Here is a 72089-nt window from a genome sequence, read left to right as displayed (position 1 = left end):
ATACCTTTTTCCTGACCCAGTGATCACCCTCCTGAACATATATTGTAGAAATTATGATTCAAAAAGATACATGCACTCCAATAGCAACACTATTTACGATAGCCAAGACATGGAAGCAGACTAAATGTCCATCAACAGAGGAATGGGTAAAGAAGATGTAGTATATATATATATATATATATATATATATATATAAAATAGAATACTACTCCACCATAAAAAAGAATGAAATAATGCCATTTGCAGCAACATGGATGTACCTAAAATTTTTCATATTAAGTGAAATAAGTCAGATGGAGAAAGACAAATAAAATATAATGTCACTTATATGTGGAATCTAAAAAAAAAATCATACAAATGAACCTATTTACAAAACAGAAATAGACTCGCAGACATAGAAAACAAACTTATGGTTACAAAAGGGGAAAGGGTGGGGAGGGATAAATTAGAAGTTTGGGATTAAAATATACACATTACTATATGTAAAGTAGACAAGCAACAAGACCGACAAGGACCTACTGTATAGCCCAGGGAACTATACACAATATCTTGTAATAACCTATAATGGAAAAGAATCTGAAAATTTTTATATATATATATATATATATATATATGCACACATATTCAGTTATATATATATAACTGGATCACTTTGCTGTACCCCTGAAACTATATTTCAATTAAAAAATTTTTTTAAAAGAAATACTCACAAAATTCACAGCCAGCATTATTCTATTTCTACTCCTGGTTTCATTCAATCACTCCCAGTGATTGATCGCACTTAAACTCACGGTTCCCATACAGTATCCTCGGGTGACTTAGTGGACATTTATGGGGGTCTACTCAGCACTGGTCACCCCTCCCCTCTTGCTTACAGTACTCAGGTTTCCATCTCTGCCCCTTGCAGACCCTGTACTTGGGGAGACTAGCTTCCCCTCCAGCCTGCAGTGAGCCCTGATACTGAGGGCTGAGCAGCACTTGTGACCATGAGACTGTCTTCTCCATGGTCATCTTCTTGAGACTTGGCACATGATCTAATCTAGTCCAATCAGGATTCCACCTGGAATGCTGGGGCAGAAGATGCACCTTTTCTCCTGCAAGTCTTCATTTGGAAGTCAGGCAGCTTCCAGCTTACTGGGATGTGCTTGTAAATGGAACTAACATTCTGGGTGGCAGAGCGAAAGACGTGCAAGCAAACTGCACCCTTGGCAATGACATTGTTAAGCTGCTGGATCAGAAAGGCTAATGCCTGCTCTTCTGCTGGACTTTCCAGGCACACAGACCAACAAATCTTCTTTCTCATTTATCCCAGTTTGGATTGCATTTTCTATTATGTGCCACTCAAGACAGGTGAATGTTCTAGCCAGTATTCTAGTGCGTAATGAGAAGTGGCCATTCCAATATTGTTAGTGTGTGTGCATGGTGCCCCGAATGCTTTGTGCTGGTCTCAGGCCATGGATAGTAACATTATCAGCTAGAAATGCCTGGAGCACCCACCTGGGCCCTAGTGAGGTCCCCACAGACTTCTCCCCTTTCCAAACCAATTTTACCACTGGACCGGCCCTCGTGGTTCTTATGATTGCAAGACATCCTTCAGCAGTAATCATTAGAAAACTTTCTAATAGAGCATGGGGGTGTCTGGTTTAAGTTTAGTGACAAAACAAAAGGGGCCTCCTGTAGAGAGCTCTTTCTTGCAAAGAGCTCTTTCCTGCCCCAAACTGCTTACAGCGCTAAAAACATTAACTAGGATATCTGCTCCATAGTTTTGCCTTTTACAGAATGTCATACAGTTGGAATCAGACAGTACGTAGCCTTTACAGATTGGTTTCTTTCACTTAGTAATATGCATTTAAAATTCCTCTATGTCTTTTCATGGCCTGAGAGCTCATTTCTTTCTAGCACTGAATAATATTCCATTGTTTGGATGTACCAGTCTATTTATCCACCTACTAGAGGACATCTTGTTTGTGAGATTCAGCATTTTTCATGTCTATAACTCTACCTGTCCACCCAAGAGAGAAAGAAATGCAGGTGCTGCTGCTGTGAGAGGTGTTAGGAAAGGAGGAGAGGGAACTTGAGGGAGTTCCCATGTGGTGTCACCGTGCCTTCAGTGATGTTAGAAGCAAGGCTGCCTGTGAGATGCAAGTTGACAATCTAGTTCAGTTCTCCTCACAGAAAAAGGGGCCCTTTCCTGCAGGGCTGATCCCTGCTCTTCCCAGTGGATGACATTCCCTTACCCAGGAAACAGAAATCATAGGAAGAAGAAGGGTCCGGAGAATCCATTCCTCACCCAGGCTATAAGAACCCTGGTTTTTGCACTGGCCTCCTTGGCCCTCCAAGGTGGGATGATGGGGTTGATGTGTGATGATGAGTATTCATCAACCCAATCAACTTTTATTACTGCTGTGCACAGGTCTCTATAAAAAGAAATGGTTCCCTAGCAGTTCCGAGGCAAGTAGGTAAGGGGCAGAGCTATGAAGGAAAGGAGATTATTTCTCAAACCTCTCCCATCTCTCGCTGTCTCTCCCAATTCCTGGCACTGTCTTTTCCTTCCTGCCCCAAGCTCAGAAACAACATCTTCATCCTTCCCCAGGCTCTTTAATCAGAACTTCCAACACCTTTTTGTTTACAGCTGGGTATCAGAAAGTAATCGGCTAGGTGTCATTTATTGGTGATCCCGTAATCCTTTAGGAGAAGTTTGAATTTTTATAGAGGATGTTTGATAACTCAGAAAAATCTCTAATTGTTCATTTTTTATCAACTTGTTCTTTCTTCTTTCTTTTAAACTGTTAACAAACTTTTTACTCAAAAAAAATGCCTACTATACGCTAGGCACTCTAGGTGCTAAGAACATGCGTATGGTGCCTACCTAAGTACAAGACACAAATCTTGCCCTAGAAAGAACTCAGTCTAGTATGGAAGGAGGAGATGGGGGTGGGATTCCGGTAGTGGAAATTAACATGACAAGGTGTGGAATTCTGTTTTGGTACAATTGTGGAAAAGTGAATGAGCATCCTTTTTGTCTGAACTCTACAAAGAATTCTGTGAAGTCTGTGAATTTGTATGGGGTTGTGGGGGGGAGCTGCAGGAGAAACATACTGCTTAGCTCTTAATGTCTTTTGGAAATCCAAGTTAAAGAAGTGAGCATTTTCCAGTGCTGTCTTACCCACTTAGCTTTCCTACCAGTTGAGTTCAAAAATTTTGCTTTGATCTTAGCCTTCCACTTATGGTTGATTACAATTTGATTTAATAATAACATTTTTTATAGTATTGAATGATAGAAGACAAAACTAGTTCGTATGGCTTTAGGCACTTAGTAAAGATATATAATCAATGCTTGCTAAACAAACTACTGTTTGAAAATTAAAATGCACTGAACTTGTAGACAAAAGAATAAATTAATCTTAAATCAAATAAGTCAACCAAATGCCCATAGTTTAAGGAAATTGCTTCTCAGACTCCTTTTGAGGCAGGAAATAGATGGGCCCCATTCTGAACAGCTGAAGTTTGTCCCCTGTAGACAGATACTCTAAGATAGCAGGAGCAAGAGAGGAGGCTTGGCCCTGCCCACATAAGAGATAAAAGACCACATATTCCTCATTCTCGAAGTCAAGGAGACCTTCCCAACTACACATGTGCAGAAAGGCTCCTTGGTGGTCAAAAAGGAAGGGGACACCACCCCACAGTAAGTGATGTCAACCTACCCTTAGACCTCTTCGCTAGTATCCATCTTGGCTAAGAAATGTGCACGCACACATGGGAGGACCCTGAGATAAACCAAATAAGGACTCAGAACCAGGCAAAGCAAGATGATGGGCCAACGGAAACCCAGAAGAAATGTCCCATAGAAGTGATTCAAACTACCACGAGGGCACAGCTCTCTCTCTGAGCCCGCCCGTGGATCTATCTACAAGTACCCTTTTTCCTCCTAATAAACACTTTATCTGTTTCACTACTTTCCATCTCTATGTGGAAGTTCATTTCTACACAGCTGACAGGCCAGGGCTTTGTCACTGCCACTGGTCCCTGGTGATCCAGTGGCTAGGATTCAGCACCCTCACTGCCGCGGCCTGACTTCAATCTCTAGCTGGAAACCAAAATCCTGCTTCAAGCCACTGCAGGCTGAGGCCACCTGAGATCACTTTGAATGTCACATTTAGGCTATTTACATTAAGCAAGAAGAGCCCATGTTCCCAGCTGACTTACTAACATGGGGGTGCATGTTTTTTCATTAAAAGGAAAAGAACTGATTGGAATAATTCCACATCTTAAAAAAACACAAATCTCTATTTTCATTTGATAGGGTGTATGCCCTTTGTGCATAAGCAAAACACACATTTACCATGAGTTTCTATTTTGCATTTAGTTAATAGTTATTGCATTTTTTATTTGTATTTTGGATAACTAAAGTGAAGTTAGTCTTTACAATGTCTTCACCATAATTATTAATATTTATGCTTGCTTTGTTCTTTTTATCTGTTAAAAAAACTAAGCACAAGACATAAAAGAGATGCAATTTCTTCCTCTGTAGTTTTAGCAAATATATTTTTTATTCTGCCTTCCATAACTGTGCTAAGGAAAACTATAGCTTTTATCACTATAGAGAAAAATTTAAGACTTTGAAATGGGCGAGAGGTTACTGGATGTCCTTTCAATAAAAGGCTGAAGGCCCCGGGAATTATTGATATTTAATTCCATCACCAGGTGACTTTGACTAGGCTATTTTACAACTCTGTGGAGATAGAAGTTAATTTGTTGCAAACTGACAGCAATGCAAACAATTTTTGTCTATGGAAATGTAAATTAGATGTGCCCTGCTGGGATAAAATTGACTATTGCCCTATGCATAGAATAGTTTTCGTAAATTTATTTCAACATTTCTTTACTGCGTTATAATTCATGCATATAATAAGTTGAATAAAATCTTTGTTCATTTTATATCTGAAAGTCATGATCTCTTATCAATTTTTGAAAATTATCCTTTGACATCACATTTAATTTTCACAAACTTTTAGTTAATTAGTAATTGTACCGAATTGTTATTTCAGTAATTAGTAAGATAAGGAATAGAAATGTGACCTTTTGCCATCTTGGTCAACACAGCAAGATGGTCACAAAATATTTGCTGGGCCTAAAATTCAATCCAAGTAGAAACAAGTTCCCTTCACCCAAATTTCTAATTCATTTGACAGTAATTCACATGGTCTTGACCAAACCTATTGACAGTGGTTGCAACAGTGATGGTAACAGACAAAGCAGGCAGCAATTGTCATGGGGAACTAGAAGGTAGTTCCATAACAGAAAGATCCAACCAGAATGAGACTGGGCTTTTGGTGAAGAGTTGAATAAGTACAGGACACTCTGACAACCAAAACCAAAACCAAAACCCAAAACTACAAGGAAAGATTGTTTACAGAACATTAAATAGCAAATACCAAAATGGCTTTCTAACACAAAGAAGATTTTTAGAACTTCAGAAAACAAAACTGAAAAAGACCAACAAGGTCCTCATCAGATTTACAAGCTACACACTGATAAGCTGATGCTGGCCAGTGCCAAGAGGAGACATTTCCTACAGCAGCAGAAAGTGATGGGTCAGCTGCGAAACAGCAGTGTCCAGTGCAGAAATCTCTCTGTAACACTACACTTCCCAGTATGTGGGCCACACTAAGGGAACAGTAAGTATTTGTTGAATGAATGAACAAGTGGATGAACCAGTGACCATCCTTAGAAGTCAGAGTTAGGTCATGGGATTTGCAAACGATGGTGTACAACAAGTCTTGTTTGGACGGCTGAGGAAATATTTCACACATACACCCATGCTTGCTAATGTCCAAGGTAATTGCGATAACACAATACAGGTTTACTTAAAAGCACCACTAAATTCATTGTAGTTTTTTGCTATGTGTATTTTTCCTATGGTTGCATATAAAAAGTATGGAAACTACCATGGGGAGGCCTCTGAAAATGTTTGCTGTTTTAACTCTACTCAGTAATCTATAATAACCTATGCAAGAAAAGAATCTGAAAAAGAATAGACATATGCATGTGTATAACTGAATCACTTTGCTGTACACCTGAAAATAACAATCAACTATACTCCAATACAAAATAAAAATTTTTAAATAAAATAAAAAATAAAAGAGGAATCTCTTGTTCAAAAAGGTCTAAATTATTATTATCTCCTTCAAATACTCTGAGCCCCACTCTTCCTCTGCTCCTTCTTTGTCTCTGATTATACAAATGTTAGATCTATCGTTATAGTTTCACAGGTCCCTACCCATTTTCTCTCTGTTGTTCAGATTGGGTCATTTCTGTTTTCGTATCTTTATGTTTACTGATTCTTTCCTCTGTCACATTCTTTCTGTTATTGAGTCCATCCAGTGAGGACTCATTCTTTATGTCAGTTTATGGAGGACTTTTAAAAATGTCCAATATTGTATTTTTTCCATTCTAAAACTTCTACTTTGTTCTCCTCATATATATCATTTATTTGCTGAGACTTTCTATTTTATCTTTTATTTCAAACATGGTCTTAACTGCTCATTTTATGGTGGCTGCTCTAAAATCCTCGCTAGCTAATGCCAACATCTCTGTCATTGCAGCGTCCATGGATTGTGTTTTCTCATTCACATTGAGATGATTCTTGTTATAAGTGATTTTTTTGGTTGTACCCCACAGTTTGGATAGTATGTTGTGAGATCCTGAGGCAGGAGATAGATGGGCCCCAGGCTGAGCAGCTGGAGTTTGTCCCCTGTGCACAGATTCTCCAAGATGAAGATAATAGCAGGAGCAAGGAGCTGTGCCCTGACCAGATACGAGATCACATATTCCTCATTCTCGAAGTCAAGGAGGCCTTCCCGACTACACATGTGCAGAAAGGCCCCTCAGAGGTCAAAAGGGAGGGGGCACCACCCCACAGTTAGTCATGTCAACCTACCCATAGACTTCCTTGCTAGAATCCTTCTTGGCTAAGAGATGCACGTGCACACACAGGAGGACCCTGAGCTAAACCAAATACGGACTCAGAACCAGGCAAAGCAAGATGATTGGCCAAAGGAAACCTGGAAGAAATGTCCCATAGAAGTGATTCAAACTACCACAACGGCATGACTCTCTCTGAGCCCGCCCATGTGTCTATCCACACGTAGCCTTTTTCCTCCTAATAAGCACTTTACTTATTTCACTACTTTCACTTTACTTGTCTCTTTGTGGGAATTCATTTCTACAAAACCAACAGACCTGGGCCTTGCCACTGGCCACTGGTCTAGTGGCTAGGATTCAGCACTCATTGCCTTGGCCTGATTTCAATCTCTGACAGCAGAACTGAAATCTTGCTTCAAGCTGCTGCAGGCCAAGGCCACCCAAGATCAGTCCTGGATCCTATTTCTCTTCATTTTTGCAGGCAGTCACTCAACTTAGGTGTAGGGTACTGGTCTAGGTGAGAGTGGAAATTCAGCCCCCAGTTTGACCCCATTGATACATCCTGGTGAAACAGGAGCATTTACTCACAGTCTCATTGCCCTGGAGTGAGGGTATAAGTTCTGCTCCGTCTGGGCTTCCTTGATGGGGGCAAGGAACGAGGGATCAAGAGTGCCAACTAGCACCCGCCTTGTTCATTTCCCCCCTACACCCCGTAGGCCTACAAGGCCTGTCCTTGCGCAGCTTCAAGACCGAAGAAAGAGCCCAGAGTCAGCAACAGAGACTTCAATGGTTTAATGCAGCAGTCCCCAACCTTTTTGGCACCAGGGACTTGTTTCGTGGAAGACAATTTTTCCACGGACGGGGTTGGGGGGGGGGGATGGTTCAGTCAATAATGCCAGTGACGGGAAGCAATGGGGAGTGGGAGATGAAGCTTCGCTCACTTGCCCGCCGCTCACCTCTTGCTGTGCAGCCCAGTTCCTAACAGGTCCTCCGCCCGGGGATTGGGGACCCCTGGTTTAATGGATGGAGGAGCTTACACGTCTGAATCAAGGTCCTGGAGTTCAAGTCTCCTTCATTTGTTGACAACTCTTTGCTATAATGCCTTTATTCCCTTTGTACCTCTTCGCTGTTATTTCAGAGGGGTCTGATGACAGAGGACAGCCCAATATGTGCTGATTCTGCCATCATGAGATGAAAATCTTGTACTCAACATAGAGATCAATACTTAGAAGATGCTCCATCAATGTTCATGAAACTGAATTCAGTTAAATCCATAGTGTTGGGATTTCAGCAGTTATAATGTGTTGTTTATAGCGCAGCTTTCAATTTTTTTTTTATTTGCAACATTTGGGTGTCAGATGTTTTGCTTTTATATCTCTAAACATGTAACTGAAATAAAAAATATATTTTTTAGAAGTTTTCATTTAATTATATAAATACTTTAGAAGAATTTTAATGACATAAGAGTATACACACATTCATCTGCAACACACTTATGTACGGTATATGAGTGTGTGTGTCCAAAATATTTCAGCCATATTGAAGTATTGCAATTCTCATTGCAAAGCCAACTTTTCTTTGGAGGTCTTAATCGGTAATAAAATCTTAATTGTAACATTAATCCAAATTAATTTACTAAATTCATACCAAAATCTTAATTGTCTGAATAATCCTCAAATTCAGAGAGATTTGGAATTGTTTGGTCTTGCCTTATTATAACCAAAGAGGTTTTAGACATGTTTTCAAGGATCTGAATTTTGTTTCAGAATTTCCTTAATAATGAAAAGACTTTAAAGACTGTAAAGACTTTCTGAATTAATTTAATCAATTCCTCTTGCTCCAAGCTGAAATCTTTAAATCTTTTGCAGACATCTCAAGGTAACGCACTCCATCTTTCAAAAAAACATTTCCATGCTTATCACACTTTTGGGAACTTCTTTTTCACATCTGACCTGCTCTAATTTGAGCTTGTCTCCTTTTTTTTGTCTCCTTACATTTTTAAGGAGAGTAAAACTACCTGGCAGCATTCGTATAATCACCTAAAGAAGTTACTACTTCATTGTCTGACTTTTCAAAAATGCCAAGAACCATTACCATTAAAGCTGAATAATGTCAGAGGATGATAATTAATTTGATCCCTTAACTGTTCAGTGTCATTGTCCTCCACAAAGAAGTGATAAAATATGATATATAGAGTTGTCCCTCCTTATCCTTGGGGGATTTGTTCCAGGTCTCCCCCAACCCCAATACCAAAATCTGGGGATGCTCAAGTCTCTTACATAAATGGTCTAAGTGCCATTTATGAAGTCAAGTGCCCCTAAGCCTTGCTGAGCTCTATTGTGAAAAATCTCTAGATGAAGTGCTTGGGTGGCAACTCTCAGCTACTACTGGCAAAGTGACTATCAGAAATAGATGAAATAATTCCTAGGTTATTTTATTCTCTGCATTGGACTTCCATTAACAGAGTCTAATAGAGACACAAAGCAGCAGGTTAGAAGTAAGGAGCAAGATGCCAAACCAAGGGGTTAGACAGCACTATACTCAGGATGCCAAGTGAGGCAGATTCTTGGGGGTGAGAAGCTGGTGGAAAGGGAGCATGAGGACCTCCATCTCTTTCTGATGGGAGCCATTCTGTGCTCCCACATAGATGGACAACTACCAGGCTTGAAGACCTCAGGCTGAAACTGGAATCTTCCAGAAAGAAGGGAACACAATTGATGTGAACATAAAATGATTACACAATGACTTCTCACATTTGTTGTTTTTAAAGTTGTAAGCAAATAACTATGCTAAAAAAAAAAACCTACTAAAAGGTTTTTAGTGGATAGAGACAAGACTGTCCTAAAATTTTTGTGGAAAAACAAAGGAACTAAAAGAGCTAAAACAATTTTGAAAATGAAGAATAAAGTCTACCAAACGTCAAGACTTATTCTATAGCTACAATAATCAGGACAGTGTGATATTGGTGGAGGAATAAATTCATAGATTAGTGGAACAGAATAAAAAACCCAGAAATAGACCCAAAAATAGCCCCAAATGATTTTTAACAAAGGTGTAAAAACAATTCAATGGAGGAACGATAGCCTTTTTATTACATGGTGCTGGAGGCAATTGGACATCGACAGGGGAAAATGAATCTTGACCTAAGTGTCATACCTTAAACAAAAATTCACTCAAAATGGATCATGGACTTAAATGTAAGAGGTCAAAATATAAAACTTGTTTTGAAAGTAAGAGAAAATCCTTAGGATCTAGGTCTAGATGAAGAGTTCTTAGACTTGAAACCAAAAGCATGAGCTATAAAATGAAAACTTTATAAATTGGGCTTTATCAAAATTAAAATCTTTGCTTTGCAAAATACCCTGTGAAAAGGATGAAAAGACAACCTACACTCTGGGAGAAAATATTTGCAAACCACATAGGGTTAATCTGTGATTTGGTAGGGTCTGCACTCATTATAAAGGTTTGGTTACTTTCATGTTTACCTGTTATCTCCAGATGTATTTATTCTAACTGTATTAAATTATGCTTTTTACTTAACGACATGAAACTTACAGTAACTACTTGAAGTCATGTAATGATTACATGTTTAATGCTATTGAAATTCCAGGCAATTAATTCTCAAAACAGCAAGTTTAATGATTGACTTTACCTTTTTCATGAAAAATGACCGGGTGCTATACTCAGGAGCTGTCAGTACTGCAATCCAATTCTTTACCTCTGTTCCTTAATTCATCAAATGTTTATTGACACCTTGCAGTGTTCAGAAGGGACTTTTAAATTTGGTTCAGTGGCTGCATTCCTTGTTTGATTCTTGTGCAGTTCTAACCATTATTTTGAAGAGAAAAATTACATACAAATTTCAGGAGTGAAGCACGTGTGAAACATCATTCCATATTCCTCTCCACTGTGAAGTTTCTCCTCTCCTTTTTTTAAATTGTTAAAGTCTGAACAGACTGGATTCCTCCACCCCTTTTATAACAGCAATTAATCTTCAATCACCTCTTCCTTTTAGGTTCCCATGTTGAGGTCTCTTTGTTCAGATCACAGTGTTAATAAGATCAGCACCTCAGCTGTTTCCATCTTTCATGAGTTGGTTATGTCCATTAATGGAATGATGGGAGGGAATGTGTGAGAAGAAGCTTTGTGTTAAGTGTACAGATCATGTACCTGATCCTGACTCTCTGATGTTGATTGATCACCAAGATGAAGATGAAAACATGTGGTTTGCTCAGTCTGAGGACATTGCTAGCAACTTCTCAAACTTCGTTACTGAGATATCTCTTCAAACATCAGTGTGCGAATGTGTTTTCTCAGGGGTCCATAGTTTAACTCCATCGAAACCCTTAAGCTCAAAATTTCTTTAAATTATTGTGCTTTATTTTAAAAATTTACGTGATTTTTGGATCTTAATAGTATAATTGTTTTTTGGTGTAAAATAGTATTTTTATTACGATCTCTAGCTGAGACTTACTACATGATTGCCAACCCCATTCCCTCTTCCTGGGCAAACAGAAAGACTCTCTTAGTCCCTCTTGGAATTAGTAACACAGGCCATGTGATGAGGTTCTAGGCAATGGGACATGGGTAGAAGTGATGTACCCCTCTTCTAGGTCTGGCCACAAAGCTCCACTAAAGGTTGTCCATGCTTTCTCTTTCTCTTCCTTGGTGACCTTGGAGGCCATGAGTTTAATGTGGCAGTGACACAAGATGCCAAGAACTTATTATCACTGTATCCCCACATGGGAGAGGCGGATCCAACGTACAGCACATTGTGACATGAGCAAGAAGTAAAATTTTATAATGAGCAAGAAGTAGTAATTTTATAATGTTTACAGCTCCTAGGAGCACATTTTCCCTCTGCCTAAGACTACAGGGATGATTTGTTAGAGTAGCTATATTACTTGTCCTGACTAACATACCATTAGAACAATTTTTTCCTACCAGCTATACCCATCATGATGCAATTTCATTGAGTTAATCAATTTTCAAAATGAAGTTGAATTGAAGGGTGATAATATTATGAGATTTAGTATCTAGGGGGTTTCTCTCTTTCTTGCTGTGCAATATTTCTAGACCTAAGACTAACAAAATATGTGGATACCAAAAATATTTGTTCTTTCACCTGTTTCTTTTTTCCCAAAGCTCAATGAGCTTTTTCACGGTAATCGTTGAGAGAAGATGCCCAGAATACCATACAAAAAGCAATATTGCATTTTGAAATTTTGGCAAGTGAATCTTCTTGTCAGAGGAAAAATTGTTTACATCGTTTGGCAGATTTAAAGGTTTTCTGATCTATTGTCATTCTGTCAGTGTCTCAATTTTTATTGAAAAATGGTGACTAATGATGCAATTTATTTTACAAAAATGTGATCATTTCCATCACTTATATTTTAAGTCTCAAAAGATTCAGTCATCCCCATATTCATTGTCGTCACCAACGGCAAATGCCGACATTTGCACCCGTTTTCAGAACTGATTCCCAATTTTCCATGTCCACAACCAGAAAAAACCACCTGGGGGTGGTCTTTCATTACTGTCAGGTCTTCTGTAACCTAGCCAATTCCTTTAGCCATTCCTTCCACCAACAATCTCTCACCAGCATTTCTCAAATTTTTGTTATCCCCAAACCACCGAATGGTTTACTCAGTGTGCTCGTGGACCATTAATTTTAATTGACTAGAAAGAGACATGATAAGTATTTAAATTATAAAAATGGAACATAATTTGGTAAGATTATGTTTGGTAATTAATTTGGTAAGAATAATTATTTCATGTCAGTGGAAGAGGGATGATCTCATTGCTAACCTTTTTCACTTTGGGCTCAATAATTCAAGCATTAGGTTCTACTCTATGTGCATTATGTTTCTTTCCTGCCTCTTTTACTGCTGGTAAATTAGAGGATTAAAATGACAATTATAGGTGATTGGGGATGTAAATGTTTGATGGCTCCATCTGATAAACCTGGATATTCAAGTCAAACATGGACCCAGAATTAATGGAGTGATTTAATGAGTAGTACCTTGAAAACTCTAAGTCCACAATCAAATCGAAAGCTGACAGTTTATTTGGGGTAGCGACAAACAAATTCTTAATCTACTCTGGTTGCATTGTCTCTGTCAAGCACTTGTTTATATTGTATTGCTGCATCTTGATGTGGCTTTTAAACATACCCCCGGTTTCTTTGTTTTGTTTTCTCTAATGGGAAAGAAAATCACCAAATATTGGGAATGAGTCAAATTCCTAGTGACTGAGGCATTTGTACCCTAGCTTGTTTTGTCTTGTTTTTTGTTTTTTCAATGAACTGAAATATTTGTTGAAGAAACAAGTCACAGGTAGATAGAAGATTAATTTTTAAATACTAAATTGTTGCCCAAAACTCTTTGCCGCAAATGTGGGTACTCCAATCTAGGAGAGAACATCCCAGGCTGTGATGCTGAGGAAAACTTTCATTAAAGAAGTGGGGTTTGAACTGTCTTCTTTGAAGAAATTACTGACCTATGTGTTCTCACTGCTTCCATTTAATTATACATTTGTGGTTAATCAGAAATCAGCCCAGAATAGTAAGTCCTTCTGTTGCTTCCTATGTCTCTCAGATCACAAAAGTAAGCAGAAACATAGAAGATAATCCAGAAGTAGATTTACAGGACAGCTAGAATTTAGAAAGATAACTTGATGGGGGAAGGACAGAATTGTTTATTGACAACCCGTATCTTCATGTCTTGTTTTGTTTTAATCCTGACACATCCTCACTATGAAAAATTGGCAATAGTTCATCTTTGCAGTGATGAGTTCAGGATCGTCAAGATAATTGAAGACCTCACTGAGATGCACCGTGCATTTGAAATGATAGAAATGGTCTTTATTGACATTATTAATGTCATGAAGGAATGTCCCCATCCCTGATCTCACAGCTCCTAGAAGCACATTTCTCTCTGCCAACCAGCATTCCTCAGTCGGGAAAAGCACTGTTTTATAGTCACTGACCATTTCTTGGCAGAAAGTCCTGAAAAGGTGTACACGCAACAGCTGCAAGTTGATGGTAGTTATAATTTTCACTATTATTTCATTAAACATAAAGTTGCAATCAGGAGGCACTATTACCAGAGACTGCTAATTAATCTCTGTAAAACCAAGCAATACATGGATTTGCATTTAGGGGCTACTTTTCTAATCTTGTAAGAATCTGGGCCTTTGTCAGAATTGAGCACAACACATCACCAGTCTGTATAATGGCTCCAAAATAAACTTTTAATTAAAACATCTCTTCTCCTGCGGTATGGGTTTTCTGTATTACAATAACCCTAAGTCATCAAACACTTCCTTCATATACATACTACACTGCAGTGGTTGAAAAGTGAACCATTGAAGGCATGCTCATTTAATGAGCATCTTCTGCCACTGATATTATGCAATTGCAGCAGTGGTCTTTTAAAATTTTTTAATTTTTTTTATTGACATATAGTTGATGTGCAATATTGTATGTTACACGTGAACAATACAGTGATTCACAATTTTTAAAGGTTATACTCTATTTATACTTATTATAAAATATTGGCTACATTCCCAATGTTGTACAACATATTGTTGTAGCATTTTTTTTTTTTTTTTCAGTACGCGGGTCTCTCACTGCTGTGGCCTCTCCCGTTGTGGAGCACAGGCTCCGGACGCGCAGGCTCAGCAACCATGGCTCACGGGCCCAGCCGTTCCGCGGCATGTGGGATCTTCCCGGACCGGGGCACGAACCCGTGTCCCCTGCATCGGCAGGCGGACTCTCAACCACTGCGTCACCAGGGAAGCCCCACATGTGTCTTTTTGAATTCTGGTTTTCTCTGGGTATATGCCCAGTAGTGAGATTGCTGGATCATATGGTAGTTCTATTTTTAGTCCTTTAAGGAACTGCCATACTGTTTACCATAGTGGCTGTATCAATTTACATTCCTACCACCAGTGCAAGAGGGTTCCCTTTTCTCCACACCCTCTCCAACATTTATTATTTGTAGATTTTTTGATGATGGCCATTCTGACAGGTGCAAGGTGATACCTCATGGTAGTTTTGATTTGCGTTTCTCTAATGATTAGTGATGTTGAGCATCCTTTCATGTGTTTGTTGGCAATCTGTATACCTTCTTTAGAGAAATGTCTATTTAGGTCTTCTGCCCATTTTTAAATTGGGTGGCTTGTTTTTTAAATACTGGGCTGCATGAGTTTATATATTTTGGAGATTAATCCTTTGTCTGATGATTCATTTGCAAATATTTTCTCCCATTCTGAGGGTTGTATTTTCATCTTGTTTATCATTTCCTTTGCTATGCAAAAGCTTTCAAGTTTTATTAGGTCCCATTTGTTTGTTGGTTGGAAGATTTTTAAACACAGTTTCAATTTCATTACTTGTGATTGGTCTGTTCATATTTTCTGTTTCTTCCTGGTTCAATCTTGGAAGGTTATACCTTTCTAAGAATTTGTCCATTTCTTACAGGTTGTCCATTTTAGTGGCATAGAGTTGCTAGTAGTAGTCTCTTAGGATGTTTTGTATTTCTGTGGTGTCTGTTGTCACTAATCCTTTTTCATTTCTAAGTTTATTGATTTGAGTCCTCTCCCTCTTTTTCTTGATGAGCCTGGCTAAAGGTTTATTAATTTTGTTTATCTTCTCAAAGAACCAGCTTTTAGTTTTATTGATCTTTGCTATTGTTTTCTCTGTTTCTATTTCATTTATTTCTGCTCTGACCTTTATGATTTCTTTCCTTCTACTAGCACTGGGTTTTGTTTGTTCTTCTTTCTCTAGTCCTTTAAGTCTAAGGTTAGATTGTTTATTTGATATTTTTCTTGTTTCTTGAGTTAGGCTTATATTGCTATAAACTTCCCTCTTAGAACTGCTTTTGCTGCATCCCATAGGTTTTGGATCATCATGTTTTCATTGTCATTTGTCTCTAGGTACTTTTTGAATTCCTATTTGAGTTCTTCAGTGATCTCTAGGTTATTTAGTAATGTATTGTTTAGCCTCCATGTGTTTGTGTTTTTTACATTTTTTTCCCCTGTAATTCATTTCTAATCTCATAGTGTTGTGGTCGGAAAAGATGCTTGAAGTGATTTCAATTTTCTTAACTTTACAGAGGCTTGATTTGTGACACAAGATGTGAACTATCCTGGAGAATGTTCTGTGTTCACTTGAGAAGAAAGTGTAACCTGCTGTTTTTGGATGGAATGTCCTATAAATATCAGTTAAATCTATCTGGTCTATTGTGGCATTTAAGCCTTGTGTTTCCTTATTAATTTTCTGTCTGGATGACCTGTCCATTAGTGTAAGTGAGTTGTTAAAATTCTCCACTATTATTGTGTTACTGTCGATTTCCTCTTTTATAGCTCTTAGTAGTTGCCTTATGTATTGAGGTGCTCCTATGTTGGGTGCATATATATTTATAATTGTTTTATCTTCTTCTTGGATTGATCCCTTGATCATTATGTAGTGTCCTTCCTTGTCTCTTATAACAGTCTTTATTTTAAAGTCTATTTTATCTGATATGAGTATTGCTACTCCAGCTTTCTTGTGATTTCCATTTGCATGGAATATCTTTTTCCATCCCCTCACTTTCAGTCTGTATGTGCCCCTAGGTCTAAAGTGGGTCTCTTGTAGACAACATATATATGGATCTTGTTTTTGTATCCATTCAGTGAGCTTGTGTCTTTTGGTTGGAGCATTTAATCCATTCACATTTAAGGTAATTATTGATATGTATGTTCCTATGACCATTTTCTTAATTGTTTTGTGTTTGTTTTTGTAGGTCCTTTTCTTCTCTTGTGTTTCCCACTTAGAGAAGTTTCTTTAGCATTTGTTGTAGAGCTGATTTGGTGGTGCTGAATTCTCTTAGCTTTTGCTTGTCTGTAAAGCTTTTGATTTCTCTGTCGAATCTGAATTCGATCCTTGCCGGGTAGAGTAACCTTGGTTGTACATTCTTCTCTTTCATCACTTTAAATATATCATGCCACTCCCTTCTGGCTTGTAGAGTTTCTGCTGAGGAATCAGCTGTTAACCTTATGGGAGTTCCTTGCCTGTTATTTGTCATTTTTCCCTTGTTGCTTTCAAAAATTTTTCTTTGTCCTTAAGTTTTGCCAATTTGATTGCTATGTGTCTTGGCATGTTTCTCCTTGGGTTTATCCTGCCTGGGACTCTCTGCACTTCCTGAACTTTGGTGGCTATTTCCTTTCCAATGTTAGAGAAATTTTCGACTATAATCTCTTCAAATATTTTCTCAGGTCCTTTCTCTCTCTCTTCTCCTTCTGGGACCCCTATAATGCGAATGTTGGTACGTTTAATCTTGTCCCAGAGTTCTCTTAAGCTGTCTTCATTTCTTTTTCTTTATTCTGTTCCATGGCAGTGAATTCCTCCATTCTGTCTTCCAGGTCACTTATCTGTTCTTCTGCCTCAGTTATTCTGCTATTGATTCCCTCTAGTGTATTTTCCATTTCAGTTATTGTATTGTTCATCTCTGCTTGTTTGTTCTTTAATTCTTCTAGGTGTTTTTTCTTTAATTCTTCCAGGTCTTTGTTAAACATTTCTTGCATCTTCTCTACCTTTGCCTCCATTCTTTTTCTGAGGTCCTGGATCATCTTCACTATCATTATTCTGAATTCTTTTTCTGGAAGGTTGCCTATCTGCACTTCATTTAGTTGCTTTTCTGGGTTTTATCTTGTTCCTTCATCTGGTACATAGTCCTCTGCCTTTTCATTTTGTGTATCTTTCTGTGAATGTGGCTTTCCTTCCACAGCCTGAAGAATTGTAGTTCTTCTTCCTTCTGCTGTCTGCCCTCTCTGCTATTCTTCTTAATTTCACTTTCCATTTTTAGGTATTTCTACAAAATTATCACCTTGGCAATCACTTTTCCCAACAGTGATAGCTTCTCATTCTTGATTTGCACTGGGGTCCCTCTCTGGCATATACTGTGATGCACTTTGACAAGAGGTAGCTTCTCGGAACAGCCAGAGAATACTCTCCTGCGTGAGAAGATTCCAAGAAACTGAATGTATGAGTCTTAGCAGCAAGGATCCATTAGGCATCAAAAGTTCAGGAAAATACCCTCAGATATCAGGACTAGATATTATATTTTAGACAGATACTTTTTAGGCAGAAATTGTCCACTTGCATTCTAAGTCAGATGTAATCTTTTGTACAATAGGCAGAAAGTGTAACCTCATTTTTTTTCCTACAGAACAATCTGCTTGTATAAAACATGAAGACATAAAGGCTTGCGAAGAAAGATTTTCAATCTTTTCCTACTTATAGACTTCACATCCATTCCCAGAATCTCCTGAATATGTTTTTAAGGCTTGACTATTTCATAGGATTTTCTATAAGAGACTCAGACTTGAGTGCTTTATAGTTCTGTAGCTGGCTGAGCTCACATACAAAGTGGGAAAAGAGTGTCGTCGGCCACAGTCATTCAATAAATAGACACAGGGTTGGAGGGGCCAGTACAAAAAGCTTGACTTGGCCCCTGCACCTGAAGATTTTATTAAGTGCCAGAACTCTAATATGGGTTTTTCCTTGTTATTTTTGTCATTTCATTCATTCATCCCACAAATATTTTTTGAGCTTCTCCAATGTGACTGACACTCTTCTAGGCACTGGATATTCAGTAGGGAACACAAATGACAAAATTGCCTCCTTCATGGAACTTATATTCTCTAGGGGAGGACAGACAGAGAGGGAACCAAAAAATGAATATATGTATCTATACACACACACACACACACACACGGTATGCTTGTAGAACTCCCAATTTAATAGAGAGATGGACACAGAAAATGAATTACCACAGTGTGGAAAGTGGGTTAATGAACCCAAGGTCATTTGCTAGTGTGAAGGAAGGAGTACACAACTCGTTCTGGCTGGGGGAGAGGATAGATGGAAGGCTTCCTTGTAGAAGGCATGTCTAAACTGAATCTTAACAATAACCAAGGATTGGCCAGGAAACAATGGGGGAGGGAGTAGAAGGAAGTAGTTCCAGCACGAAGACATGATGAAGTCATGCAGATGAAAACCAGATGGTGTATGGTGTGTTTGTGGTGCAACCGGCAATTTGGTGTAATTTGGAGGCTGAGGCAGGGAGTGAGTGAGGCCCTTGATATTTGCACTAGCTGAGGTTGGGGAAGGAGAGAAGATTTACGGCAGGGGAGTCTGTAGCACCTAGTCTGTGCCCTTGTGGAGTATTGTTAGGTACTGGAGCTACAGCAGTATGTAAGTCACGGTAGGTCCATGATCTGAAGGCGCTTGCTTCTGCACTGCCCATTTTTTGTTCACTTTCTTGTTCTACTGAAGACCTGCTCAGCCTTGATCCACGCCCAGCATACCTTTCCTCTCCACTCAGTGCAGGCTGGGTGGTCAGTGTCCAGCCCTCGTCCTGTAGCCCGGATCTAGATCCAGGATGGAGGATGGGGAAGTTACTCCCTAATTCCTTGGCAAGATGAATGTATTAACTTTCATTTGAGAAGCATTCTATTATCTCGTACAGGTGGTCCTGTGCTTCATGGCACCAGGTTAACAGTGAAGATCAAAGACCTTCATACCATTTAAGCCTTCAAACAAATCTGTCTCCATAGGGGAACTCTGAACCAAACCTGTTCTTCAAAAACTGATGTACCTTTTCTAAGAATTCTTTCCCCTGGGGTCTGTGGACCCCTTGAAATGTGAACCCCATAAATGTATATGCAAAATTTTGAGAGAAAGTGCGTATCTGTTAAGAACAAACACTAAACATTTTACATTAAAAAAAAAACTAATTTTATAAGGTGGCCATATTTAATTTTTCTCCTCCAGCAAGTATTCCACAGGGTATTTCATTGCATTTATACCTGTATGTTATGTACCCAGTCCTATCCCCACTCTGTATTTTTTTGTTTGGCTGTTTTTTTTTTTTTTTTTTTGGTCTTTATGTTCCTTCTGTTGCTTGACAAGAACATGTAACTACTACTACTAAAGCTTTATAAACTCCTTGTTCCTCTCTCAAAATCTTATTTCTTTTTCTCTCACAGCCTTCCTTTAACTAGTCACTTAAAAACAGTAAAACCCATCTCTTTCTCCTAGCACTGTGGTTCCACTTTCTGCCGATCCTCCTTTCTTGGTCCAAAAGCATATTTTTACACAGCTGTAGTTAAAAATTAATTGTATGTATTTATTCTTTATCAAATTACTAATCTTCAATATAACATTAGTATAATTAATATGACCCCCATTGTATGCTAGGCTAAGATATCAGAATTTATGATTTCCTTATTGTTGAACATTTAGGTTGTTTTCAGTTCTTCACTATTAAACATAATGTTGCCAATGCACCTTTAGGTATAGGGTCTTTCTCTTCTGATGAACTACAGTATGTCCTTTAATTAAGTTCAAAGAGCAGAATTATTGATGTAAAAGTGTAAATACCTTTATGGTCTCTGATTTGGGGTTGGCATAATGCAAGCAAAATGTATTAGTGGGACTGGTACATATTCTTGACCTTAAGAGAGTGGTAAATGGATGCAGCATCTGCAGACTGCCCTCCCTGCATTCACTCTGAAGGAAGTTCTGGTCATGGTTTTGAGTACGACCTTTAATTTTTAGTCAACTTCTGCTCTTAAATCCCAGAGGTGCATAATATCAGCTTCCAAGATTGAGGGTCACATGACAAGGAATTAACGCAAAGACTTATTAAAATGTTATTATGAGAATATACTAGTGCCTTTTCCAGTTTATGACCTTTTTCAATGTCATTTAACCTTATAAAAGAAAAATTTATTTAAAAAGGTATTTGCAAGCAAAATAATATTTTATTGAAAATTCAGAAGTTACAGTACTTTAAGACATTTTTTCATATTATAAAGAAAAATAAGTTAAAAGAGAAAGAATTAACTCAAGTGCACTGATATTTAGTTTTCATTCAAACAAACATCATTTTGAAAAACCAAAATCCATAGCTTCATTTATTCACGGTATAAACACGTATTTTCCTATTTCTCATCAAGAAAACTAATGGAATAATCTTCAGAGTAATCTTTCAACACATCACCTTCCTGGATCCAATTTATTTTATTTATTTATTTTTTCCTGGATCCAATTTAAATGGCAAATTAGTATCTAACTCCACAGACTACTGGAGTGTGTGTATGTGTATACATAAGAACTAGGTGACCTTGATATAAAATTTTAAGAATGAGAGTGATTTGTCACTTCATTTTATCATAGGGCAATAAACAGCATTTCTAAAGCATGTTTTCTTATCCCCTAGGTCAAAACCAACCACTTTCAGAAAGGTGTTTAGCCTAGTGAGCACCAGTGGCATAAGTAAGATTAATTATGGTTAATCATACTGCCGAAGTGTTAGCTATTACAGTCAGCCATTTAGTATTAAGAAGTATCTTGTTATGACTTTTAGATCAAAGTCTCTCAAATTTTCTTATGAAGGGGAGCTAGTTGAGCCAAAAAGATTAAAAGACTCATTTTTTAAAAACTCATTTTATAGTATCAATGGTCTATATTTTTACCAAATTATTTTCTCAACAGAACATATTCATTGAGCCACTGGTATCACTTACATAATTTTATTTGTTATTTCCATTAGCTCTATTATGTATCCTCTCCCTTTCAAATGAAGAATGGAGTGGGTACATACTTTTAGTAAACAAATGCAGTACTAAGCTGCTGTACTGCCATCTCTGGCATGTCAGTCCCAGAAGACGCCACGGGGAAGCTACAGTAAGCATGTCCACAGCTGGACATGGCACTAATGTAGGACGTCAATTAATATTTGTATAGTACTTTACAGTTAGAGAGCTTTTCTATAACTACTATGAAAACAGTGAATGAAATCACCCCACGTTAGGACATTTACAACATGCACGTTGCATAAAATGCTTACAAAAATGTTAATTGCATTACATAGGCAAAAGGCAGAAATTGTTTTAATAGAGGAGAATCCAGAGAGGACAGAATTAAAACATAATGTAGCACTTGCTAACACAAGTGCTTTTTTTCATTTGGTAACACCATACAAATTTGTCTTTAACTAAGAAAAAACTAGGTCTTCAGTTGTGGAGAAATCTGGCCATGCGGGACAAGAAAATACTCTGATAAAAAATAAAAAAGGTCTGAAAGCCACTGTTTTGACAAGTTCACTCTGAAACTGGTGAAACCCTTTTGGCTGTAAGGGAACAGTGATGACTGACTTAGCTCAGAGGTCATCAGAGGTGAATAAAGCTTTCCTTCCCCCCCACCCCCACCACTCCACTAGTAGAAAAGGCTCATAGGCACCTGATTAGCTTTCAGAGAAGAGGGTGATTTACTGTGGTGGCAGATGAAATGCTGAAGTCATTTAAGCAATAATGTAATGGACCAAAGATACAGGATACAAAATTTGACAGGTGCAATCACTCTCATTTTTCCAGGTCCCAAAGTAAAATCAACAGCTGGTTTAATCAAAATATCTTCTCCAAGCATCTTAGAAAATGTTATGACTCATTAAAACTAAATTTTCAGAGGAAAAATACTGCTTGATTTTTTGCAAATAAAACACATCATTAAAAATCCTTAAGTAAGAGTGCGTTTATACATCTAAATAGTATTTCTTGTTAAGAATTAAAACTGCTCTCTCCCTTCTTAGCCCCTCTTCCTTTCTGCATTTCAACTTTTCTCTTGTATTTAAAGTACTGATAATTTAGTGAATTGAGTACTGTATGTCGAGTCAGCACTCATTGCTTAAGGAAGCCTGGTTGATAATATACTCAACATTTGTTCATTGAATTTAAAATTTATATATTACTATTATCAGCTATTTGAAATTTCATTAAATGTGATAAATTCCATAAGGAAAATAAACAAAGGCGAAAGTATAAAAATAAAATATCACACATAGACTAGAAATACTATCTGAAGACAGCTGACAAAAACCTAATAGTGCTTTCTATTAAATAATAGTCTTCAAGTCATATTATACCAAGTTATACATTAAAAAACACCTAATTTACTCTTAGATTCAAGATTATATAACATTAGTTTCAATGACAATTACTTTGCCTATAACTTCTTCCGCATTCTCCCGTGACTAAAGGTTCAACATAACAGATTTGACATAAAAGTGTCACAATTATTGGTGATTCTCAATGCAAATGTTTTTTAAAAAGCTTTGATTCTTAAGAATTTGTACCAAAATAAAGCTTCTGATATATCTTTGGATTATACTTGATGACTCAATGATGTAAGCAAAAAAATACTTGAGCTAACATTTACATATAAAAATATAGAATATATACACTACTGTGATCTTGGTGATATCTTACAGTATTACAAATTAGAGTATCACCAACCTGACTAAAAAGTTCGATGAGTTTTAAAGTATGAATTTAAAAAAAAAATCAAGATTCTTAGTTTTAAACTTAACCATTTTCATATTCCATGCCCACTGAGATTCTTTGTTTTGGTTAATAACTGGGCTTGAAGAATATGGAGGAATAAAAGCTATTTCTCTGGAAGAAGCCTGGAGTGTCTCAGTATCTAGCAGAGAGTCTATTATTGTCTTGATTTTTTCCTAGGCCTGAATCTTTCTCTTATTCTGCCCATTCAGATCAATGGAAGGCTATGATAAGGAAAGCCGTGAGGCCGAAAAGGGTACACAAGTCCTGTACTGTGTCAGATCTCTATTTTTTGCCATTAGGAAAGATAGTGCCTACAAACCTAGAGAGAAAGAAACAGTAAGGAGAGCTGAATCCACACACAGGACAGCTGGGCACCTTCTACCATCCAGCAGTTAAGCCAGCAAGGCATTTCTATTCATTTCTATTGCTTCTTTCCCATGTTGAGGCTTACATGGCCATAGTGCAGGCTTTTTAGAGTTCCCTGACTTTCTGCTCAGGTCACATATACTTGTCAAAGATCATGACTTACAAAATACTGAAATATAATTAAACAGACTTAATACTAAAGTTAAACAACATAATTGATTCTTTTTCTAGGATGTGAAGTGAAAGATAAAAAATCCTGGACTGGGAATCAAAAGATCAGGTTCTCTTCATCTCAAGGCTGAGTGGTCTTGATCAAGTTACTTAACCATCCTGGCTATTCATTTCCTCAGGTAAAAAAAACAAGGGAATATGCATTGGATAACTTTTAAAGTCTCTCAAATTTGGTTGAAACACTAAGTCAGAATCTTGCACAGTGCCTTTTGGTTTTCAGTATGAAGATCAGCTACCATTAAAGAATAGTGTCAAAATAATTCTGGTTTGGGGGATTTTCTGATTCTTACATTATGGCTAATGAGAGTTTTCTAAACTTCCACGGGGAAAACATAAGTATTTGGCTCTCTAATAGAAACACAATCGAGATATTTCTACATTATATACAAAGTATACTTTAAAATTCATTGGTATGGTCAGATTTTAGTCACCTATACCTCTTTTATTCTCTTATTGTTGAAACCCTGTTCTCTCCTCAACTGGGTGGCAACAGAGTAGCATGGAGGTAAAAGAGAGAATCCTGGTTAAAGTATTTGATTGAGAGAAGAATAACAGAAGCATTTTCATTCTTTAATTTTTTTAACATTTTAATTTTTTCAATTTTCAGAACTAAAATTTTTGAAATTGCTGCTAACACGTAAAACCACAAATCTGTCGTAGTTTATCAGTATTGGTAAAGAATTATAATTTATTGCCAAAATATCAATGTTGTGCCGAAAGAAAATGGTTTTTAAGTGTATGGCAATGTGTTCCAATGTTCTTATTTTCATCATTTTCAGACTTGAGACTCATAATTCTGCTTCTACTATTTCAAACCAGATGTAATGCATGTCGAATTCAAATTTAAAGAGGAACTTTGTGGAGTGCCAGCGAAAACTTTGACAGTAGGATAAATAATTTCTTCAACAGTCACATATGCACCTAACAAGAAACCAACAACTCCAGTGAACGCGATAGAAATATTTTTCAGGATCATCCATATACTGTAGTGCTCCTTAGAAAATGTAAGAATTTCAACCAGAGGCGGTAGGATCAAGGCCAATGTGCTGCTGCTCACAGCTCCGACGAAGGAAATCACAATGTCTAAACGAGGAATCAGAATCGCTCCAGCACCTAGAAAATTGAAAATACAAATTTTCCTTATGTAAATATTTAATACTTATATGAACACTAACTGTAGATACATTCACTACATTAAAATTAATTGATGCAAGTAGGCACTACTAAACTATTGCTTGTGGGAGAATCTGTCACATTCTGTTCTGAGCTAAAAAAGAAAACAAAGAGAGAAACCAAAACAGTGAGTGATATTTCTCGGACTTTGACTTATCAACAGAGTTTCTTACATAAACGACTTTTAATTTTTGCTATGAAGTTCTGGGTGAAGAATGTATTTTCATTACTCTGCCATATAGCTCATTCTATAAAGCACAAAACCTGGGGTGGTGTGATATAAATAAATCATTAAATAAATGAGAGAGAAGAGATAGCTATTCCTTACGTTAGAATTCCAATTAACCAAAATAGAAGAAACAATGGAAATAGAAAATCATTATTAAGCAAACACCACGGTAATAACTGTTGCAGGAAAAGTCGCTGAAGGATGCTAAAATTAGTGGGCAAAAACTGTATGAGAACAGGATATCTCTCTACAAGATATTTATCAATTATAAAGGGAAAAAGAGTACCTTTACAGTGGAGACATCTGACAGACACCACCTTAACCAAGTGATCAACATTAACATCACCAGTAATAAGAAATACTGATGCCACGATGTGATGTACTGAGAAGTGCAAAGCATCACCTGTGGCACTCTTGTTAAAAATGCCTAACTTCAACCTAATCATAAGAAAGCATCACACAAATCTACACTGAAGGAAATTCTGCAAAATTACTGACACTTCAAAGACATCAAGGTAAATAAAGAAAGATTAAAAAAGATAACTGTCAAGACTGGAGGAGACTAAGTAGACATGACAACTAAATTCACGTGGGACCTTGGATTGGCTCCTTGATCAGAAAAAGGGTATCAGTGGGAAAACTAGCAAAATCAAAATAAGGTCGATTAGTTAACAGCAGTGTATTAATGTTAATTTCCTTAACTATACTGTGGTATGTAAGCTGATAACATTAGAGGAAATTGAGTAAAGGGCTTATGGTAATTCTACTTTCTTTTACAACTTTTCTAAGTGATTTCAAAATGAAAAGTTAAAAAAAAATAATGTACCATTATTGTCAACAGGATTTTAGTCCAAGCTACCATCAAGTCTTCTGCAACTTTTGATCTGGAACTTTCTTGATCTTTATCTTTATCTTACCAAATACCGACAGAAGGTTTGCAAAAATCAAGACTTATATTCGGGACTTCCCTGGTGGCTCAGTGGTTAAGAATCCGCTTGCCAATGCAGGGGACATGGGTTCCAGCCCTGGTCCGGGAAGATCCCACATGCCGCGGAGCAACTAAGCCCGTGCGCCACAACTACTGACCCTGCGCTCTAGAGCCCACGTGCCACAACTACTGAAGCCCGCGTGCCACAACTACTGAAGCCCGCGTGCCACAACTTCTGAAGCCCACGTGCCTAGAGCCTGTGCTCCACAACAAGAAAAACCACCGCAATGAGAAGCCCGCGCACTGCAATGAAGAGTAGCCCCCGCTCGCCATAACTAGAGAAAGCCCGCGCACAGCAACGAAGACCCAACGCAGCCAAAAATAAATAAATAAATAAGTTTTTTAAAAAAGACTCATATTCTTTCTCCAAATTGTCCTTAGATGGTTCATTGAATGATCTGTCGAGGGTTGGAGCTGCCATCAGCTGAGTTTGCTCACATGAAAGCTGTGACAACTGTATCACCACTGCCACCAAAGGTGACTACGTAACCACAGTTCCAGCTGTGAGGACTCTAATTATGTACGTGTTGGCTTTCTTTACTTGTCTTCAAAAAGTATCAGTTTTCTCTCCAATCTTTGTTATCCCTCTTTTATTTCTAAGTTTACCTCCTTTTGCTTTTCTTTTTTCTCTGTCTTTGTCTCTTACTGAACTTTCTGTGGTATATATACAATTTAATTCATGCTCTTTGTAATTAAGTCTTGAGTTTGCAGTCTACTGGCTTCTTTGCTTCTTAATTTTCAGTTTATGGTTTTCTCCCCTCCCCTATTCTCTTTGTGGCCCTCGATGTTTTTCAGGAGGATGTGGGATTAATTTGGAAACAACACATTTCTTAGAACCACAATTATTTACCACTTTTTATTTAAATTATTACAAAAGCTAAAACCCTAAAAATTATTTTGAAATCATAAATCTAGCTGCACACCTACAAGGCTGAAGTACAAGAAACCTTCCTAAGTAAAACAACTGAATTTGAAGAAGTTGGAACTCTAAACTAGAAATACTTTATAAAGTGGACCCCTGTTTAATGGATGCATGCTACATCCTTTTAACACTTCTCTCAAGGGAACTATAAAGTATAACTCTCAAACACAATCAGAACCTTTTAAAATTCATTGACTATATCCATTTTGTGGAAACATGCTTCACCTACTTATAGTAGGTGGCAGTATTTAAAAGGACAACCATACAAACATGACTACAACCTTGCCATCTGAAGAATGGAATCTATTTTTCATCATTAGTGTCTTCTGATAATCCAATATGTTACTAGTAAATCAAGTGAAATGTTGGAAAACCATGCAGAGGAACACTATAGTATTTTAGAATTTACACATTCAGACTAAAATTCCACTTATCAAACACTTTTAATTTTTTTTTTTTTTTTGTGGTACACGGGCCTCTCACTGTTGTGGCCTCTCCCGTTGCAGAGCACAGGCTCCGGACGCGCAGTGGCTAGGCTCAGTGGCCATGGCTCACGGGCCTAGCCACTCCGTGGCATGTGGGATCTTCCCAGACCGGAGCACGAACCCGTGTCCCCTGCCTCGGCAGGCGGACTCTCAACCACTGCGCCACCAGGGAAGCCCTATCAAACACTTTTAAATCATGAAATTTATTGATTAAAGTCATTCTTTCAATGTTATATAACCAATAGATATCTGCAAGTAAAAAATGGCTTGAAACGTTATTTGATAATGTTATTAGTCAGACAAGGAAGAGAAATATATACACTTTAGGCAAATCCAACATAGAAGAACTCAAAAATCACAAAAACAGTAAGTCAAAGGAAAGCTTGGGATAAGGATAGTTTATTCATTACAAATATTCGCTATAGGATTACTATAAATAGGTTGCCCCATGTCATTTACAGACACTTGTTATGAATATATCTATTAAGTACTAATTAAGCTTATCCAGTATTTCCCAAAACTATATTATAGAGAAAAAGAATGTATCCTTAAGGTACAAAGTTTCCTCTAACATGAAAAAAAAGCCTATTTAGGTCCATTTTTTTGCATCTAAATGGTGAAAGCAGATATATCAGAAAATAAAATAAAATGCTTGATATTGTAACATCAACAACAAAACTGTGAGAAACACTCTAGCACATAAATTTTAATTACACAAAGAGTGAATGGTCCTCTCCATATACCTACTGACTCTTAAGATAGAATATTAGGGTACAGAATGGTACTTTTTCTCATCTGCAGTGACAACTAACTTAAATGAAGCATTTTAGTATGTCTTCTTAGTATTCTACAAACTACCAAAGATTTATGCTTTATGTCGTCATAGTTTACTAAAAGTAGAAAGCACACTCTCAGATCCAAGGGCTTTTCAAATTAGAAATAGTAGAAGGATCAATGAATTGGACAATGACAGAAATAAGCAGTATTTAACATATTTTACAGGTTCAATTCAAACAGGGAATCAAAATACTCGTGTCAAATCAAAATTTAACAGCTTTTTCTACAGGTCTGCTTTTAAAATAAAAGGCATTTCTTGTAGTCCAAGGTGGCCTCTGGCCAGTTTCTATCCACTCTTCTCCCTCACCTGTGCAATGCCTATCTAGCAGGTAAGTGCCTACAGGGAACATGCAGGAAGAGTCTGACCCATCCTTTCAAGTTTTTGAGTTCCACCAAGAAGATACTATGAAACAGTGATTCAAACACTAAATGGAGACTTGGACATAACCAGTATAACCCAGGCTGATGAGCCCACTACTTTGAAGACCCATCCTGTAAATGTGGTTTCAGTACTTGGAAGGGATTATGGAACGCTGAAACATGCAAACCCAGCTGAGCCTCCACTCTCATTGCTAGTGCTGCACTGCCTGCTCTACAGATATGACAAGGTCCCATCAGCTCTCCACGCATTCATCAGTAAAGAGCCTGACCCAGAATCTTATCAAGTGCTTTGGAGAACAGATTCAAAACAGTCCCGTCATGAATATCACTTGGCTTTTACTTTAATTTGGAAGGATGGGCCAAAGACGTAAATGAAGCTCAGCGTCCAATGATGTGTTTCAGGGAAGTAGGACAGAATATGGTACGCTCTGTGTTCTCTTTGTTCAAAGTATGCTGTAAATATAACCCTCATATATGGTTAAGTAGGTTTACCTACTTTTAACTAAAAGAAAGAAGCAGCAAAGAAAAAGCTGCAATCCTCTGTGACATGAACTCAGCTCCTGAGGAAAAGCCCTGGCTTCTGGGAATAAACCCTGGTAACAGATGTGCAGTATGGTCTGTACCTCAGCAGACAGGCAGCTCAACATAACGACAGCCGCCCACGTGCAGAAACGGATGAAGTTATTAAAATTCAGTAACTAACTCTAAAAGGAGACATACTATCAGAATAGAACTGTCTTAAATCTACTGATAAAAGGACTTTGACTGAAATAAGTCTTTGTATTTAGTAGTTGTCAAAATGTCAATAAAAGCAATGTGTAAAAAATATTCCAAAATGTTTTAAAGTAACTTTTTCCTCCTGAATGTTTCATTAGTCGTCAAAGTATGGGCTTATTGACGTCATTCCTCAATGTGATTTCCCTTCTTAGTTTACTTATTTCATTTAAGTGATTACTTTGAAAAATAAGTTTTATCTAATTTTCCCAGTTTTGCTTTTTCTTTGAACACAATGTAATACACCCAATTCTTTAAATCTAGGCATAAGCTCCACCCCAAGCTGCTCAATGTAATTGACAGAGTTGCCCAGAATTTCTAGTTCTACCATTCTCTAACCTTGAGTGGGCCAAGATGGTTATTCACATCTTCTATAGAATTTCCAAAGCTGCTTGTTCCCCAAAATCCCCAGTAATCTGGTCCCTGGTATCATTCTAAGCAATCCCGTTAGTTCAGTGCTGCAGTCATCTTTCTATTTGAGATTATCGTAAAAGTGGTGGCAATAAAACAATTATTTCTAACTACTTTGTTAATATTTTTAAATGTCTTATCTTCATTTCACAGTTGAGGAAAGCAGGACTCAAAGGTGGCTTGTAACTTACCTAAAGACACCAGCAAGTAAGTGGGAGGCCTGAGTTTGAACCGTCAGTTCAGTGTGACTGTAAAACTCATACTCTCTCCACTATCCCAAACTCAAGCTCCCTCTCCACGAGCCTCCATCCTTAATTCTACCTTGTGGAGGCATTCTACAATGTGAAACTTTAATAAGAGATTATACACACTCCTTCAAATAATAAGTAAAATAAGCCACTGAAATTATTAAAGACCAAAACAGAAAAAAACCCATTCGTATAGGTAGACATGGAGAGTTAAAATGTTAAATATACAAAAGTTAACAGATACAAAAAAGTTGAGGAAAACTAGAAAACCAAAGTAAAATGTGTATCAACAATATAAGGGGTCTTTGATGCATCTGATTTAAATATACTTATATTTCAATCATGAGTGAGGTCATTTCCAAAATAATAAGTTGATTAGTTGTTTTAAGTGTGATAGGAGCTAGTTTGTGTTTTCCTTCTACAGATATGGAATAACAATTTTAAACCAAAATGTATCCCAGCTAGGTGAACAAAATTGTTTTAAAAATATACTTTTAAGTAGCTTCATTATAAGAAATTCAACAATAAAAATCATTATGCTATAAATATGCAGTGATACTTACAAGTAATAGTAACCAAGAAGGACCTTATAGCAAATTCACAGATTTGCTTCCATTTAGCATGAAATTTGGATGTGATCACAGGGATAATTATCTCTGCTGGAACATAGAACTGAATTGAATACGTCACAAAGATGCCGAAGGAATAGAGAATTTTCACTGATTGATATAACCTGTTAAAAAATTTCAAAATTTAGTCATTCTTTTATTTCCAGCTTTATTGAGGTATGACTGACCAATAAAATTATAATACATTTAAAGTCCACAACGTGATGATTTGATATATGTATACACTGTGAAAGAATTCCCACAACTGAGTTAATCAACAAACATATCCATCACCTCACATATTTGCCTTTTTTTTCCATTTTGGCGATAACACTTTGATTCTGCTCTCTTGGCAATTTCAATTATATAACACAAATCAACCACAGTCACCATGTTATACATTAGATCCTCAGACCTTATTCATCTTTTAACCGAAAATTTGTACCCTTTTACCAAACTCTCCTCTTCTTCCCCATCCACCAGCCCCTGGCAACCACCAGTCTATTCTCTGTTTATTTGAGTCATTAAAAAGAAAGTTAGATTAAGACAACAACATGCAGGAACCTGGCAGGCATTATGCTAAGTGAAATAAGCCAGAGAAAGACAAATCCTGCATGGTATCACTTAGATGTCAAGATTCTAAACAGTTTCCTAAACTGTCGTCAAGCAAGAAGGAATTCGGTAAGTCTCCTTCTATAATGTATTCATCATACGAGTGAAGGAGGAAGGAAGAAAGCTGAGTAGAAATAGATTTGAGGGAGGGGATATGGGGATATATGTATACATATAGCTGATTCACTTTGTCATACAGCAGAAACTAACATAACGTTGTAAAGCAATTATACGCCAATAAAGATGTTAAAAAAAAAATGAAGTCCCCAAAATACAAAGTGAAAAAATTGTAAAAAAAAAAAAAAAAAAGAGAGAGAAATAGATTTGAAAATACTACAAACAGCATAATTAAGGCAAGAAGGAATGCCTTAGGGCCAGCAACAATACTATCTTAATTTTAAAATGATTCAAGATATATTTCTCAGCTTGATGCTTAAACGTAAATGGTCAAGCTACTGAAATGTACAAAATAACCAAAAGATTGCTTCATATACTCTGATACGTAATTGTGGAGAATTAAATGAATATTCTTATCAGTTTATTATTACAACATTTCTTTTTTTCTAATTATATTTTAACTTACATGTTTTAAAAATATGATTACCAATATATCTAAAAATATATCATTATGTATATAAGTATAATTACTTTTCTATTTATATAAAATTGTATGGGTTAAGAATCTGGTTATTATTAATACCATTCAGTAATAATTATATGTAATTACTATCACTTGGTGTTACACAGAGTAGAAATGGGAAATAGAATGGTTCGGGTCTTTTAGAAGCTGGTATATTTGCTAATCATCCACCAAAGAGTAATATAGAAATGAGCGTTTAAGAGAAGCGCTACAGTCTTTTAAAATCAACTCTTCCACTTTTACTTCTTTTTTGTTTAAGAACCCACTAATTTCTATGTTTGATATCTACATTTTCAAGTACTATTTTTCTCTACTCAACTTTTCTATATCTTATCAACCTTTGTTCTCATTTTGGTTTTAAGCATGTATCTGTGGTAATTGTCCATAGGTACTAAGTTTTAGAAATGAAGAGTTGAAAGAAGAATCTACCCAGTAAACTGTCTCTCAAAAGGATAAAAAAACTTGCTTAAAGTGATAGGAATTTGTTTTGATGATATAGAAGAATATAAAACAACTTTTAAATAACATATGGTACACGTTAAAAGGTATTTTAAAACTCAGTGCCAGGGACTTCCCTGGCGGTCCAGTGGTTAACACTGCCTTCCAATGCAGCAGGTGTAGGTTTGATCCCTGGTTGGAGAACTAAGATCCCACATGCTGTGGAGTGCAGCTAAAAATTTAAAAGAAAGAAGAAAGAAAGAAAGAAAGAAAGGGAAGAAAGGGAAGAAAGGGAAGAAAGGGAAGGAAGGAAGGAAGGAAGGGAGGGAGGAAGGGAGGGAGGAAGGGAGGGAGGAAAGAAAAAAAGAAAGAAAGAAAGAAAGAAAGAAAGAAAGAAAGAAAGAAAGAAAGAAAAAGAAAACAAGTCTTAAAAACAAAACAAAACAAAACTCAGTGCCAAAGTTCTTGAAAGTTAGAGGCTATGTTTTATTGTTCTCTGTATAACCCCCCATGCACTTGGCAGGGGATAGATACTTATTAAATGTTAATTAAATTAATATTAATGATCAAAAATGGGTATGGATAGGTGATTCTTAGAAACTACGTCTAATCATTATCACAAATAAAAATACTTCAAAAATGAAATGACTCTTGCTTGAAAACAAAGTCTGTTATACTGGTAGCAAAGAAATGTAGTATCTTAGTAAAGAGCAGAAATATATTTTTTAAATAATTATTTTGCAGTCAATATATAGAATCAGATTATGGGGGAGAAAACAACTCAATAGTCCAGTGAAAACTTAAGTTTTGAAAACATAGGATTTCAAAAACTGCGATGTTTCTATTCTTTTCCCCACATTGGCTAAGAAATCAATACCTAAACAAAATTCATAGATAAGAATATCTTAATTTTTTTAAAGCTAACCTGGGAAATAGGTGGCTGACTGATTCTCTTTCTCTCAAGGTTGAATACAGAAGCTACCCTTGGAAAGAATCTAGTAAGTCACTTTCCCTCTTGGACCTTTCATGACTGTCAAGAATCTCGAGGGTTAAGATCTGTCAAGAAGTCTTTGTGAGAACTAGCCACAATCCTGTAGCATGTTCACTAGAATGTAAGCACTACGAGGGAGAGATTTTTTTTATCTGTTCACTGCTGTTATCACTAGTGCCTGGGAACACTTCCTAGTACAAAAAACACATACAATAAATATCTGTTAGATGAAAAATGAATTTGATAGACGCCCTACATTTTAAATGTAATAATATTCACTGTGAGGAAGAAAATGACAGACAGAGGAAAGGAGAGGCAGAAGCCGTTTGGGCCAGGATTCCTAGATACAGGCAACTTTAATATTGGAAGATCATGAAGAATTACTGAGGGAGAGGACAGAGGGAATAGTCCAGAATATACAAACCTTCTTTTTCCAGTTTCCCTAAATTTACTGCTCTACTTCTTTGTTTACTGTGCCTCTTGGTGAGTCCATTCTTGCCTAAATATTTTCATCTCAGGGGACAAACTCCTCAGAGTTCAGCTCCCTGATTGTGTGGTAGGGTCAGTTAAGGTGTAGTGTAGCTTGATTACCTGCCACTATTTGTGAGTTTTATTTCCCAGAATACTCAGCCTCCTATAGCTCCTATATGCTGCAAGCATGAGCTCAGACTGAAGGTTTGTTCTGTTTTGCGGGGGAAATGAAGTCCCAGTTCAATATTCTAAATAAATTAAAATACCTACTCCATACCTTCCTGGTTCTTATATGCTTCTTTCCTATTTTTGGTTGAATCTCCCCTATCCATTGTGTGCTTCACGAAGAATGCCACGTGTGAGGCAGCAGACGTCACCTAACTGCTTCTCAGTGTTTGTCTATATGAAAACCTAATATCCTTGATATCTGTTAGTGGAAGTGTGTCTGCTATTTGGGTTACTTTAGTGGAAATCTTGGAAAACCTCTGCTAAAACATCATTCAACTAAGACTAGTAGTAATAAGAGAAATGCTTTTATGCCTAGAATACTATTTAACAAACGTTTACTAAGTGCCTCTTAAATGCTGAGTAATGCGCTAGATTGTGGAGATGCATCGCAAACCCAGAAGACGCAGGGTTCCTGCCCTCAAGGTGCTAATGTTCTAGCTCAGAATTGTGAATTTACTTCATTATCATCTTTAAAATACACCCTTTACTTCAAAAGCTAAATGCAATATATTGAACAATATTATTCGTAACTAGTTTTAAAAAATGATGCCTCACTAAGATTGAGGGTAATAAATAATAATAACTTGGAGCCTCTCTAATCCATACTCGTTTTATTCTGGGGCTGCTTTCTAATTCAATCTTTTCTTGTAGAACTACCCAGTATGAACTCTGAGACTTTAAGTCAATGTGGCATCAAAGGCCCTTTACAGCTTCCCATAGCTAGCAGCTATGAGTTCCCTAGGCTCTTGTGACAGTCATTGGATTTCACACCCAGCCGACAAAGAGTACACTGTATATTCTCTAAATTGCTAGGCCTATGGCCTGAAGCACGGGTGGGTTGCATTTCAAGAAAGGAACATTAGATATAACCCCATGACTGTTCTAGTCCAAACTTCTCAGTTTGGAAGACTATCATTATAACAGACAAGCATCTCCTCTCCAGCATCCCCCAGCCATGGATAGTATTTTAACTGTCCCAGCTGAAGACCATAAAGAAATAAGACTATAGGCCACAGAAGGCATATATACACAATGAGAAGGTGTTACAAGTTCTCTAAAGGAGAGTATCTTGACTTGCTTTCCTGTTTTTTCCAGATTTTTGTTTCTTAGGATACAAGGCTCTCCTCTTCTAAATAAAAAAGCAGGTGTCTAGCTAGGCTTTCTTGAATAGAAACTATGATCTGATAGTCCCTTTTTAATCAAGGCTTGTGACTACTTCCGTTCTAACTGGGGAGCCACAGCAATTAGGGATAAGGCAAGAGGTGGGAAGGGGATGCAGAAAAAGGGAAGGATTAATTAAAGCTACTGCAGGGACAGTATCACTCGCTCAGAATTTAGTTGTGAATACCAAAAGCACTCCCTCCACAGCCTTGCCCACTGCTCCTTCACCATGTTCTTAATTCCCTGCGGACAGGAACATCTCAACTTGACATGCATGCACTCTCACCTTCGCCCTTAAGACTTTCGGTAAATACTTTCGTGAGTAAGAGTAGGGAAGAATTCTGAGATTGTTTCCCCACCTACATTTTATAGTTGACATTAAAAGTACTTGTCAAATTTATTTATAAATTTGTTTTCAGGATTTAGTCTGAATATTATTCCAAGTGGAGAAAAATACCATCCTATTTTCTAGACATTATATTGTCTTTGAAAGAGGAACTAAGCTACCATAATTTTTAGCCTTGATTCTCTTATATTAAGCTACTTAAGTTTCTACTCCACATTAAACTGTTACAAAAAAAAGAAGCACATTTGAAGGAAACAAAATTACATAATCAACTATAAAACAGGTTAATGAAATAAATGCTGAACAACCGTATATCTTGTTTGTCGTCATGTCTCCAGCTTGAAACAAATGTATGACATTAAAACATGTTCCATCTTGAAATACCTTTGTAAATATGTCATAGCTAAAGTAAAACTACAATTAAAAATAAATAAATAAACACACTGCATGTATGCCTCTTGTGCAACCTGGAAACTATTCTAGGTACTTTCCCTCTGTCATAAATAGTTCCCTACATACCTTTGTTCTAACAACATTCTGGACTCCAGTGAAGACTCAGGATTCAAATGATTACTGAATAGCAGTCAAACTCTCATTAGGAAGCCAGCCAAAATATATACTATTTATTTTATTTATTTTTTTAATGGGAAACAATGCTTTATTTTTTCTTAACATCTTTATTGGAGTATAATTGCTTTACAATGGTGTGTTAGTTTCTGCTTTATAACAAAGTGAATCAGCTATACATATACATATATCCCCATGTATGTACACCCCCTTGCATCTCCCTCCCACCCTCCCTATCCCACCCCTCTAGGCGGTCACAAAGCACTGTGCTGATCTCCCTGTGCTATGCGGCTGCTTCCCACTAGCTATCTATTTTACAAAATATATACTATTTAAACTTAAGGTTTCACAGACTTCTACCCAAGCAGCTAAAGGAGTGGTGTGATTTCAATTAAATCAGCATTTATTCTTTGCATTTATCAAAACTAAGGAGTTACCTTCCATTTCATAAATAAGGTAGCAAGTCTGCATTGTAATGACTGCCAATATCTTTTTTAAATCTCCAAAGACCAATCTCTGGAAGAAGAAAAAACCCTGTATATTGCTTCATTTAGCAGAATATGGTTCTAATATTAAAGAAAATATTAAGATGTATATAATATTAATATGAATATTAATACTATTTACTTACAGTTGACCCTTGACCAACATAGAGGTGAGGGGTGCCAGCCCACACAGTTGAAAATTCGCATATAACTTTTGATTCCCCCCAAAATTAACTACTAATAGCCTACTGTTGACTGGAAGCCTTACTGATAAACAGTCAATTAACGCATATTTTGTATGTTATATGTATAGCTACATATATTTTATAGATTTATGACATACCTAACTTTTTAATTTTTTTGATATTTCTAGGCTATGTAGTTTCTGAGTTTTTTCAAATTGTCGCAAATCTCAACAAGTTTTTCAAGGAGGTGGGTCAAAAACATCTTGCTGCAATTTATGTCAAAGAGTGTTCTACCTGTGTTTTCCTCTAAGAGTATTATAGTGTCTGGCCTTACATTAAGGTCTTTAATCCATTTTGAGTTTATTTTTGTGTATGGTGTTAGGGAGTGTTCTAATTTCGTTCTTTTACATGTAGCTGTCCAGTTTTCCCACCTCCTAGAGTAATGCAAATAAAAACAAAAAGAAAACCATAAAGAAGACGAAAAGACAACCCTCAGAATGGGAGAAAATATTTGCAAATGAAGCAACTGACAAAGGATTAATCTCCAAAATATACAAGCTGCTCATGTAGCTCAATACCAAAAAAAGAGACAACCAAATCAAAAAACAGGCAGAAGACCTAAATAGACATTTCTCCAAAGAAGATATACAGTTTGCCAACAAACACATGAAAAGATGCTCCACATCACTAATTATCAGAGAAATGCAAATCAAAACTACAATGAGGTATCACCTCACACTAGTCAGAATGGCCATCATCAAAAAATCTACAAACAATAAATGCTGGAGGGGGTGTGGCGTAGGGAACCCTCTTGCACTGTTGGTGGGAATATAAATTGATACAGCCACTATGGAGAACAGTATGGAGGTTCCTTAAAAAACTAAAAATAGAACTATCATATGATCCAGCAATCTCACTACTGGGCATATACTCAGAGAAAACCATAATTCAAAAAGACGCATGCACCCCAATGTTCACAGCAGCACTATTTACAATAGCCAGGACATGGCAGCAACCTAAATGTCCATCAACAGAGGAATGGATAAAGAAGATGTGATACATATATACAATGGAATATTACTCAGCCATAAAAAGGAATGAAATTGGGTCATTTGTAGAGACGTGGATGGACTTAGAAAGTGTCATACAGAGCGAAGTAAGTCAAAAAGAGAAAAACAAATATCGTATATTAACACATATGTGGAATCTAGAAAAATGGTATAGATGATCTTATTTGCAAAGCAGAAATAGAGACACAGACATAGAGGACAAATGTATGGATACCAAGGGGGAAGGAGGGATGGGAGGAATTGGGAGATTGGGATTGACACATATACACTATTGACACTATGTATAAAATAGACAACTAATGAGAACATACTGTATAGCACAGGGAACTCTACTTAGTGCACTGTGGTGACCTAAATAGGAAGGAAATCCAAAACAGAGGGGATATATGTATATGTACAGCTGATTCATTTTGCTGTACAGTAGAAACTACCATAACATTGTAAAGCAACTATATTCCAATAAAAATTAATTAAAAATTTTTTTCTAATATGTTAATTGAAAAAAATCCACGTATAAGTGGACCCATGCAGTTCAAACCCATGTTGTTTGAGGCTCAACTGTACAATGTGGCCTAATTGTGTTCAGAAAGGACTTGGGGCACCTACAGTATTAAAGGTGACCAGTAAAACAGTGAGGGCCATGAGTGATAGGTTGTATTATTTAATCAGGAACCCAGAGTGTTGTATTTTTGACAGCAAGGATAAGTATTAAATTTTTTTAATAAGGTGAGTGTATATTAAAAGATTCATGTTTTGTATGGACACCAAGGGGGGAAAGCAGCGGGGGGTGGTGGTGGTGGTGTGATGAATTGGGAGATTGGGATTGACATGTGTACACTGATATGTATAAAATGGATAACTAATAAGAACCTGCTGTATAAAAAAATAAATAAAATTAGAAAAATCCAAAAAATAAAAATAAATAAATAAATAAAAGTCATGTTTTACTCTTATATGTTACTCAAATTTGGAACACCCTATAATTCTGAACCTTTTAAAAAAATCCCACAAGAATATGTAAAATCACAGGTGATCTCTTCTGAAGATTATGAAAAAAATTTAGATTACACAAATAAAGAAATCACAGTAAAGATTTTAAATGTTTAAATCATAAAACCAAGAATACACCTTTATCATGAAATATTGGTAAATTATACTACAAAATACACAAACTAGGTTAACAAACTCTTGTCTACCTACCACACATCTTGGGGAAGATTTAAAGTTATGCTGCCTTTGATTTCATCATGGAAACACATATATCCTAAGGTAGCTAATGTTACATACAGAGTTGTAACAATTCCCATGCCAATATTCAATGCTTGGGTGAAGCGTTTTGATTCTTTCATTTGGTTTTCCAGTGGAAGGACCTAAGAAGAGAATGCAAATAATTTAAAACAATCTAATATCCCGTCTTATATGTACACAAATTAATCTTTCTATAGTTTATATGCAAACATAATTGTTGATGTATTTTTCTACGTGTTATATATTTTTTCACACTACAGATTTTTTTATTCTTAAAATAAAAAGATTTGAAATCAGCTCTTAGTAGGCAAAACTATGTTAGGTTTTTTAAAATAAACTTCTTACTCTGGAATAATTTTAGATTTACAGAAAAGATGCAGAGATAAACAGAAGACTCCCATATATTCCTGACCAGTTTCCGCTATTGTTAACATTTCACACTACCTAAGTACCTGTGTTACAACTAAGAACCAATATTGGTACATTACTATTAAACTCCAAACTTTATTTGCATTTCACTAGTTTTCCCACTAACGTCCTTTTTCTGCTCCAGGGTCCCATCCAGGACAGCACATTGCATTTTGCTGTCCTGTCTCCTTAATCTCCTCTGGTCTGTGGCAGTTTCTCAGTCCTTCCTTATTATACATTACCTTGACAGCTTTGAGGAGCATTGGTTAGGTATTTGGTACACTGTCGCTCTATTTGGGTTTGTCTGATGTTTTCTTCGTGACTAGACTGGGAAAATAGGTTTCAGAAAAGGATACCACAGAGGTGCAGTGCCCTTCTCATCACCCATGCTATCAACGTGATTTATCACTGGTGAAGTTAATTTTGATCACTTGGGCAAGACAGTGTTTGCCAGGTTTCTCTGCCTGTAGAGATTTTTCCTCCTGCCTCATCATACTCTATTCATTGGAAGTAAGTCACTACAGATAGAGGGGATTAAATTAGAGCTCCTGGAGGGGGGGTATCTACATAAGTTATTTGAAAATCTGCCCTATGTATTTATTTATTTAATCATTTATTTGTATAAGTATGGATTCATGTATATTTGTTTTATACTTTGAGTATGAATCCCAAACACTTATTTATTTTGTTGCTCATATCGTTCCATCTTTGGTCTCATGAATTCTATCAGGTTGGGTCCTGTGTCCCTTTGACATGCATCCATTCTTTTGTTTTTTGAGCACTTCCATACTTTCTGGCACTACAAGACGCTCCAGACCCACATTGAATTTCCTTGCTTCAGCCCTACAATCAGCTCTTTCTCCAAAGAACTTTGGTTCCTTTGTTGGAGAACTGTATTTAGAACTCAGGATCTGGGCGCTGAGTGTGCTCATTGCTACTGGGTGCCACTGCTTCCAGTTCTCTCAGCAGACAGAGTTAGGAAATATATGTATGTATACTAACCCATGTATATACATGTCTATAACTGTTCCTATATCTATCCATCTGTATCTAATGTCCGTCAATTTAATAAGATGAATATTTTCATTATGGGGAAAAAAAAAAACCTTTAAAGGAAAAAAGGCTAACTGAAAGGTTAATTTTTTAGGCAAATATTTGGAGATTTTGACCATACAATTTGACCATGCAGTAAAAGACACTAAGTAATAATAATAACAAGTATTTACTGAGTGCTTACAATGTGCTAGGTATTTTTCAAAAGCTTTGCATGTAATACATCACATCGTATTTACAATAACCTCATGAGATAATAACTAATTTCATCTCCACTTTTCAGGGGCGTTAGTCAGGTCTACGTGGAAATTTTAAGTGATTAACAGAAACAGAACAGTGAACAATCTGTATGTTCCGGAGATAATCCAGACCTGAAATAAGAAGCTAAAGCCAAGAACGGTGTCAATGCAGCTAGAAAAGGAGGAAGAGAAGGAAATGAACATTTACAGAGGCTCCCTCAAGCAGCATTAAGTGTTTTACACATAATCTCCTTTATGGAATAGATTTGGGGAAATATGAAAAGAAGACTCAACATGTCTTAATTACTGACTGGAATGGGGAAACCAGGGACACAGTGAAAAGAAATACTCCAACATTTCAAGCTTAAGTGACTGGAAGTAAAACTAAAATAAATAGAGAAATGAGAAAGTGAAACTGGTTTTAGATTTAAAAAAAAAAAGGTTATCTGTCAGACTTCGGAGTTGTTGAATTTGAGATGTCAAAGGAACAACACTTAACTGGAAATGTCCAACAGTTAACTAGAGCTTACTAGTTAAAGCAGAAATGAAAATCTACACTTATGTCTGTAACACAGATAAGTGGAGCTGTAAGAATTAGTGAGAATTCTATAAAGGAGAATTCAGAGAGAGCAGAAACCCAAGTAAAATGGCATAAAATTGTCTTTTAGTTCTGTTTTGTCTGCGGTTCATATAAATAGATGTTTATGAGTGGTTTTGCTCCCACACCAAACCATCAGGCTATGAAACATAAGCTGTGGAGTAAACAGCAATATTCAACTTTCCCCAAATCTACATATTCTAGGCTTGAAATGAACTGGAAGCATCTTTAATGGAAATATTTAGGATCTCAGAATTCTCAGGATGTTTTTATCTCTTGGTATTAGCTTTATGATAACATCATTTCTCAAAACAAGTATGATACATATAAATCTAAGAAGAGAATTTATATTTGACTCTTCTTATGCAATAGTAACTTTGTAACAATTTCAATTCATTTAAAATCATCTAGTCTATAAAATATGATGTTTGGGATTTGTCTGAATATAACCCAGACTTGCTAGAGTAGACAGAATACAGATCAAACAAAATTAGCCATAAGTTAATGGTTTTTGAAGCTGGGTGATGCTTACATAGGCGTTCATCACACTATTCTCTAAGTTTTGTATAGGTTTGAAAATTTCCACGATAAAATGTTAAAAAATCATCTATTCAAGTGTTCTCACTTCACAGATTAAGAAAAAGTGATACATCTAAGATAAAAGTCTTGGTAAGTAGAAGTAAACTATAATTCAAGTCTATCGTGCCAAAATGCAAATCGTTTTCTAGGAATAAAAAAATAGAAACAAAAGAAAAACAGGCATTTTTAAATGTAAATAAGTCCTTGTGTTAACTTAAGATTTTAAAACAACAGTAATAAAGACTAAATCCTTACCACTCCTATGCCTTCAAAAGCAAATACAGCAGTACCAAAAAAGAGAGGGTATTTTTTCCAGCCAGCCACTACTGGAAGGTTGTGGGGATCTGGCATATTCTGGAGAAAGAAAAAATAAGATGTCAATAACTTACATCTTTACTTACTTGAAAGAATTTAAAATGGAAGAGCGAAATCATATACTTCTGAGCTTCACAGCAGCAAACGTGTATTATAAATGTGAATAACTCTTTCAATAAAAACTTTAAGCATCCTATGTTAAACGTAGCCAAGCCGTTAGGATTTCACTGCCAAAAGCAATTGTTTCCCTCAAGCCCATACATTCCATCTGAGCTAAATGCTCCTGATTACCTGTTTCCACCTGTAAGTCCCAGGCTGTTCTCACTGGGTATGGCTCCTGCCACAATAGGAAATACATAAGCATATTCAACGTCTGAGCTGAGAGCCATATAGTCAGTTATCAACCACTGCTGACGGTGTCCAATGAAATTCATTCCCCACTCTACTTTCCTTGCTCTTTTGGTCTCTTTGGCTTTCTATCTCAATAACGCTGTGCTGTTCTCTAGAACAGGTCTCCTCGTGGTTTCAGCATCTTACTCTTTGACCTGACAGCTGCCATTACCCTTATTACTTGTGCCTATGCCTTGACTCTGGCTTTGATTTCTTGGTCCTGACTCATAGCATTCTTCTAACTCTCATTATCTGGAAGCTCACAGACTGCGCATCTTGTTCAAGATCCCTGGGTCCACACTGGCCACTTCTTCCAGCTAGCCCAAGTCTCCTCACCAGCCTGTGTTCTCTGCCTTTACCTGACTAGAAGTGGAATTCAAGGCCAATGAAAGAGGATGAACAAAGAAACTGAAGTGTGACAGCACAGGGAAAATTTGGGGAATAGATTTAGAAGATCTGAAGCATAGGTAGAACTGTGTGATATAATGGTGAAACATAAGCTAGGGTCAAAATGAAAAAAATATTAAAATGTTTGGATTATTGGATAATGCTAAACTGTACTTCAAGGCTCACATGGTTCCCTCTACCTAAGGAGCCTCCTTTTCTGCTCCACTAACTCCTACATGTCCAGCCAAGGGGTCACGAACTCCAGAAAGCCTTGTGAGATCTTCCTGCCTGTCCCCTTTCACTCTCACATGCTATAACAAAGAGTCTACAGGCTTTGGAATTAAGATGGGGCAAAAAGGAAACATACATCCATCATAAAAGAATTTGTAATGAATTGCTAATGGAGATTTTAGGACAACTGCTTTGGCAGCAATGTATAAAATGGACTGTATCAGGAAAAAATAGGATTCTCCACCTTTTTTGAGTCACTGAGTCACTGAGTCACTGAGAGATGAAGGCTATACAGCTGCTCAGTAGAAAGATGCATATATACATACAGAAACACTAAATCTTATAAGTAATTTTAAGGGATTTGCAGATCCCCTGAATCCCATCAATAGAATATTTTAAGGAAACTTGGCTAAGGATCTCCAGACTGCCGACAATGAAATGAATTGAGGTTATTGCATACATCAGATAAAGAGGTTACAGCCTAGTGTAGTGGCAGTGAGCTGAAGTGGTGGCAGCAAATAAAGGTTCAGAAATGAAAGAGAATTATAAAATCACGTCTATATTCCCGTCTCTTGTGATTGGTTTAAATCTTAAAGGAATAAACAGAACACTAATGAGTTCTTTGTTTCACGTTAGGTAGTGCACTAAGGCACGATCCTAAATCTCACAGCTCTAATAAGTCAGGTATTACTATCTTCTGAAGCAACATCATACAGCCCAGAAACATACTTACCAGGATTCAAAACCAGATCTGACTACAAAGCCTATGCTTTCAATCTCTATGTCATATATTGCTTATTCAACTAAACAGTGTCCCCGAGAAGGAAACCAGAGTTCCCTGATTATCTCCTGTGTGACACATATGAAGTAGAGTCTTTACTTATCATTACTTTTACCTCCAAAGTGAAAAATATTTACTTGTTAAGAAACATATGACACGGTTAAAAACATGTTATACTTACCCTAACGATGTACTGATAAATTATCACAAGACTCACAGCCATGGAAACGTTGGCAAGGAATGAAAGCACAAATAGATTCTTGAGCTCACGAATGAAGACCAAAAGAATCAGAAATGGAAGGAAGCAAAGCATATATATCCTTAGGTCAATAGTTCTTCTCTCACATGGATCTGATGAATTGGTACTATTCAAAACAAACACTTTACTCTCCAGGAACCCTTCATGAACCTATACAGGATTACCAGGAGAATAAGGAAGAGGGGGGGAAAAAACTTCCATCAACTTATAATAATAAAGGAGAAATATGAAGAAAATTATGATCTATATACACTCTATGATAAATTCATTTACAATAAATAAAATACACAGTTTTAAGATACTCTAGTGTCTTAGAAATATATATATCAAATTTAAGGATAATTAAAATAGGATAATCTTCTTTGCAAAATAACTTTATCATACTGTGAAAAGAAAGTTCACTAGAAAATTATGAGGATGGATTTACTAATTTATTGTGAAGCTTTGTGAATGTGGTGCTCATGATGCCTAGAAAGGCTCAACCTGCTTCTCAGATAATCAGAAGTGGAAGCATGCTTGTCCAAAACGGCCACTGGGTATTCTACTAACATACTTTTTTCAAAGTAAGAAACAATCTCTAAGTACCTCTTAGAAATGTACAGTACTCAAAATTAAATTTAGAAATCAGAGCCTAACTTTAAAGGTATTTTATAAAGCAACTGCTGAATTATCATCACTGTCAATAAATATTTGTTAAAAATCAACTATCTTCATGCATGCTAGACACTAAATAAATTTTTATTAGAGCAAAAAACTTCTACAAGATAAATCAACTTTGCCTCAGAATTTATTCAGCCACGTCTATAAAACTATATTCAACTTTCAAAAGAGATTCAATGATTATAGGCTGCATTTATTAAAAATTGTCCTTGATTCAATTAATCACATAATCCAACTTACAAAAATAGAAATGAAATTATAGAGGACTTTAAAAATAATCTTTAAAACTCACAGCACAGGCAGATCAAACTATAATATAAATTCCAGTGAAAATCTATTTGCCCCAAATACTGTACCCTCCTTTGAACACAATGGAACGCAAAGACTTATCAAGTCTCTGGATACATAAATTCTTAAGAACCAGACCCTATAGTAATAACAGCAAGTATTTTCTGAGTACTTTCTATGTGTCAGGTACTGAACTAAATGTTATACAACATCTCATTTAATCCTCAAAACAACACTCTGAGGTGGGTGGTATTAATATCAATTTATAGCTGAGGAAACTGAGGTTTAGGGAGGGTAAAAAAAAAAAAAACACCCTATATAATATCAAGCCAGTAAGTCCTGGTTCTAGGATTCAAACCCAGGCCTGAGACCCCAGAATCTAGCTTGTGACAGGTACATGTTTACCTGACCAAAATGCTGCAATCCTTAAAGAGGGGCCCTGCCCAAGTAGCCACCTGGCCTCCACCTTGACATCTCTCTCTCTCTCTCCTTAAATACAGTAACAAAAGGCCAAAAAGTCAGAAGTACAGAACAAAATCCTGATATGAATAATAATTTAAGTGTTTAATTTTACACTTATCCACAATAAGCAATGTTTAGTGTCACTACAAATGTACATATCATCTTAAACTGCAGGGAATATATCTACTAGTTTTAAGTTATATTGGCAATTTATAACTCACACAGGACTAACAAACTCTCAGGTTACACCATGTACCATTTAAGAAATGCATAGCTCTCATTTATATTGTAATTGTCCATTAAAACTTTTAATTTTATTTTCTATAATTTGAAATAGAAGCAAATTTGATAATTCACATTACTTGGCTTTTAAGAATGTATTTTATTTGTTGACCCAATTTCCTCTGTAATCAAACTATTTACAGCCAAATACTTCTGTATCAAAGAAGTACGTCCAATAATCAGATTAGATAATGATCAAAGTTAAGCTCTAACAAGGATACCTGGTAAGAGAAAAGCAGTTATATAACCAATTTTAGAAAGGACTGTTTGAGTCTTTAGGTGCTTGGGAATTTGAAATCAATTCTACCACAAATTTCTCATAATAATTAGTATTCTTTGGCAGAAAGATGATTTTAAAAATTCTCAAGATTAAAAAATAAAGTAAAATAAAAATGTAGATACATACCCAGAGCAAGATTCAGGTAAACATTTGAATCCTTTGGTGCCCTCTAGAGACAGAGACTGGCTATCTAATAGGACTTCCTATGATCTCACATGTTTACCAAAATGCAAAACACTGAAATAAATATTATAAAATAAAATTACTAAATTCAGTTGTTTCCATTGAGATCTCAAATTTACTAAATTCTACTATTTATTAACTTTTCAATTCAGTAATTTAATGGTTAAAATTCCAAAGGCAGATTATGTTCTTCAGCAAAGCTAAAAGGTAGAATTAAAGACACAATATGCTACATTTGCATACTGCATATAAAATGCATAATGCATTTTATAAAGGCTTTTGCAAACCTTTTGTCAGCTGAGCCTCACAATAAATTTATGAGGAACATGGGGAGATTCTGCTACCGTTCCCATTTTACAAATAAGGAAACCGAGGCTTGACGAGGGACAAGAGGGTCTTACCCAATGTGTGAGTTAAAACTGAGAGCACGGATTTGAATTCAGATCTTCTGACTCTAAAGTCCATGGTCTTTGGTATCACAACATTTTTTTTCCTCTGAATGTAAAATCCCTTCCCAACTCTTCATACTCATATACACTATTTTGTCTACCTGACATTTTCTTGAGTATCTTAGAGTGAGAACAGAGAGAAGCTACTATAACCACCACAGACTAGAATCACTGGAAGCACCACAGTTCTTTTCCCCCTGTCGATTGTCCACAGTGGCTTAACGGGATCAAGAACAGCCATGTGACAGTTACAAAGCAGGAGATGTACACGTTTGTATGAGAACTAAACTCTTAATTCTTTGATTCGATGAAATACTGAACCTTTAATTTTATGTAGATTAAGGAGGTAAAAATCTTACAAATTTTAACTGTAAAAGTAGTAGCAATTAGTAAGGTTTAATCAAACCATGTGTCTTTTATTGGAGATTGCTATCAAGTGTGAGAACACCTCTGCAGAGAGGGAAAATCTCTGATGATGCTGTTTCAATGACCATCTGTTTGCTCTGCAGAGGTGAGGTGCTCAGCGTTGCGAAATCAGCTTTTCAAGTCTCAAGTCTGACTGAATGTCTTTTTCCATATTGCTCTTCATGCCTCAAAAGATCTTTCATCTATCTACAGCAAGCTTCTCCTTACCTTCCAGAGAGTCACTTTTTCTACCTGGTCTTCTTAGGATATGTGCAAATGAGTTAAATTCTTCCATTCAACTTTGGAAGCATCTGATATCATTTCATAGGAGAAAAGTCACCAATCCTAAGCTTATATTTATTTTATGTACTTAACACAGTCTATGTCACACACATACACATACACACAACTAAAATCAGACAATGTCCTGCCCAGTGATGAACAATTAATATACTGTGTGGCAGCTATGTCAGGCACCTAAGTTTCTGCCCAATTCACATGACCTAGGGGACACTGCTCATGCTCCGTGAGACTAGGTTTCCTCATTCATAAAATGAGCGTAGAATTTATATTACAGAGTAGTTGTAAAAAATTAAAGGATATATATCATAGCTTATAAATATAATATTATAAGGCATTATTAGCATTATTTATAACTTTAAATCAAGCTTGTTGGTAGTTCTCTTAGGAGATGATAGAAAAGATATAGTACTACCATGCTGCACAATCCTAGAAAGGCACCATTTCCACTGTATTCTATGTAAATGACTGCTAAGATGGTATGTCTATCTTGCCAATAAACAGCCTCTTAACTTAGTTAGCAGCCCTAAAAATATGTGACTTGTGGAACTAAATACTTGTAAACTCAAAGGCACATCATCTATAATGAGTCGTGCTGATAAAACCATCAACTCTCTTATTTATAAGAGAAAGACTCAGTGACCCTTTCCAACATTAAAAACCTAAGCTGGTGGCTTTACTGAACTTTGGCCTGCAGACCAAACCCATTCTGCCACCTATTTTTGCAAATAAAATTTTATTGGAATACAGCCATATCTAATGTATTGTTGTCTATGGCTGAGTTGAGACAGAGATCATATGGCCTGCAAACCAGAAAATACTTATTATGGCCCTTTATAAAAAATGCTGCCAAATCTTGGTCTAAATATAAAATGAAGCAGTTTATAACTTAGAAAAATGAGTCAAATACATACTTAGATATATAGATTCTGTAGAACACATATTCTGCATTAAAATACTTATGAGAAGTTCTACATATTACTATATATAATGCCTACTACTGCACCATGCACTTGTGTATACTAATAAATGTTATTGATTAAAATAAAGAAGAGCAGAGGGTGAAGTAGGAATAATAGGCCAACTACCAGTTAAAGCACATAAAGAAATGTGCTTTGGCATTATTCTGATAGGGGAGCTTTTTTATTTCAGTGCTTTGCATGTTTGTTCAAACTGACAGTCTCTACCAAGACTGCAAACCACTCTTAAAACAAACCTTTATAATATGGAGAGAACTACAGAACACTGTACATTTCTGGACACAGTATCTTTTTAGACAATGGCAATAATTATGAGATTTTAATAATGCCTACTTTTTAACTTCACTTTTTAGGCTGCTGGCTAATGCCTTATATACTTTTTTTAATAAAATATCAATGTAAAAAATATGCTACCAAAACATCCGTGTATCTGCTTTTGAGGTCTAAATTCCAAATAGCCAAGAATCAGTAAATTATGCCTGTTTTGATCTGAAAGAACAAGCATTATTGATATAATAGCAAGAAACGTAAAATTCAATTATAGCAAAATCCAACTTGCAAAAACAAAACGACTAAAGGAAAATCTAGAAAGATACATGATTTATGAAGGAAACGCATTTTCATATTCAACCACAGCTTACTCAGAGGAAATATGATGCCATAACCATGGCATCAGAAGAAAATGATTTCAAAAACTGGAGAAAAATACTTACTTGTTTCACATTTTCAGCTAAGAAGACAATATAAACACTACAGAATCCCAGCTGTGTTATCACCAGAAAAAAATCAACCACACTCCTGAAAAGAGATACCCACAAATAAGTATTAATAAGAGCTGCTAAGATGTCGATGTATTTTTTCTCTTTTTAACTATTTTAAAACATTTCATAATAGTATTTATTCTTTTTACTTCATTACAATAAGAAATAGGCTTAAAGCATTTATTTTCTACAAAGAGCATGTATTTATGATCTGTTTATCACTAGAATTATTATTAAGCAAAAATATGTTACATAAGTTAAAAGCCCATATTTTCCCATCATTTCCTTCTGAAATTCAACAGTTTAAGAGTATCTGTCTAGGGCTTCCCTGGTGGCGCAGTGGTTGAGAGTCCGCCTGCCGATGCAGGGGACACGGGTTCGTGACCTGGTCCGGGAAGATCCCACATGCCGCGGAGCGGCTGGGCCCATGAGCCATGGCCGCTGAGCCTGCACGTCTGGAGCCTGTGCTCCGCAACGGGAGAGGCCACAGCAGGGAGAGGCCCACGTACCGCAAAAAAGAAAAAAAAAAAAAGAGTATCTGTCTATAAAATGATTTCATGAAAACATTTCATCAATTACTTTAAGCCCATCTCTCCTACTTCTCAAGATCTTTTTCAGATCAACCCAGTGTATTTCCCAGCAAACAGGATGAACATAGTCCCTACTATCCAAATCACTAATAAGAACAGGAATGGGAGAGGACTGGGGGCATGGCCCTAAGTCATTCCACCAGAGACCTCTCCAGGAGCTTAGCTCTGTTCATATTCTTTTAGATACTCTAAAAGATTCCAGCTACATAAAATAGCATATGGGAGTAGGAAAGGGGAATCACCGGTCAAATGAGCTTTATTTGGGTATTATTATAATCAAAAGTCGGCCTACATGTTATTAGTATACAGCCCATACGTTTCCCTATTGTTCTGGGAACAATTAGTGACACAAGAGCTTGCACTTACTAATTCGTTATAGTCTCTTGTTTGACCATTAATGTCAAGCTGTCAAGCAACCTAGTCTAAAAAATCTACAGACCCTCCTCCTCCCAATTGAAACTTGAAGGGCCTGTGCCCATCTTCATTCTTGCCATAACTCTTTAGTTCTCTATGGTTCTTCAGGGATCTCATTTAGTTAGTAATCTTGGTACCTTGAAATGAATTCAAGTTTCCTCTCACTGATGAATTACATACAAGGTATTCCCTTAAGATCTCTTCATCCACCTTTGATTTTAGTATCCTTACCAACAATCATTCCAGCCACTTCTATCTGAAACCCATTCTTTTTGATAGAAAAAAATAGACAAAGTTGCCTATAGACTGGAGGCGAAGAAGGAAGAAGACAGCGTTCTGGGGGCAAATCCCTAGGGCATTAGGCTCTGTTTTCTTCCTTCTCCTACACAGCATATCAGGCTGTGAACTCTGAGCAGCTCATAAACACATCTAACGTCCTGAAAATCCCCAGAAAGACCATATTGAACCATAAACTACTCTACTAACACTGGTCTTTTCCTTCTTTTAATTTCCACCGCATGTATCATTTGTACCATAGCCAGCATGTTGTGAATTGCCTGTGCTTATTTTCCAGTCCTGTATTTACCTGATTTTGATTAGCCGTGTCTACCAATAATAAAGTTACATTTAAACAATACAAAAATAAAAACAAGATTATGCTAAAATACATACTTTGGATGTCTTAAGAACATGTAGCTAAACACCACAATTTTATTTGAAATAGAGATAGCAACATTTCTCTTGCTCTTTTTCCTTTACTTAATTATTGATCATGATTATACCAGAGGTTAGCTAGGTGCTTTATAAATATCATTTTATTTAGACTACCATAATAATACTTCACAGGATTACTCATTTGATAGTGAAAAACTAAAACAAAATAAAAATACTTTGACCCAGGTCATAAATTTGTAAGATGGTAGAGTTGAGATTTGAATCCAAGTCTGTCTAACTCTAAATATTGTTTCCTCCCAACTTTATCACTCTTTTGTTAATGTATCTTGCCAGGTTAAAATACTTAAAATTAATGTAAGTTTAAATATTATTAATACTTAAAATAATTACTAATAATATAGCAAGTACTTACCGTCCCCATGCTGCTTGCTTCTGCAGACAACTCCAAGGACTTACTTCCATAGCAAAACTCACAGTGTCACTATACCCTAATGTTGACCTTTTAAACCTGAAATTTAATGACATACATGCATATGAAAAAGAAAAATTTTTAATTGGTCCATAAATCCATTTCTTGAAAAGAACATCAGATAAATGGGCTATACACTGACAGAGGAGTTTTTGAAATTTTGAGATCTGCATACTTCTAAAGTTATCTCATGAAATTAAAAATTTTTATATACCCTTCTTACCGGTATATTAGTTTTTATCCACTGTTAAAGTTTATGTATTTGTTGAATTCATATAACGTAGTATTTGTGTTTCACTGATTTAAATGTTTCAATTATCTAAAAACATCAACTACACTGTTCATGCTTAAATTATTCCATTCTTAGAACGGCATTATTTAATACATCTGTACAGGGCTTTATAATATATTGTTACACAAACTACCCTATTTAATCATCAAAATAGCCATGTTGTCTCTCCTATTTTTTTAAAGTATATATTGTTATTTAAAGATCATAAATGACGTGCCCGAAGTTTTAAGAACATTTAACAACAACAAAAAAGAGTTAAGATAAGAATGTTAGTTTATCAGAATAGACAATATTCGTTTTTTAAAAAAGTTGGTTCACTATCCAATAGAATCATTTTATGATGCAAAAATAAAGAAAACAAAATATTGTTTCATTGACTATCTACCAACCCACATATCAGCAAAGAGCAGCAAAGGCATTACACCCAAAATGAAATTACTAACAAATTAAAGACCATTATTCTTTAACTGAAAGTAGCCCTGCTGCCTCCACTTTCCCCATATAACTTCCCTGAGTTTTTTCACTTACACTAAATAAAAGAAACCATTCTATTTCACTTCTTTTAAAAGAAGTATATATATTCTGACTAGATTGCAATCATATGAAATCCTACGTTTTCCCATATTCATTATCCTAGACTTGTCTATGTAACAGATTATAGGAAATACAACTTCTAGTTGCAAAGCACAGTAGAAATATAAGACTATCTGATACTTTAAATAAATATATAGATTTAAAATAAATTAAACAGACTTGACAAATCCACATTTACCTCTGACATAGAAAGTGACTGCAACGTACCAAAATGTGCATACAGTGAACAGAAATAATTCCTATAAACACAAGGCTGATTGGTCCAAGCTGTGAGGGAAACATTTTATAATATTTAAATATTTCAGTTTAATAAAAATCAAGTTACCTTATAAACAATGAGACAACAGACTACTAATTTGCAGTGAGTAAATATTTGTTAGACAAAATGATTAAAGAGTCATTTGCATAAGGGAAATTAGTGAACCTGATACAGAAAGAATTTAGTAATATTTAAGACAACCACATATGATTCCATCTTATCGACTTGGCTATCCAAAGCTATGAATGTAGAGTATAGGTATGCAACAAAGTAGAATAGAATACAACATCATACTTAACATCGGATGGCAAATGTGTGACTATCAGTGTCTCACCATTATAGGTATATGCAACTATGAATCATTATCTAAATGACTAAAAAGCACTGTATCATCTGGCATTGTGGGCAATCTACTTCTTCCATAGATTGCTTGTTGAGAATTACGTGTGAGAAACTGTGCCTAGAAAATAATTATTTGAAAAAGTGGTACATAAAAATTTTCAAGTACTTATTTACTAAAATTAAAATGATGCCTGATTATTAAGAGACAGACAAAATGTTGCCAAAGTTTATTTTTATAATCAGAAATTTTAAAGTTTCTCTAAATTAGGGTGGACAAAGTCCAATGCAGAGAAAGATGATAGTTACAACTGTTGTTAAGAAAACTGGTCAGTTAAAAAAAGTTAAATATAATTTCACTACTTCATAAGTGAATTCTCCCCTATCAGGATTCTCTATAATTACAATAATTGGTTCTAAAAAAACTTTGAATATTTGTTTTCAAAAGATATTGTTATTCCTAGGGGCTTCCCTGGTGGCGCAGTGGTTGAGAGTCCACCTGCCAATGCAGGGGACTTGGGTTCGTGCCCCGGTCCGAGAAGATCTCACATGCCGCAGAGCGGCTGGGCCCATAAGCCATGGCCGCTGAGCCTGCACGTCCGGAGCCTGTGCTCCGCAATGGGAGAGGCCACAGCAGTGAGAGGCCCACGTACCGCAAAAAAACAAAAACAAACAACAAAAAAAGATATTATTATTCCTTTTCTTAACTATTATTCTTTAAGTCTGAAAACTACATATTTTATTTGGAATCTAAAAAACTATAAAATTTCACCAATACAAATACTCTATAAATGTTTGTTGATATGAACATATTACTTAAATTCCTGAAAATCCAAAAGAATAATAAGATATAACCATACCTGGAAAAATCAAATAGTGATTTAGGATCTTTCTGTCTAATATTATAAATAAGTAATTAAGTAGAAATGAAAAGAGTAATTAACTCTCATTTTTAGATATTATTATCACAGTTCACATAATTTTATCAGCAACAGCTAAATGATTATCTAGTTGTCACCTGACCAGGTTATATTTGACTAGGTCAGATGTTAACTTGTAATTTTTGCTGTAAATTAAGACTGATAACTGTATTTTAACTAGAGATTACAAAGATGAGTCTTACCACTATGCCTGCATTTTTTATTGCCAGTGGAAGTCCTAAAAGACCAGTTCCAATATTTCCCTTAAGAAGATGCATAAGAGTTTGTACAAATCTGAAAAGTAAAAGTTGTAAGATTTAAACATTTTAGAACAAAAGCTATTAAAATCACATGACCATGGTTTTAGCATTAGACGGGAACTAAAAATTAATCTAGGCAAGGAATCAAATTAACATTTCCATTCAACCAGAAGTTGAATGAGCCAAAAGTTATATTTGGTTCAAGTCCTATCTTTGCTACTTAAAAGTGGAATACAGAGGGTTACTATGGAGATTAAATGAGTTATTTAAGTGAAAGTATTTTTGTATTTATTAAAGTAATAAAGAAAAGGTAATTTTCTCATAAGATTCTTTGCTGCTATGATATTCAGAACAATGTTGAAGACTATATACAGCTAAGCTGGTAAAACAGCAATTTGTTGCACTATCTATGTAATCATGATATTAAACATAGCTGATCTATGATTATCAACCTCAGAGGAAGTTAATTAAAAGAAAAAACATACAATTTCTAAAACTATGTGTATCATCAGGTAAGATAAATACTAATTAACTTTCAGACAACATGAACTCCCAAGGGATTTCACCTAAGAAAAGTTTCCAAGAGGCATTTGAAGGAGGTCTCTTGACCAAGAAAAAACAAATTAAACTAGGAAGAACAGCACAAATTTTTAACTTATGAAACAAAAATGCTTGCCTAAAATTTTTTTACTTTATTCTTTTTTGATCAATTAAAATGTTACTTTGCTTAACTGTTAAATCACTATTAGAATAATACCTTATTCAAATCTATCCATGATGACAAAATAACAAAAAAAGTTTAAAAAATGTTCCACTGCTTCCCTGGGACCATGACTTTGTTTCATACCGTTCACTCAACATAAAGAAGTGTTTACTACCTACTTCCCACGGTCTAACTCCTAACCATTTCAGAAGCCCCTTCTCTTAAAATTTCTCTTCCTCTCAATCTGATCTCCCTTCTTTCAAGATCCATAGCATTTGATACATATCATCATTTTAGTAATTCCTACACACGGCTCTGTAATTTAGATGTGTTTCTTCTTTGCCAAATAGACTATAAACGCCTTGAGGGTGAGAACCGTATCTTATTCATCTTTGTGTCTTCTGTAGTATCTACTTAAGGGCCTGGTCCATAGCAGATGATTACAAAATATACACCGAGTGAAAAGAGAAAATGACATTTAACCTTAACACTTACGAAATGCCCTCTTGACCATCAAGCTGGTAGCGCTTCTGGACAGGCAGGAGCTCTTGCTCGTGTTCTTCATCTGATGTCCCATCAAAGTTTTGCTCATTTATTAAGGGTCTCATTATATCCATATCTTTAAAAAGAAAAAGTGCTTCACTACCATTTTAAAACTTGGCTTAAAGCTGGTATAAATAACAGTTTTAATAGGACATGCCATTTGTACGCATCTTTACTATTTCCACCCTAAGTTAATTCACATTAATACTTTTGAGTCCTACCGTATTTAGAAAGAAACAACTAGACTCATTTGCTGCATATTTGGCTTGGACTAAGCAGTGCAAAGTGAAAAGCATAAGTATTCAATGCAAAATGTTTTCTGTTTTGTCTACCTGAGGTTTATAGTAAATGATGATAGAATTACGGGGTGGAAAATGTGAAGAAATAATAAAATGAACTTCCATCTCTTGTTAGCTTCAAATCATACTGAGTACATAAATGGTAATCATATTTTTATTTATTTTTATTCTTAAAAATTAAAAAAACTTTTTAACTGAAGTAGAGTTGTATAATATTATATGTTACAGGTGTATGTATAGTGGTTCACAATTTTTAAAGGTTATACTCCATTTATAGCTATAAAATATTGGCTATATTCCCCATGTTGTACAATATATCCTTGTAGCTTATTTTATATCTAATAATTTGTACCTCATAATCCCCTACCCCTATATTGCCCCTCCCCCCTTCCTTCTCCCCACTGGCATCCACTAGTTTGTTCTCCATACCCGTGAGTCTGCTTTTTTGTTATACTCACTAGTTTGTTGTATGTTTTAGATTCCACATAAGTGATATCATACAGTATTTGTCTGTCTGACATAATACCTTCCAAGTCCATACGTGTTGTTGCATATGGCAAAATTTCATTCTTTTTTATGGCTGAGTAGTATCCCATTGTGCATACATACCACATCTTCTTTATCCACCCATCTGTTCATAAACACTTAGGCTGCTTCCATATCTTGGCTATTGTAAATAATGCTGTTGTGCACATTGGGGTGCATGTAGCTTTTCAAATTAGTGTTTTGGGTTTTTTTGTACATATACCCAGGAGTGGAATTGCTGGCAAGCATAATTTTAAATGCTTTAAGAAAATTATAAAGCCATTCCAATCTTTAAATTTTTAGTACCACAATCTATTCTTATATCTAGGAATTTTTAGCATGATTTTGCTCCTTCTGAGGAGAAAGATAACACTAGTCATCACTGTCTGTCTTGTTCTCGTAAAATTCACTAAATTCAAATTTATTGAGATGATTGATATGCATTAGTAAGGTCTGAAGTATAGGATATTTTAAAGAAGTGAAAGTTTGTTCCATTCAAATACATACAATAAACCTACGTAACAGGGAATTGGGGTAACCTAAATGATTTAGTTGGAAATGACTGATTGACATAACTTTTTAAAACTTATTTTGTAATAATTTCAAACTTACATTAAATTTGCATGAATAGTACAAAAAACCCTCCCATGTACCCTTTACAGGCTCAACAAATTTTAACATTTTGCCATGTTTTCTTTCTCAAATGTTTATCACTTTTTATTAACTATTTGAGAGTACATTACATATATCATGCCATTTTACTCTATCACTAGCATGTATTCCCTATGAACAAGAATATTTTCCTGAATAGTCACAGTAATCAAGTTCAAGTAGTTTAATATTGATCAATACTTCTACTTAATCTACATTCTATTTTCCAGTTTCATCAACTGTACTAATAAGGTTCTCTTAGTAATTTTTTTTTGGATCATGTATTCCATTTAGTTGAGCTATTCTACTAGCTACCTTTGCCATTTTATCTTTTATGGTGCCCTTAATTCTCTTTTCTTCTTATTCTTTTTTTTTTTTTTTTTTTTTTTTTTGCGGTACGCAGGCCTCTCACTGTTGTGGCCTCTCCTGTTGCAGAGCACAGGCTCCGGACGCGCAGGCCCAGCGGCCATGGCTCACGGGCCCAGCCGCTCCGTGGCATGTGGGATCTTCCCGGACCGGGGCATGAACCCGGGTCCCCTGCATCGGCAGGCGGACTCTCAACCACTGCGCCACCAGGGAAGCCCATTCTTATTCTTTTACTATCTTGTTTATCAGTTTTAAATGGTGTCCTCTGACTTCCACCTATACAACAATTAATGGTCTAATTCTACTTTTGCCTTTCTGTGTCTCTTATTCTCTCATCTTTCAGTTGTATTCTTTCTATCTACTTTGGCAATTTACAAAATGCTTTACATACTGTTGTTCAATCATGTCGCCACTCATGTCTTAGACTTAAATCTACAATCAATGTGTTAAATGCTTGTGATCAGTCCTCTGCCAAAGTTTCCTCAATCATCCCTTTGCTGGAAGAAGTTCATTCTCCTGTAGAATGTGCATCAGAACCACCTGCAGGGCTTGCTTAAACACAAATTGATATACTCCATGCCAAAGCTTCTGATTTTAGCAGGTCTGAGGTGGACCTGAGAATATACATTTTTAACAAGGTCCCAGGGGACTCTGATGTTGCTGGTCTGGGGACTACACTCTGAGAACCACTGCTCCAGTAGATTGCTCAGGAAGGACTCATGAGCTCAGTAGTCCCTGAATTTTTGTATGTTTTAAACTATATTCTATAGCCTTGATATGAAGGACAGCTAGACAGAACATCCTTGGCTCATACTTTCTACCCTTGAGTTTCTTGGAAAATGCTGCTCTACTCTTACTTTACCTTGTATGCTATTCTTGAGAAGTCTTATGTCAGACTAATTTTCTCAGCCATTACATAATTTGTTCTTTTCGCTTGAGGTCCTGAGGAATCTTCCCTTGTTTTAAAAGTCTAATGGTTTTATTATATGTCTTAGGGTTGAGCAGTCTGAGTCAAAAGGGTACAAAGTAGGTCTGTTTGATATACAGATTTAGGTTTTCTTTACTTCTGGAAAATTTTCTTGGATTATATCTTTAAGCATTTGTTTGGTTCAAATATTTTGGTTTTCTTTTTTAGAGATTCCAATTACATGCTGGATCTTTGTTGTCTGTCTTCCATTTCAACTACTTTCTCTAGAACCCTTTTACTGTCTTTCTTTACCTCATTTAAATTCTTCTTTGAAATTCAATGACTTAAATTTTCATTTCAATATTTCCCTTAGGCACCTTGTAAGTTATTCTTTATTTATGATTTCTCCTATTGCTAGGCATTTCATTGACAGGGATCCTAGTTTGACAGTATTTCCTTCTGTTAGCACAGTGAAGTTCAGTTTATTTGATGGATGATGTTGAGTTATCAGGGGTCATAGGGAGTAACTGGCATGTCTTCTGGTTCTTTTCCATTTCTGCAGAATCTTCAATTTCCCCCGTTACTTTCCTTCTTCTCTTTACTTCCACGGATCTGAGGGGCATTTCCACTGCTTTTTTATCTCCTTCTCCTCCAGAGGCAATGTTTTGCTAAGGCTGCCTCCTCTATTCCTGCTAATGTTCAAATTCCTTCCCTGTATTCCTGGAATACAGGAATACCCTGTGTTCCTTCCCTGTGAATTACCAACTCCCCGACCTGACCTCTGTTTAGACTTTTAACACTTTAGTTTAGATTTTCTCTTTCTAAGGGAGATTTTCACTGTGCTTCTTCCAAGCCTCCTGCTCCCCTTCCTCTTTTCCACAGAGATTCTAAAGACGACTCCTCCATTCTCCATATTTGCAGCAGTGACAGGAGCTCTGTTTGAAATTTTGTTTATTTTTCTATTTACAGATTATTTGAAGTTTGTGGTATCCTTGGTCTCCTATTAATGCTATAAGAATAATTTCATGAATGTGTTTACTTGTGCTCCTTGTTGAATTAACAGGTTTTGGGGGAGGATATGTGAAGAGATTAGGATTTAGGCAGCTGCCATTATCCCAGTGCTATTTGGAACTCAGCACAACAGTTTTTCACAAGAGTAAAGTTATGCTTTAAGATACTGAAAGATTCTTTAGCTTTGTAATATATTTTGAAATCAGGAAGTGTGATCAGCTTTGTTCTTTTTCAGAATTCTTTGGGATATTTAAGGTCTTCTGTAATTAAAGCATTATGATATTGGCATAATGACAGACATACAGACCAACAGAACAGAATAGAGAGCCCAGAAATCAGTCTATGCAACTGATCTTCAACAAGGGTGCCAAGAATACACAATGTGGAAAAGACAGTGTTTTCAACAAATGGTGCTCAGAATACTGGGTATCCACATACAAAAGAATGAAATTGGATTTTTATTTTATACCATACACAAAAATCAACTCAAAATGGATTAAAAACTTACATGTAAACTTGAAGCTGTAAAACTTCTACAAGAAAACATAGGAGGAAAGGTTTAGATATTGGTTTTGGCAATGATTTCATGAATATGTCACCAAAAGTACAGTCAACTAAAGCAAAAATAGGTAAGTGGGACTACATCAAACTAAAAAGCTTCTGCACAGCAAAGGAAACAATCAACAGAGTGAAAAGTCAATCTAAGGAATGGGAGAATGTATTTGCAAACCATATATCTGATAAGGGGTTAATTTCCAAAGTACATAAGGAACTCCTTCAACTAAAGAGCAAGAAAAACAAAAACAAATAAAAACAGAACCTAATAACCTGATTAATAAATTGGCTAAAGATTTGAACAGACATTTCTCCAAAGAAGACATACAAATGGCCAACAGAAAAGATGCTCAATATCACTAATCATCATGAAATGCAAATCAAAATCACAATGAAATGTCACTTCATACATGGTAGGGTGGGTGGCCATTATCAAAAAGCAAAAGGCAAAAAAGCAACAAGTAAAATTAATTTTAATAACATTTTATTTAACCCAGTATATCCAAAATATTATCATTTCAATGATAATGTAATCAATATAAAAATTATTAACAAGATATTTTACATTCTATTTTTCATACTAAGTCTTAGAAATCCGGGGTGTATTTTACAATTACAGCATATTTTAATTCAGACAAACCATATTTCAGATCAGATACACATATGGCTAAAGGCTACCATGCTGGACAAAAGTAAAGTTTTGTGCAGAGGCGTGACATGATCTGATTTATATTTTACCCAGGATTCCTCTGGGCCTATCTTTTCATGTAGAAAATGAGAGTAGTAATTTCTACCTCACGGGGGTTTTGTGACAGTGAAATGGGATAATATATATGAAGCATAGAGCCTCGTCCTTGGCACATAATAAGTAATCAATAAATATTAGTTTTCTTCCCCTTCCTACATAATGAAATATTAGAAAAAAATTTTGCTTTACAGGATTTTAAAATATAAATCTGACATGAATTTAATTCATTTACTACTAATAATTAATAATTCTGAGCACTTATGCGCTACAAATGGTGCTATAATACTGAGTATGCATACAGACAAAATACGTTATGCCAGACAGAAGGAAATTGAGACTAGTGAAGGAGACAAATACTTAAAAACCTAACATTGGATAAGCTTTAATAGAGGTAAGAACATATGAAATAAAACAGGACTACTCATGCAAAGTAATTAAAAATTACAAAATCCAATTTACATTACACATAAAGTCTATTACTTGCCAATGTCTTGCCTTTGGCCAAATATTGAATTGGACAGCTCTGAAAAATGCTTGTGATTACTATAGTTAAGAATTAACAATGCTTTATATGGTGTTAGAGAATGTTCTGATTTCATTCTTTTACACGCAGCTATCCAGTTTTCCCAGCACCACTTATTGAAGAGACTATCTTTTCTCCATTGTATATTCTTGCCTCCTTTGTCACAGATTAATTGTCCATAAGTGTATGGATTTATTTCTGGGCTCTCTTTCTGTTCCATTGATCTGTATCTGCTTTAGTGCCAGTACCATACCGTTTTAATTACTGTAGCTTTGTGGTATAATCTGAAGTCGGGAACTGTGATTCCTCCAGCTTTGTTCTTTTTTATCCAGACTGTTTTGGCTATTTGGGGTCTTTTGTGTTTCCACACAAATTTTAAATGTAATTGTTCTAGTTCTGTGAAAAACGTCATTGGTATTTTGAAAGCGATTGCACTGAATTTGTAGATTGCACAATGGAATACTGCTCAGCCATAAACAAGAATGAAATTTTGCTATTTGCAACAACATGGATGGACTTGGAAGTCATTATGCTAAATGAAATAAGTCAGACAGAGAAATGTAAATACTGTATGATATCACTTATATGTGGAATCTAAAAAATACAACAAACTGGTGAATATAACAAAAAAGAAGCAGACCCACGGATATGGAGGACAAACTAGTGGCTGCCAGTGGGGAGATGGAAGGGAGGAGGGGCAATAAAGAAGTAGGGAGTTAAGAGGTACAAACTATTAGGTATAAAATAAGCTACGAGGATATATTGTACAACGTGGGGAATATAGCCAATATATTATAGTAACTATAAGTGGAATATAATCTTTAAAAATTGTGAATCACTATATTGTACACCTGTAACTTATTTAATACTGTACAGCAACTATATTTCAGTTAAAAAAAAAGAATTAACAATGCCTTATAAAATAAATTATTAATCAATGGATATCAAACTACCTAGACAAAATTATTTCTATTTACAAATAGAAAAATATAAATGAATAAGAAGTACTAGCTTCATTCAATATTATAAACCATACATTATACACCATATGTATACATTAATGGTGCATACAATTGGAACATTCTTAGGCAGTGCTTTTTATGTTCTCTTATGTTGCCCAGGCAATTGTTTCAACCTGAATTTTCTAACCTAAAATCAACCTAAATTTCCACCTGTTGTCAGAATAGAGAAAAATCACATTCATTTAGCAATATGTATTGAAACCTTTAAAATGTTTATCCTTTTCACCGAGTAATTCCACTTCTGCAAATCCAGTATATGGAGAAAAGGATTTCTGCACAAAGATCTTAATCAAAACACTATACGGGGGCTTCCCTGGTGGCGCAGTGGTTGAGAGTCCGCCTGCCGATGCAGGGGACACGGGTTCGTGCCCCGGTCCGGGAAGATCCCATATGCCGCGGAGCGGCTGGGCCCGTGAGCCATGGTCGCTGGGCCTGCGCGTCCGGAGCCTGTGCTCCACAACGGGAGAGGCCACAACAGTGAGAGGCCCGCGTACTGCAAAAAAAAAAAAAAACCCACTATACTGAAAATTTGGAAACAACCTAAATGTGCAACAATCAGGAAACTGCTAAATTCACTACAGCAGTGGTCCCCAACCTTTTTGGCACCAGGGACCGGTTTCATCGAAGACAATTTTTCCACTGACTGGGAGGGGGAGGGTGCAGCGATGGTTCAGGTGGTAATTCAAGCGATGGGGAGTGGGAGATGAAGCTTCACTCGCTCACCTTCCAGAGGTCCCCATCCTCTTTGAAATAATGTGCAGATCTTAAGGAAACCTGTATCTTAACAACTCTATCAGTGCTTTTCACACAGACACCCCATTTTTTAAATTCTTTTTAAAATTAAATAATATTTGGTCATTGTAGAAAATCAGAAAATATAAAGATAAGCAACATTTTTGAAAATAAAATGACCTCATCACCTAGAAACTACTGCTGGCAACATTTTAGAGTATACACAAACACATACACTCACTCCAGTATATTTTCATTCAGTCCCATGGCTTTAAATATTATCTTCATGATGATGACTTCCAAATTCATATCTCCAGCCGAGACATCTCCCTAACTCTAGACATAAATCCACCTGCCTACTCGACATCTACACTTTCACATCTAACAGACATTTCAAACTCAGCATGCCCCAAACTGAACTCCTCATCTTCACCACCAAACCTGCTCTTCCTGGCTTAACCCATCTCAACTGGCTATGGATTACTGTATAACAACTTATCGCTGCCATCAGGATGCCTCAGTTCTATGCAATGTGGGCCCTTCCTTACAACTGCTTGAGTATCCTTGCAACATGGCAGCTGCCTCTCCCCAAGTAACTAATCCAAAAATGAGAGCCTGGCACAATGCCTTTTAGGACCTAGCTTTGAAGTCAAACATCATCACTTCCACCATAATCTATTCAATAGAAGCAAGTTACTAAATACAGCCCACACTCAAAAGGAAGGAAATTAAGTTCCTCCTCTTGACGAGGGAAACATCAGAGAATCTGCAGACGTATTGCGCAACAACCACAACATCTCATCTGATGGCAATTTCATCCTTCTAGACACTCAGGTCCCTGGAGTTATCCTTGTCTCTGTCTCACTCTCACCCCTCATCTAATCTGTTAGGAAATCATTCTCATTCTACTTTAAATATATATCCAGAGTCTAACCATTTCTCTCCACTCCCACTGCTGCTACCACTACTGCTGTGAAGGACATGTACACCTGTCTCCTGAATTGCTGAAATGCCCTGCTTCTACTTTAGCCCCGTACAGTGCACTCTTCACACAGTATGATCCTTTTAGAATTTAAGTCAGATCATGTCTCTCCTCTGCTGAAACCCTGCACTGGCTCCCCATTCTCTCAGAGCAAAAGCCAAAGGCTTCACATGGAACTGCAAGACCCTACATCAGAGGCCTCCAACCCCCAGGCTGTGGACCGCTACCGGTCCACGGCCTGTTAGGAACCAGGCCGCACAGCAGGAGTTGAGCGGCAGGTGAGCAAGCAAAGCTTCATCTGCCGCTCCCCATCGCTCCCGTTACTGCCTGAACCATCCCCCCACCCCACCCCCCCGCACTCACCGGGTGAAAAACTGTCTTCCATGAAACCAGTCCCTGCTGCCAAAAAGGTTGGGGACCGCTGTCCTACATAATCTGGCCTCATCACCACCTTGATCATTCTGCTTCAGCCTCCTTGCCCTCCTCACTACTTCTGTCTTTACTCCAGCTGTTCTTTCTGCCTAGAAGAGTCTTTCCTCAGATATCCACTTGACTAATTCCCTCACCTCTTCCAAGCCTTTGCTCAAGTCCTACCTATTCAATAAGGTCCATTCTGACTACTTTATAAAATGCTATAAACTGCCTAACTCCCACGCTCTCTCCGGATTTCCCTTACTCTGCTCTTTTTTCCATAGCACTTTTAGCCTAATGTACTTTAAATTAACTGATAATTGTCTTTACTGTTCATTGTCTGCTTCCTCTTACTAGAATGTAAGTTCCATGAGAGCAGGAATCTTGATCTGTGTTGTTCACAAATGTATCACAGTTGTATCCCAAATGCCTAAAGCAGTGCCTAGCACATAGGAGAAGCTCAACAAATATGTGTTGAATTAATGAAGAGACATAACTTTAAAAAATCAAAATAATTTAGAAAACTTTTTCAGTTAGTAAAAATACATATGGCGAACATCTTCCCACATGACTTTAAAGGGCTATTCAGTATATGACTACACGGCTATATCACAATTTACCTAAACAATTTCCTTTAATTGGACATTTAGATAGTCACCAGCTTTTCTCATTTATAAATAACGTAATGAACATCTATTGATATGTTACATGACTTATTTCCTTGGGAAATATTTCTAGAAGTAGAAATGCTGAGTCAAACGATGTGTGCATTTTTAAGGATAAGTATATTATACTGCTTTTACCAGCAATGCATGAGAATGCACATTTTCCCACCTCCTAAGATGGGTTATTAACGAATTTAAAACAGATAAACCTGGATTCCTATCTGGGTACTGCCATTAATGAGCTTAAAGTTATTCTATCTATAAAACAGGGATAATAATTGCACCTACCTCCCCATTGTTGTGAGGATTAAAGGAAACAAAACATATGTAAAGCACTTACACTGCTCAACACAGTAAACATTCAATAACATGTTACGTTTATTTCTACCATTGCTGTGACTTGAAAGAAATCAACTGCAAAGTGCCCTGCACATTATTACAGGACAGCAATCTGTTACTATAATAAAGTATTTCTTTAAAGCTCAACTTCTTTTTTAATCATTTAGCAGCGAATTACAAATATTCCTAATACAATGCATCTAACTGGGAGGAACAATATTATTACTACCTCGATCTCTATTTTTGTTTTACTTTTGACAGCGGGAAACCATAAACAAAGTTTCGCATTCCCTGTCGCCAAGGAGACAAGACACCAGAGGAAAGCAGGAAAACAAACTGCCAAGTGAGCCAACTACACGTCGTATCTCAGTCTGGTCAGCACGTCCCACTCGCCACTCCTGGGGTGGCAGACGGTAAATTAAGGATTCACCAGGGACTCCGAACAGGGCTGCCGTGTCTGAAAGGCCAAACCATGGCAACTTCCTTAAAGCATCGTTGGAAAAAAAACAGTGAGAGTCTGCGAAGGCTCTGCATTGCCTTTGAAACGTACACCAGCGCACGACAACCGTCAGTGCGCGCTCGCGCGCGCGCGCGCACACACACACACGTACATTTTGACGCCCTCTGTAGGGCCTAGCTTTTCGCCTGACCCAGCTCTCATATCGGACAACTCGTTCCTGTGCAGGTGCTGACTCGGAGGTCAGTCACCTCCTAAGCCTCGGCTCAAACCAAATGTCCCAGTGAGGTCTGCTTTGATGGTTTTACGTTCAAACCTACGCCAGACCCACAACCCCAAGAACCCTGACCCCCAAGAAACCCCAACAACGACCGGAAAGCCACTCCGCGTTTCTCCCTGTCTAGGGACAGGAAACGCGAACCCTGACGCGTGGGGCAGGGTGGGCGGCCGCGCGGGCGCCCGCACCGCCCCCAGACTCCCGGCCGAGGCCGAGCGCGGGCTCGGGGCCTCGGCGCTTCCTGCGGACGCGCATCCCTGCGCCACGTCGGCCAGCGCCCCCGCCCGCGCCCAGCACCCACCGAGCTCTTCGTGCCCAGCCGCCTCGGCCGCCGCCGGCGCCGCAGCTTCCATCTCTCGGGGGTCTCCAGGACGCCGCCGCCCCGGGACGCGCGCTCCTGCCGCTGCGTGGCCAAGGCCTTCCTGGCTGAGCGGGAACCGCGCCCGGCCCGGCGCACCGCACCCGCTCGGCGGGGAGCATGCGCAGTGGGGCGGCCCGGCCCGGCCGAGGCGCCGGGGCTCGAGGAGCCTTCCTGGGGCGTTGGGTTGCGGCCAGTGAACAGCGCTCGGGGTTGAAGACCCGAGTGAGAGGAGGTCCGGCTGCAGGAGGGCAGGGTAACGGGAGAGGAGGGACGTTTTGGAGATAACTGGGGGTAGTAACTTAGAGCTGGCGGAGACCCAGGCCTATAGCTCCCTGGTGGGGATGAGGGTGGGGAGGGTGTCTTTACAGATGACCACGAGCTCAAATTCCAGGACGCCATCTACTTGCAAGGCTTTAGCATTCTGCAAGGCACCTTGAAGAATGCAAAGTAGGAGGGAATTTGCCCCATCCATGTTGGAGTTCTGACTACTTGTTTTTCCGTCTCTATGCCTCTATTTAGAGATAGAGGGTGCCCTCAAGTAGCGTTTCATTTAGTCAGATAGTTTCACTTTAAGGATTTTTCAGTGCTCTTCAGATACTTGACGTTAGCCGCAGTGTTGAAAGGAAATTAAGGTTAAGAGTAATTATACTGATGCAGTGTCAAATATTCTTAAGCACTGTACATGCATTGTCTTATTTAATTCAGATGACAAGCCTGTGCGATAATTCTAATGTGTATATCCATTTTACAGATGTGGGAACTAAACGCACAGAGCTAAGTAACCTGTCCAAGGATAATAAAGTAGTAAATGGCAAAGATGGAATTCTGTCTGCAGCCAGAGCTGGGGCTTACAATGTGCAGCTGGCCCCTCAGGTGGGTACATCTGAAGCAGGCTTTTGGATAGAATGAAAGTGCTTTAATTTTGAAATTGCTCTTTTTTTTTTTCATTTCATAGTTCTTTAAAGCCAGGACATAAGACTTTTTCTTTTTGTCCGTTCTATTTCAGTAGGGTCTTCTGAGGAAAGTTGGTTTGTTGTTGTTGTTTTGATGGGGGGTGTGTGTCTGATTTCTAGGATCACTGATATAACTACATGGTGATAGTGATAAATATTTAAAATGCTAAGATTTAAAAAGTACGCAGTTACATGATATCTGTACCTTTCCTCCTGTTGCATCTTTTGTGAGTTTTACTAGTGGTTTGCCAAAACCCTTTGTTTTCCTTAAATCAACCCCAGTCATTCACAAACATACACTTGCAAACCCCAAAGAAAGGTTTTCTGTAAAATGTTCCTGACACATAACAGAGGTGTAGGGGAGATAGAGAAAAAAGAACTCTATCGTGGTGGATCATAACTAGAGGAATAGTCCCTAAGCCGTATTGGGGTGGGGTACCTAGTTACAGATCAGTGGGAGAGAAGACAGGCATCGGATAGGTAACTGTCCAAGAAACCACCCATTGTAGTGAGAACACTTGGGACAGTGTCTTGAAAGAGCAACATTATCCTTTGAGTGTTAACAGGGATCAAAAGCCATTGTCCTCTAATCTCAGCATCAGGAAAAGCAGATCTGGCAGTGTGGAAGGGAAAAAGGTCTGACCTGTAATGGAGGCCTGGGCCGAGGCAGGCAGCCAGGCTCAGTGTTTTTACAGACTGATATGGAGATAAGCCAAGTGATAGGGATGATCATAAAATTCAAGACAATTATATGGTTTCATATTGCACTACTTGAGAAGGTATTTACTGTGACTTCTGCTCCAGATCTTGTAAATTGGAAGAGGGTATAGGGAAAAGCTATATTAGAATAAAGGCATTATAAAGAATCTGACTATTTGAACCCTGGCGATTCCTTTCTTTCTTTTCCTCACTTTAACTTCCTGGATCATATGTCAATTACTTCCTCCTTTGTAACTACCATACTTTGTTCATATCTCTGTTGTAACATCTCTCCCTGTGCGTTATAATTATTTCCCTGTCGGAGTCTTATGCTGTACTGTGAATGCCTGCAGGAGAGAAGCTGTATCTTTGTCTGTGTCTCAAAAGGCCTAGCAGAGTGCCCTGCATGTATCAGTGGTTCAGTAAATAGGTGTTGAAAGTTGTTGAATATAGCCTCATGGATACATGAAGGGAAATATTTAGAAAGCTTTAATTTATCCAAACACATTCATGGAGCACCTCCCCTGTGCCAGGGACTATGCTAGATGCAGGGTCTGTAATGGCAGAGAATATTGGTATGAACTGGAGTTCATAGTCTAGTATAGGAGGATGCAAAAGAAAAGAACTAAACAAAATATTAACTATGTAATTACAGTGTTGGTGAAGAAAATAGTAATAGGGTGCTACTGGAGAAACTACTTCAGATTGAGTAGGCAGGACAGTCTTCTCGGAGAACATTTAAGCTGACACCTCAAGATTAGAAGGAGTTAGATGTATGTAGGGAGAAAAGCAGTTCAGGCTGTGAAAATAGCCTTCACCATTTCACAGATGGAGAAATGGCTGTGTTTCAGACATGTTGATTTGAGACACCTGTGGAACATCTAGATAGCATCTTTTATACAGTAGTTAGATCTCAAAAGTTTCTTCATGTGTAAAATAATATTTCCAACCTCACAGTTTGTTGTGAAGATTTAATGAGATAAAGTATTTAGAACATTAGTCCATTGCCTAGTTCACAGAAAGCATCAAGTAAACTGAACATATTAATTAAGAGTTTTTTATGGTACTAGAGAGAGGGACCAGCTTAAACTAACTTAAGACAAAGGGGGACTTTTACTGAGATCCCCAGGACAGAGATTTGACTGGGGTCAGGAACAGCTGATTTTGATGCCTCTGAGACTCTGTCTCCTTCTCCTGCCATTGCTTTTCTCTGTGCACCTGCTTGTATATCTGTGCAGTGTTTTGCTGCAGAGGTCCTCTGCTTCTAAGGTTTACCTGGCAGGAAACATGGTTCCTAAACCGTCGCAATTTCTATAGTTTACAGTTCAGGTGTCCAGAAAGACACTAGTTTCTTTTTTTTCAGTTTCAGTTTTTAAATTTCTCAGGAAAGAATTGTGATTAGATCAACTTAGATCAGGTTCTCACCCCAGACTGGTAAAGTGAGGGGTGAACAAAGTCATATATGTGGTAGGTACTGATGAAATTATTGCAGATGACAGTGTGAAGAAGGTAACAGTTTCCAAAAAAGAAAAGCTGAGCGGACCAAATCCTCAGCATTTACTCTATTTTGATTCCCTCTGTGTAAAATATTATTTATTATGTATCTTAAATATGTTTTACCCTCTTATGTTTTCAATGTATATAGAGATAATTTCTCACCATCTTCTAATTAATATCCACTTTAATGACTTCTGTATTCTGTTGAAGAATTTAGGAAACATGCTGACCAGCACTGGTCCTCTTAAGAGTTTCTTTGTTGGAGTAATTGTTGCTGATAACCATACTTTTATTACCAATAAGTTTGTTTTATTTAACTCTTTATGACTGAGTTAGTAGATTAAAATTAACTGAAAACTGTGCCTAGGGGAAAGAGAATGCAAGTAGTACAAGATAACTAAAAAAACCTGATATTCTCAAATAAAAAATTTTTAAAAGATAGTGCATCCATAAAACAAGAAGAGAATGCCACGGAAAAAGGAATGTTCATGGAACAAAAAGTAGAACAAAAAGACAAAAAGAAAGGAAAATAGAAAAAATAATAAAATTAAGGATTCGTCTAGCGGGTCCAAGGAGAAGGAAAAACTCAAAGTAATAATACAACAGAATTTCTCAGAATTGAAGGGTATTTGTTTCCAAATTAGAAGGATTGCCCAGTACAACACTGAATGCCTAGTACAGCAGATGAAAACAGACTTAAGCCAAGACATATCTAAACTGTAAAATTTTAGAACACTGAAAGGAATAGGGAGATCCTAACAGCTTTTTGAGATAAAAAATGAATAAATAAAAGGTAAGGAAGGGATCACATTCAATTGCAGTTGCATCTAACTGCCCAGTAGCAACAACAAAAGCTGGAGGACAAAAGATGTTAAAAAAAATTAAAAATTAAAAAATAAAATAAAATAAAAAAATTAAAAAAAATAAATAAATAAAGAGTAAAAAAAAAAAAAAAAGCTGGAGGACAGTGGAGCACTGCATTACAACTTCTGAAGTAAAACACATCCAACTTAGAACCTGATACCTAGCCAAACTATCAATCAGATGAAAGCATAAAATAAACACATGTTAAGATATATAAGAGCTCAAAACATATACTTCCTATGTTCCTTCTCTTAGAAAGCATGGGAGGAATACTCCATCAGAATTAAGGAGTAAACCTAGGAAGAAGTAGACATGGGATCCAGGAAAGCAGGGATCCAACACAGGAGAGGTGAATCCCAAGAAAATGCCAAATGCCAGGGTCCCAGTTGTGCAGCAGTCCTAGAGAGTAAGCAGTCCCAATGGGGGCAGGAGAACAGAAGGTACCAAGAAGGGATACCTTCAAACACAAACCATTGATAAAAGAAATACAAGTACAGTGCGCCATTTTCCTTGGCAGTGAATAATGTGTCAAGTCATAATAATAAAAACACAAAACATAACTTTAACAGAGAATGTATTACAACTCTGTTCGAAGATGTGGGTGTGGTGGGGAGAAATATTCTCTATGAAGGCTGTGTAAAAGAGCTAAATCCTCACTTTTCAGAGTTGTGAGAAAATAGATAATATCTAAAGCTGAAACATCAGTACTACTGTAAGAGTGTTATTTACAGATACGGAGGTAAATACCAAATGAAACTACCAGAGGAGTTCGAAGTGGTTGCCTCTTGAGAAAGGGAATTGTAGGGAGAGCTGGTTTTTCATTATGTCTTGTTTGATTCTTTGAGTACATGATAAAAACAAACACTAAATTTACAAAAAGGGAAAGTCATGGTCCCTGCCAAACACTAATTTTTGTCAAGACAGGTATTCAAGAAAGTCATCTATATGTGAAGTTTGTTATTTTTTTAAATTTACGTTTTCCTGTTCTTAGTTGATTTCAAATACTTCATTTTTAATGTCAGTTATCTCTGTGACTGGGGAGACAGCAGTTTCAGAATTTACATTCGAATGACTGGGAACAACTGAAGAGAGGAGATTTTCTCAAAAGTCCTTTGAAATTTTATAGTCAAAATGAGAGGGACCCGTCTTGAGAAAGACTACTGGCCTACAAGAAATAGAGTTTTTAAATATCAATTTACCCAACTACTGCTATATCCTGCTTTTAGATTATATGCAAAATTGTATCACCATCATAAATAATGTCTTTTTGTCATTTGGATTGGGAAAAAGTAAATTCTCCACACAACGTGGCATTTATTGAAAACTCTGAATTGAATACTTGTTTCATTAATGGACCCAAGAAGGACTCCCTAGGAAAGCTTGACACTTCAGGACAAAGGGAACCCAAATGAACTGGGTGTCAGTGGAATTACCATTAAATCCCAGATCGACCACACTTAGGGTCTTTTCCCAGAAAGCTGAAGCAATACAG

General features: G+C 36.8%; 1 protein-coding gene across 1 annotated transcript; it reads right to left on the bottom strand.

Moving 5' to 3' along the window:
• Nucleotides 1-22611: 22611 nt before the first annotated feature.
• Nucleotides 22612-66609, bottom strand: SLC36A4 (solute carrier family 36 member 4). The gene is made up of 11 exons (XM_082844847.1): nt 66525-66609; nt 55706-55829; nt 54451-54541; nt 52908-52996; nt 51787-51882; nt 49648-49732; nt 44568-44795; nt 42538-42636; nt 39358-39527; nt 30919-31088; nt 22612-25020 (listed from the first exon to the last, which is right to left on the bottom strand). The coding sequence occupies exons 1-11, from the start codon at nt 66574-66576 to the stop codon at nt 24713-24715; spliced, it is 1512 nt and encodes a 503-aa protein (XP_082700973.1). The 5' UTR covers nt 66577-66609; the 3' UTR covers nt 22612-24712.
• Nucleotides 66610-72089: the final 5480 nt, after the last annotated feature.

The sequence above is a fragment of the Leucopleurus acutus genome (genome assembly GCF_964270905.1).
Source record: "Leucopleurus acutus genome assembly, chromosome: 8".
Taxonomy (NCBI): Eukaryota; Metazoa; Chordata; class Mammalia; order Artiodactyla; family Delphinidae; genus Leucopleurus; species Leucopleurus acutus.
This window is presented reverse-complemented; position numbering and strand designations above follow the sequence as displayed.

Bases quoted from the DNA above. Each gene is read 5' to 3' on its own strand.
- SLC36A4 (XM_082844847.1), bottom strand. From the start codon at position 66,576: ATGGAAGCTGCGGCGCCGGCGGCGGCCGAGGCGGCTGGGCACGAAGAG. The intron at 51,883-52,907 runs GTAAATGTGGAT...ATTAAATTTCAG, and splicing joins AGTCACTTTCTATGTCAGAG to GTTTAAAAGGTCAACATTAG. The intron at 25,021-30,918 runs GTAAGTATCACT...TCAATTTTCTAG, and splicing joins CTTCTTGGTTACTATTACTT to GTGCTGGAGCGATTCTGATT.